Source organism: Myotis yumanensis, unplaced genomic scaffold, assembly GCF_028538775.1.
Source record: "Myotis yumanensis isolate MYYU_CA2020_CCGP unplaced genomic scaffold, mMyoYum1.0.hap1 SCAF_2, whole genome shotgun sequence".
Taxonomy (NCBI): Eukaryota; Metazoa; Chordata; class Mammalia; order Chiroptera; family Vespertilionidae; genus Myotis; species Myotis yumanensis.
In genome coordinates, this window is record NW_027223753.1 from 150,653,977 (window position 1) to 150,726,065 (window position 72,089).

Consider the following 72,089-nt stretch of genomic DNA (forward strand, 5'->3'; position numbering starts at 1 on the left):
TTTTGTTAACATTTCCTCAGCCTCTTCGCACAGCGTCCGCACTTGATTCTCCTTCAGCTGTACACTCTTCATTGCTCAACCAACTGGTCAGCTCCCTGGTAAACACCTGGTCGTCCATGGCAACCGATCCCCATCCCTGCCGCAGCTCTCCCGCCTTCCTTTTCCTCTCTCCCCTCCTCTTATACCTCCCCCCCTCTCCCCCACAAACACATGCCACCATTGCAGGAGCCCTGGAGCCCCCCAGCCAGTCCATGCTCTGCTCAAGCCCAGCGGACAACCTGGATGCAGGGCCTCCAATAAACCCCCAGCTGTACTCGCCCACAGGCCCAGGAATCGCTGAAGGGGTGGGAAATGTGGGGAGAGCAGCCCCTTCCTGCCCCATGATGGCCACCCACCACCCGCAGCCTCCCGCTGGGGGCCTCTCCGGGGTTCCTCCCCTTCTCTCTGGGTTTTTCTCTCCATACCAAAGGAAAGCCACTACAGTTGAGTTATCCTTCACCAATTGTCATTAGTCCATAGTTATGTCATAGTCAAGAGAAAAAAAAAGGGAAATTGTAAACGAGAAGTCCCAGAAGAAAAAACCAGATTCCACTTTTTGTTATAAATTGGGAGAAAGGGGTCTGATGGGAATGGGTTGCTGGTTTTGTGATGCTTGGTTACTAAAGAACTACATTAGAAATAATACGCAAAATGATGAGGACTTTATAAAGGTAGATGATGTGTACAATGGGAAGGTTTATATAATATGTAGTATTTTAAAAGCAAATTTTATTCTAACTACATAGAATTTAGAAATCTTAAACAACAAAGAATCTCAGAAACAAAAATGCAAAGATCAAGTAGAAATTATAAAACAAGAAACAAAATTGTTCCAAAATCTCAACGCTCATAATCTATGAGTGTAATGCTAAGCTAATAAAAACACTAATAGATTAATAAAAATGCTAATAAGTGGTAGCAGTGATGTTTTTAGTTTTTCATTTGTGTGTGCATTATTTTTAAAGCCAATCAAATTTACTCAAATACATATTAAGTTACTTTTAATAACTCATAGCTTAGATTAATGGTCTTTATTGTTTCCAAATACCTTCACCTGGCTATGTCAGACTTTAATTATGATTTAAGTAACAGTGGACTAATTAATTCAATCAGAATATAATACTTATAGTATCCAATTCTAGCAGATTCAGTGTAAAGGAATTCATAAGAATTATATTTAAACTAGACCAGTGCACAAAAATTTGTGCACTCAGGGGCAGGGGGATGTCCCTCAGCCTGGCCTGTGTCTTCTCACAGTCCAGGACTCCTTGGGGAATATCCACTTGCCGGCTTAGGCCCGCTCCCCAGGGGATCAGGTCTAAGCTGGCAGTCAGACTTCACTCTGGAAGCACGGAAGCCCTCGGGAATGTCTGACTAATGGATTAGGGGAGTGGGCCTAAGCCGCATTCGGACATCCTTAGTGCTGCCAAGGAGGTGGGAGAGGCTCCCGCCCCCACCACTGTGCTCACAGCCTGTCAGCCCAACTTGTGGCTGAGCGGAGCTTGCCCTGTGGGAGAGCACTGACCACCAGGGGGCAGCTCCTGCGTTGAGCGTCTGACCCCTGGTGGTCAGTGTGCATCAGTGACCGGTCATTCTGCAGTTAGGGTCAATTTGCCTATTACCCTTTTATTATACTAGAGGCCTGGTACACAAAAATTTGTGAACTCGGGGAGGTCCCTCAGCCCGGCCTGTGCCCTCTTGCAGTCTGGGACCCCTTGGAGGATGACCACCTGCTGGCTTAGGCCTTCTCCCTGGGGAATCGGGCCTAAGCCAGCCGTCAGACATCCCTCTGGCAGCCAGGGAGCCCTTGGGGGATGTCCACTTGCCAGCAGGGAGCAGGCCTAAGCTGCAGTTGGACATCCTTAGTGCTGCTGAGGAGGCAGGAGAGGCTCCCACCACCACTGCTGTGCTGGCAGCCTTCAGCCTGGCTTGTGGCTGAGCAGAGCTCCCCCTGTGGGAGTGCACTGACCACCAGGGGGCAGCTCCTGCATTGAGCATCTGCCCTCTGGTGGTCAGTGTGTGTCATAGTGATCAGTCATTCTCAGTCGTTCTGCTGTTAGGGTCAATTTGCATATTACCCTTTTATTATATAGGATAGGATCATCTGTATTCAAAAATACTACTTTAGGAAATATAATTCTATCAAAATTCATTAAGAGCAACTGTAGAATCAATTAAGTAAATGCAGTTAAACTCAAAAGAGATAAATCACATTTACTCTGAAAGATAACACAGGCAAATGTCCTGCTGTGATTTTGGGTGCTTAGGGTTTGGCTGCTTTGAAAGCTGAATGAGACCTGCTGTGACTCTGGATCCCTGAGACCTCACAGCTTAATCCTCCTATTCCTTTGAGACCCAAAGATCCAGAGGACCCTCTGATGCTCTAGGGCCTGTGGTCAGGGCTGGTGGGAAAGAGCAGAGCCAAAAAAGCCACTACAGAAAAGCTGGAATTTAAACTCTACTTCAGTCAGTTATGTTTATTGTGACCATTTTCTTTTCTTGGCCCATTGAGATTTTTCTCAGTCAATAGAGCTGCCAAAAAACAAAAACAAAAACAAAAACAAAACACACACACACACACACACACACACGTAACAACAAACCTCTCTAGAACCTTTTCTCTCATGGGAGTTCAGTTTTAATTAAAAAAAAAAATGTGGATCTTTCTAATTCTTTCCAAGGTCTTGTATTCCATACTACCTTTCCCAGAAACTTTTCAAAAAAAGCCTTGAAAATAGAGGTAATGTCTGCCTCAGAGCAAAGGGCAATTCTGTTTACTACACAGTAAAAAAGATCAATTTGCCTAATTTTTGAATTTCTCTCCTATAATGCAAGTTATCATTTGGGCAGGCATCCATCTGGGCTCATCCTCATCACTCCAGTGGCACTTGAAGGGCAGGGGAAAGTAACACACACATGCCCATGCTCATGCTGTTTGCTTTACCATCTATACTAATAAAAGGGTAATATGCTAATTAGACCAGACATCTTCTGGACGTCCATTCTGGATAAAGCCATTGGTGGCAGTGGCCAAAGCAGAGGCGGTTAGGGGTGATCTGGCCAGCAGGGGAGGGAAGTTAGGGGCAATCAGGCCCACAGGGGTGGGGGCAGTTAGGGGTGATCAGGCTGTCAGGGGTGGGCAGTTAGGGGGCGATCAGGCCGTCAGGCAGAGATGGTTAGGGGCATCAGGCCGGCAGGCAGAGGCGGTTAGGGGTGATCAGGTAGGCAGGCAGGTGAGTGGTTAGGAGCCAGCGGTTCCAGGCCAGGCTCAGGAACCCCCGCCCCTGTGCACAAATTTTGTGCACCAGGCCTCTATTACATAAATAAAATCCTTTGTCTCTGACCCAGGAATATCATGTCTTCTCCCAGCATCTATGGCAGCTAACTTGTCAGTTTGCAAGTAAGGTATAATATCAGACTTTTACAGTTCTCAACATTGAACTAAATTTGCTTATAGTTCTTGACATTAAATTAGGGAAGCTCCTGGTGTGGTGGTTATGTTTGTCTCTTGGTCTGAAAAAGTGCTGATTACATAAGGTATTTGATTCAGTTTCAACAATTTTTGCACTTATTTGTGTGTTCTTCCTCTATAACTGTTTTACTTCTACAAAATTTCTACTTAAAAATTTAAAAACCAGCAGAGGTCAGAGGTAGTGATTAGAATACTTCAGATTTCCAAATCAATAAAATACATTTGGAACTAATTATTCATAACTCAGATAAAAAGAAAAAATAATTGAACCTTATTAGCCAAAAGATAAGGGAAATGGAAGAGAGATCCAAGAGTTGCTTCACATATTTTGTCCAGTTATAATTTTTTAATATTTAAGGGCTAGTCTGGTACAACGTTTTTCACCATGACTTGAGGCAGAAGTTCTTTAGCAATGTTTTAAAGTTTTTTTCTACATATTTAAGAATATCCAGTATAATATGTACCTGGATATATTTAGTTATATATAGTTATATATTTATTACTAAAAAGTGTGCCTGCCTTAAATTTTATTTCCTAGAGCTCGGCCACCATGGCTCAGTGGTTGAGTGTCGACATAGGAACCAGGACATCATAGTTTGATTCCTGCATGGAGCATATGTTCCCATTTTCTGGCTCTGTCCCCAGTGTGAGGCATACAGGAGGCAGCTGATCAAAGATTCTCTCTCATCATTGATGTTTCTATCTCTCCCTCTTCCTTCCTCTCTGAAATCAATAAAAAATATGTTAATTTTTAAATTTTCTAACATTTTTATTTGTTTATAACGGATAGAAATTGGTGAACTGTAGCACAAATCTAGTCTGTTGTTATGCTCTAGTTGGTTTTCACAATTAAAAAAAAAATTTGCTTTTAAGATTTAAAAATTGGATGTTTCCACATAGAAACTGGGCTTATTTCTTCTCTTGAAAACTTTGGAAAATAGACAACTATCATATGGCGACGATAGAGCTATCAGGTATCTGATTTAGACAAAGCAGGTGTTAATTAGCTTGCTGCAGTTGTCTATCTGGTCTTCTCTACTAGTGTAATCAATTTGATCCCTTGGTATTTGAGAAGCTACCATTTAATATTTATGGTTCTGTAATGTATAAATGAAGTTATTTTTGTATATTTTATAACATTTCACCTTAATTTTATAAAGTAAATGTCCAGTTAATTCCTGGAGTTTATCAGGCTAACAATTATATAATCTGGCCCTAGCCGGTTTTTCTCAGTGGATAGAGCATCAGCCTGTGGTCTGAAGGGTCCTAGGTTTGATTCCTGTCAAGGGCTTGTGGCCCTGGGTTGTGGCTCCATCCTCAGCAGGGGCTGTGCAGGAGGCAGCTGATTAATGATTCTCTCTCATCATTGATGTTTCTATATCTCTCTCCCTCTCCCTCCTCTCTGAAATTAATAAAAATATATTTTAAAAATTGTATAATCTATGAATATTTATTATTTTGCTTCTTTTAATTTGTTTAGATTTAATAGCATTAAAATGGTTTTTAATAGAGAAAATCATGAGTTTATGCTTATACTTCTAATTTGAAACTTGGATTGCAGGATCTTAACATTTTTAATTTTATACTTGAGTTAAATTTTTTTATGTAAGAAAGTTTTATTTCTAAATATATTAATAGTTATATATTTTCTTTATCCTTTATTAAACTCATATATTATTTTTAAATAAACAATACCAATATGACTGAAAAATAGCAAGTTGAGATTAAAATATCATTATGGTTCTTTTTGTTTTTATATTTCTACATGGATATATAGTTAAAACTCAGATTAAAGTTACTTAATGCAATTATTATATATACATGGTTATTAACCTGATAGACAGTAAGCTTGTTTTTGATATGGGGGGATTACTTTTCTTTATAAATTATTACTATTGAATTATGCAAATAACTTTTATGGTTCCAATTAAAACTATACCAAGATACATTCATTAAAATCTCATTTCCATCCTGAGTTTCCACACTGTCTTTCCTCTCACCAAAAGGTAGCCATCTGGTTTAAGTTAATGAATAATAACATTAAATAAATTAATTTTAGCTTTTATTTTTGATTAAGATGATATATATAAATTTATATTTACATGTCTGTGTGTACATACGTGCGCAAATATATCTTCTAGTAATATAATACCACAAATTCTAATACAGTGAATATAACATGGTCCTTACAGGCAAAGAAAAATATAGTTTTGGTGTTTCCATAGCACTCTGTACCCACCTTCATGATAAAATTTAACTATCAGATTGTAATTTTTGTTTAGTTTCTACCTCTTCACCTATACTGCGAGCAATGATAGGCAGGAATGGAATCTTACTCAACCCTGTCACCTCAGAATTTAGCAAAGTGTTAGGTGCCTAGTATGTGGTCTTAGATTGCTTGCAGATAAAGTGATCCCTGACTAACTTCAGCATAGGCCCGATTTAAAGATCAATCCCTAGAACTTGCTTTTTGAACCTGCACCTTGATTTCTAGCACAGAATTTTCAGTTCCTATTATCTTAATTTTAGCACAAACTTTCTGTAAACTAGTAATGTTTTCTTTCTCACTTACCATTTTTACTCTCTGGGCTGGGTGGTGAAACCCTCCCTGTTGCTGCGTAAAATAGAACTTTCCAAACGAGTGACTAGCTTCTACCACAATTAACTACTGTGGGGCAATGTGGGTTCATAAAGGCTAAGTGGATCACAGCTTTCAAATCACTTAGGGGATCTTGTGAAAATGCAGATTCTTATGAAGTAAGTAAAGCTTGAGATTCTACATTTCTAAGAACTGCCAGGGGAGAACCATGCTACTGATTTGAAGGCCATCCTTTGAGTAGCAAGGTAGCAGATGACTCACTTCACACACACAATCATCCATTCCTTAAACATTATTTCATTCTACCATGTGCCAAGCACCAAACTAAGAAGCTAAAGAGCAATGTGACATAATTCTTGCCCATGGGAAGCCCCAGTCTAGTGTGGCAGCAAACACAATAACAAATAAGTGCTATAAATGATATGACCATTAGCAAAATAAGAAGACAAGCCATAGACTGGGCGAAAATATTTGCAAAAGACATATTTGATAAAAGATTGCTATCCAAATAAATTTTAAGACAAAGAAATCTTAAAATTCAACGACATGAAAACAACTGGATTAAAAAATAGGCCAAAGTACTTAACAGATACCTTGCTAAGAAGATACACGGATGACCAGTAAACATATGAAAAGATGTCAACATCATATATCATTAGGAAATTGCAATTAAGACAGCAGGAAACCAGTACACATATCAGAATGGACAGAATCCGAACACTGACACCATCAGTTGCTGGTGAGGCTGTGGAGCCGCAGGAACCCTCATTTACTGCTGATGGGAAATAACACGGTGCAGCGCTTTGGAAGGGAGTTTGACAGTTTCTTACAAATCTAAGCATATTGTCATCCTATGATCCAACAATCACCTTCCTTGGTACTTGCTTGAGTTGAAACTGATGTCTGTCCAGAAAAAACTGCGCACATATGATTATAGCAGCTTTTTCACAATTGTCGACATTAGGAAACAACCAAGGAAATGAAAACTTGGGCACATCCAGACAATGGAATACTATTCAGTGCTAAAAAGAATTTTAAAAGACTACATACAGTATGATCTTCCAACTATATGACATTCTGGAAAAGGCAAAACCATGGAGACAGGAAAGGGATCCGTATTTGCCAGGTGTTTGAGATGAGGGAAGGATGAATAATAGATGGAACAGAAGATTTTTAGGGGAGTGAAACTTTCTGTACATTATTACAATAAAGGATACATGTTGCCATACATTTGTCAAAACCTAGCAGGCTGGAAGAGGTTAATGGGGGGAAAAGGAGCACCTATGTAATCCTTTCAACAATAAAGAAAAAGATAAAAGAATACAGCAACAGTACATCTTAATGTAAACTGTGGACTCACTGATTGTAACAAATGTACCACTCTGGCACAGGATGTTGATGACAGGGGAAGCTGTGCGTGTGTGGGGGCAGGTAGCATATGGAAATTCTATGTACTTTCTCTTCAGCTTTGCTGAACCTAAAGCGGCTCTTTTAAAAAATGTGTGTGTGCTTTTATAGATTGATAGATATGATCAAGCTAGAGAATCAATTCTGGGACCTAGAAAGGCTTCATTGATGGGCAAAACAAATTATATATATATATATATATATATATATATATATATATATATACTTTTTTTAAAACAGTGTTTGAGTGTAAGCACAGGCATTTGTCTGGACAGCCAATCCAACTCTTGAAGAAAATGCACCAGCAAGTACCCCCCTCATCTAGCAATTAGGACCATCTCCACAATTAATCAATTAAGTGCTAATGGGAGACAATGAGCAACAGTGAGCAATAGGGGTCCCTTTCTGAGACTCTTCCTGCTCTTCCCTTCAAAGTCTTTTATTGGGACCTTTATTGTAGATAGGGTCCTGCATCACCAGCACCTTGCCCTTGTCCCATGTCCCTGTCAGATTAGCCTATGCACTGAGAAACCCACATCAAAATCATCTGGGGTGCGCTGGTGGGTGGCTCAGTTGGTTGAAGCATTGCCTCATATAACAAAGGGTTATGGGTTCTATTCAGGACACATACTGGGTTGCTAGTTTGATCCCTGGTTCTGGGGGGCAGGGGAGGGGGAGGCAAGTGATAGACGTTTCTCTCTCTCTCTCTCTTCCTCCCTCCCTCTCTCTCTCCTCTTGCATTGCCTCTCTCTCCCTTTCCCCCCACCCCTCTCCCTTCTACTCTCCCTAAAAATCAATGGAAAAAACATCCTCACTCCACAGGTGAGGATTAAAAAAATCAATAAAGCCCTAACCGGTTTGGCTCAGTGGAGAGCGTCGGCCTGCGGACTCAAGGGTCCCAAGTTCGATTCCAGTCAAGGGCATGTACCTTGGTTGCGAGCACATCCCCAGTAGGGAGTGTGCAGGAGGCAGCTGATCGATGTTTCTCTCTCATCGATGTTTTTAACTCTCTATCCTCTCCCTTCCTCTCTGTAAAAAATCAATAAAATATATATTTTTAAAAATCAATAAAAACATATCCTAAGGTGAGGATTAAAAAATTAATTTATCTGGGGTGATTTTTAATGTGAGGATTCTAGAGCCATATGCTGAATCTCTAAGCAGAATTTCTTAGTGCTGTGAGTTGGTCATCTGCAATTTAGCAAGTTCTTCAAGTTGTTTTTATGTGCCATAAGATTTGAGAATCACTCAAAGTTCATGTCCATGCACTTTTTGGTATAAAAGTCAACATTATTTATTCCAAATAAGTTTTAATAACTTGACCTTCTTATTGGGAATAGTCAACAATCTTAAAATCATGGAAAATCATTAAATTATCTATTCTTTTTCTCATATTTCATTAATGAAATAAGCCATGTAAGTAATACTGAAATAGATTTATTTACAAAATACATATATAACTCTGACACCTTTTATTAAGAAGGAATAAAAACATAAATGATTTATGATTTTGGCAGCATCATACAAATATAAGTATAAATCATTAACAGAGTTGAAATCATTATCAACATTACTGCAAGACATGTTAAGAATATTGTTAACACTATTCATAAATATATATATATACATATATATATATGTATATATATATATATTTAAACTCATTATGAAGGAACTGTTCAGCTTTGTGTGTTTATCTGATAAGGACAGCTAAGTGTATCCTCCCTGTTCTTCCTGTTTCTATTTTTAAGAATACCGCATGCTATTCTAATTTATCTTTTGTACATAAGTTTCCTGTAAATGCAGCTTGACTGAAAAGAAAACTACACAAAATTGGTTGCTCAAATTTCTAGGAGCAATGATATTATACTGGCTGGATAACAATGAGTCTAAAACAATACTCACCACCCCAATCTAAGGGTTAAAATTTTAACGCCAGTGTTACATAAGAAATGCTCCACCACAAAATCTGTTTAGTCTTCTTAGGACAAAAACTTTTATGGGATGTCATATGCCTATCCCCATAATTTCATACATTATTTTCATACATTTTCTTTAATAACTCATTTGCTCTAGTTTTCTGAGTTTCTTTAGCAAACTGAAATGGTATGTCACTTTTGTCAGCTTCTCTTTTATCATTTCTCTAAATCACCCACCTTTCTTTCTAGACACTAATACCCACACACATACACACACACACACACCCCTTCACATTCATTTGTGCAGCAGCTCGTGTATTTGTTCAAATGGGTTCTAACCTCTGTTGTCCGCACTGTATGAGGTCTGTTGCGTTATTTAGTAGCAGCACCCGAGAACTCCGATAGCCTGAAACTGTTGAATGAAGTTGCAGGCTATTTTTTGAAATAATTAGACTCAAGTATTCTGGAAATTCAGAAAACTGAAATCATAAATGCTTGCTATACTTGTAAGTGGCTGCAACCCCAATATTTAAAACAAATGGTTATCAAGCTCTACTATTATCAAGCTCATACTATGTATGATCTGCCCTGATTCCTTACTAAGAAGAACAGCAAGATACAGATGTGGTGACTGAAAATATCTTAACCCATACTGGCCAACTAAATATTCTTGACTTTTCTTTATTCAACTAATTGTGCTTTAAGTTTGACATCAGGTTGACCATAAAGCAGTTTAAGCCATCAGTATTCACCTGCCTGATGAAAACTATTCTCACTGATTTTTATGTTTATTCAGACACCTGCAAGTATATTAATTCAGCAGCAGCATAATATCAATTCATGTATACTAGACTTTGTAACCCAAACAGTGAGTCACCACATTGTTTATAAATGCACCATACATTAAATGCTCCATCACCACAGATATTTGCTTTGCAATCTAACAGGGTGGATAGAAGCATTTGTTTCTCCGGTGTTGGGAACATCTACCCACATCTAGTTGGTATATTCCACATCTTTATTGCACGATTTATTCTTTTCATTACTTTCTTATATCATCAAGTCTAAAATGATTCCTCGTTTACATATAAGAAACCTCAGCATTAGTTTGACAGAGGAAAATTTCTTATTATCAAAGATTGACTGGAAATAAACATACTATCATTTCCATATTTATGGTTAGTTGAATTGGACATTCTTTTTCAAGAGTGTGTAGTGAACTGATGCAGATAACACATATCTCTCTTCCCTACATGCATTTCTGATAGCTCCAAAGAAATATTGATTTTACATATTGGGTAAAATGTAACTAAGTTTAAATGTTCTACTACACTGCTATTCATGATATCACTCAGTTTTGGAGAGGAGATGTTGTTCATGGCAATAATATAAAATGCTCTAAAAAAATTTTGTAACAGAACTTAGTCATTTGTTCCAATGACCTTTAAGATCCAAGCTCCAACATGACCCCCCTGAAAGTGAATCTTCTCAGGTCAAAGAATATCATTTGACATTCTGTAGGTCTCAAGTAACGGTACGGACATGCTGATCATCCAGTGACCACTAGTGGGAGAGCGGGGCGAGAATTAACTCCTCACACATATGGCTGCATATTCTGTAGGTGCTTCTTTCACATTTCTTGCCTGTCTTGAGTTCATTTCAATGATAGAGTGGTTCAGCGAAGCATAAACAATGCCCTGTTTGTTTTCCTCCAGACGTGGGTTAGAATAAACCCCAGACTCTTCCTGGACACTGACCCAGAGGTCATTATCATAAACATCAGTTTCTGATGGCAGTGTTTGGGGATTTTGTCTGGTGCCCACTTCAATTTGCTCACTTCTAAAGGGCCAAGGAACATCAACCTACAAGAGAAAAAAAATTGCTTTAATTATAATTTTAAGATGTGGTGGTGCATATTTATTAGCAAACTATAAGTGCAGGCTAAATTGAGTCCTTATACGGTACATGGGGAGAAATAATAAACTTTTCCTCACATATGCTGTTGACATCTATTTTTTAAAACAGATTCTTCCTTATTATAGGATAAAAGCTTAAGGACCACTATGTTCATCCCAAATAGTTACTTTGTGCTATAATATTGGTCACTTTTGAGACCACGGAACACTTTTAAATCCCTCTTCAAGATGAAAAGCGGAGCCCAAATTTATGAACAAAGCACCAAATATTTCTCAGGGACTTCAGGCAACCTACAACATAATGGATAGTATTTATATGGTTTAGAATAAAATTATTAAAGATAAAGCAGAACAGATACCCTCTAAAGTGCAGAAAAATAAATATTATGATTTATCCAAGATATAGTATTATAATTTAATACCTGGAATTGAAACCTTGCTGGGGTTTTATTTTGGGGGGAGCAAAGCTTAGGAAAAGTTTAAAATATTTCTATTGTTATTTATATCACAAGAAAATTCTTACGCTTTCAAATAGAGTAAAATATCTTACAGAAAGCTTCTGTAAAAAAGGTGAACTTATGGAAACAGAGAGTAAATGGATCCCGATATTTTTCACTCTTTTCAATTACTTGTTTGCAATTCCTAGTTATACAGGGGGACTCAACTGGTAAAAATGAAGATGTCATCTTATGTCAAATTTTAAATCCCAAATTTGTCATTCATGTTCTTGAACTTTGGCCTAGCTGCTTTAAGGTATCAGGTCCACAGTTTTTGATAGTCTACATGCCTCATATGGCCCTATGTTGTTTTCACTGCTCTGTGTGCAGTGGTCCATCCACTCCTCAGCAGAGTTCTACCACACAAGCGTGTGTGGGCCTGAAAAACTAGGTGGTAACTGCTGAGTACACTGCCTCCCTCTGATGAGGTGACTGCCCAGGAAATAACACTAAGGCTGGGTGATGGAGAGCATTAGAGATTCTTTCAAGGTCCCTGTGTCCCTGTCTCTTAGCTCAGATGAAAAGTGCTCCAACCTTCACGCAAAGGAGCCTGGTTAAAGTCTACGGAGGAGCGGTGAAGAAGAAGACTGCCATGTGACCTAATAGACATAAATATTCAATATATCAAGTTCTCTGTTGAATTTTTCAATCTGTGTCTGTGGACTGTTACCTGGCTTCTTTCCAAAACATGTCTCATTTCCATGGGAAACAGTTAGAATGAGTGGGGTAAAGAAAACGTGGTGCTCTGTGGCTGAACTTACCCTGTGGGCACCTCATCAAAGGGTGGATGCACAAGGTGGGTGCGCCCTGCTGTGGTGGGCAGAGATGGCAAATGTTGAAGCAGCTTTCCTACTCTGTGTTTGTATGGCACTGTCCAGTTTACAACACACTTTTAAAAACGTGTGGAGACATAATTTGTATACAGTCGGGCCTTGACTTACGAGTTTAATTTGTTCCGAGACCGAGCTCGTAAAGGAGCTCGTTAACTCAAATTACTCTATCAACTCAATGCAAAAAATCGGCCGAGAGACAGCTGGTATCTCAAAAGACTCGTTAGTCGGGACACTCGTAAGTCAAGGCCCCACTGTACCTTAAAATTCACTTTTTAAGTGTACAAGTTAGTGGTTTTTAGTATACCAGCACTTTTATACCCTTAAAGGACCATTCTGGAATAAGATGAGAACTCTGGCTTTTATATGTGTCTGCCAAGTGTTTACCAGTTCCTTTCTCTATTTTGGATTTCTATTCCATGGTTCCCATACAGGTGCCTTTTTAAGAAATTTGTAGTCAGTCTCAGAGATCTAATATGGCACCCTTTCTTTTTTTTAATTAAATCTTTATTGTTCAGATTATTTTATTGGTTCCTCTTTTTTCCCACCATAACTCCCCTCCACTCAGTTCCCACCCCACCCTCCGCCCTCACTCCCCACCCACTGTCCTCATCCATAGGTGCATGATTTTTGTCCAGTCACTTCCCGCACCCCCCACACCCCTTTCCCCCCAACAATAGTCAGTCCATTCCCTTTCTATGTCCCTGATTCTATTATAATCACCAGCTCATACTGTTCATCAGATTATTTATTCACTTGATTTTTAGATTCACTTGTTGATAGATGTGTATTTGTTGTTCATAATTTGTATCTTTACTTTTTTCTTCTTCTTCCTCTTAAAGGATACCTTTCAGCATTTCATATAATACTGGTTTGGTGGTGATGAACTCCTTTAGCTTTTCCTTATCTGTGAAGCTCTTTATCTGACCTTCACTTCTGAATGATAGTTTTGCTGGATAAAGTAATCTTGGTTGTAGGTTCTTGCTATTCATCACTTTGAATATTTCTTGCCACTCCCTTCTGGCCTGCAAAGTTTCTGTTGAGAAATCAGCTGACAGTTGTATGGGTACTCCCTTGTAGGTAACTGACTGTCTTTCTCTTGCTGATTTTAGGCTTCTCTCTTTGTCTTTTGCTCTTGGCATTTTCGGGTTGGGTGTTCTTTGCTTCTTTGTATTTCAAATCTTTGACTTGATTCTTGCGATCCTCTGGTCTGCTGTTGGAGGTATGTATAATATTCTTTATTTCAGTCAGTGTATGCTTAATTTCTAGTTGGTCCTTTATCACAACATCGAGGGTCTCACTAGATTTCCTGAGGATCTCACTACATTTATCGGCGGTTTCTAGAAAATTCTTGAAAAACCTAAAAAGTGTGGTTTTGAACTCTATATCCAGTAGTTTGCTTTCCTTCATTTCTGTCATTTGTGTCCTGTTTCTTGGTCTTGGCATTTTTTATGCTTCGCTGTGTCGATAGAATGGCTTTCTGTGCTAAGTGTCCCAATTACCTGAGGTAGACACTCTTGGTGCACCCCCTTGTGGTCTTTGTGCACAGTCTAGTTGTAGTTAAGCCTTGATTGTTGTAGGTAACACTGAGAGTATTTGACCTCCAGGCCAATTGGCTGTGAGAATCAGCTGTGTCTACAGTGGGAGAACTTCTGTGCTGAAGACACCCTTATGGGGCAAGACTTGCTTCAGTGGGGCTTTGGTGCTCACTGAGTCTGCCCCCTGAGTATGTCCCTTATGGATCTGTGGAGTTGTAATTAGCACCCAGCCTATAACCTTTTGGTGTCCAGGACAATGCTGCAACCAACCGAACCATCCAGCCAGGGCAGTATTTCTTTTCAACAAAGAGTTTAATAAAAAAAATTTTTCAGAAATATATCACCCCATCTTACATTCTTTTTCGAGTTCCAATATTTATACAATATTGAACCCAAAAATGAAGACTCAAGTTTATATTTTAAGAACTTGTCGGAAAACTTGGCATTGCCTCCAAAACATCTTTGCTTTATCTGGGAGGTCTCCTCCTTGATGAGCCCACACACATATGAGAGACTTTTGCATAGTAGCTCCAACTTCCGCCAGGCTTCTTTATCTGCTGGTGTGATTTATGAAGCAATCATATTTCATTTTATGAGGTTATTTATGGTTTGTTCCTTTATTAAGTCTCAACTCTCTTTCAGAAGGACTTTAAGGTATTTGTGTGGCTAAATGAATAGCCTGAAGTCACATAACTGGCCAAGAGCAGAGCCACGATCTATGGTTCAGTCTCTGACTTTTCTGTTTTGAGCCTGTACTGCCAACCAGGCTCTTCAAAAAAAAAAAAAACAAACAAAAAAACCCAAAAAACAAAACAAACAAAAAAAACCAAAAACAACTTAGTCTGAGACTTGTTTAATCCTGAGGAATCTCTGCTGCAAATGGAGGTGGATTTAAAATAATCAAATTTTTAAGTAAATCAATATATATAGCACTTGGGATATGTCTGGCACATGGTAAGTGTTATAGAGACTCAAATAAAAAATATAAATGTTAACATGAAATAACATAGATTGCATTTGTTTTAACAGATACAGTGAACATACCAGGTTAATTCCCCTTTCTGGTGTATTAGAAGGCTCCTTTTGTTCCCCTGGAATTCAAAAAGAAAAATAAGAAGCTAAAAGGAGTAAAGAACAACACAAAATTTTTCCCCAAATCCCTGTAAGTGAGGGTTGTGGTAAGAATGTGGGTTCTGGAATCAGACTGCTTACTTGAAATTCAGTCCCTAGAGCAGAGGTGGAATGCCACTCTACACATTCCCACCCACTTGCATACCAGTGAGAGCATTATTGTTAGTTTGGCTTGGTTATTTGCTGTGTCTAGCACAGCGCACAAACTCATTTTTGTGAACTCATGCTGCCCCATTTTCTTCACTTCTCACTCCAGAGAGCCCTCTGACATATTTATTCAGAGGCAGAGATAGCATCTAGGACATTACTTTTGAAAGGTTGGAAATCCTAGTTTGCGGACAATCTATACTCAGTGCCAGACACAGGGCTGTCTGGTCACCTGCATAGAACTTCCTACCTGCAAGTTCACTTTGGATGTGGGAAATAAAAGGATTTACCCCTGACTCTTCCTGAGATCTGAGAGAGGTCCCAACAGCTTCAGAAAACGTGGTGAAGCTTGGAGAGGAACAATGGAAAGATCCTGGGAGTTGTGGATGTGGAATTGGGGTTACAGAAGACTCTCTCAGGATTCTGAGGAGGTTCTGGGCTCCAGAAGTCCTCAGTGGAAAATGCCAGAAACATTTCTGCCCAGACAAAGATTTCTCTTATGGCAGAAATAAGGGTTTCTTTGTATGACTTAGTTTCTATGGCTACACTGTGGCTGCTATTGTGGGAAAAGGGATGGGAGTAGATGGCAGAGAGGAACAAAGGAGAGAGAAAGAATAGAGTTGTTCAGACCAGAGCTAGATCAGAATTCTCCATACATCTGTCTCTTATGTGTTTAAGTGTTCCCTCGTGACATTGAGGGAATTATTACAAAAGCAGAAAGGCATGGTTCAAAATATATCACACTTCCTCCATCATGCAAACCCCACATTTTTATTACGATTGTTGCGTGCGGGCTCAGTTCAAGCATGTGTTTGCAATGGCAACAGAAAGCGCAAGCAAATGAATTTTCTCTGAGGACAGTGGGCCTTCAAATAGATAAGGGCATGTGTGACTGGCAGGGTGTGGTGTGGTGTGAAAAAGAGAATGAGACAAACTAATTCAAATCAGACATGCCAAGAGATTATTTTCAACCTCCCTTTCAACATGCTGAACATTTAAAAAAGCTTCCCGCACAGACCAAAGATTGACTCAAGTAGAATGAGTAAATTTCAGCAATGTTCCCTTCTTACCACAACGCTTGGCTGTGCTGTGGTGAGCATGTCTCACCATGACTAGAGGGAACCTAAATTAATCCATGAGGCTTTTTGGTGGGAGGATGAGTTGTTCTCCAGGAAAGCATTACCCATGGTTTGCTGCAAAATGTTGGTAAAGAAAACAACAGAAACCAACTACAAGTATATCAGTCCTAGTAGTTGAACCCTAAATGTGTGGCACAGAGCAGTAGAGGGAAGATGGAACCCACCTTGGTGCCTTTTCAGGCAGCAGAATAGGTAGAAACAGGTAATGAGTAGAAGCAATCCTCCCAAAGGAAGCAAACAATAAAGGACCAATGGTGTGTCCTCCATCTTGTTCTTGAAGGGTGGTCTTGCAGCACTGGTTGTATCTGAAATGTCAGTCAATGCTAAAGACAGTTAGGAAATCTGAAGCATATTAGGATCGGCAACACCCTCTGCATTGTTAGAACTTGAAGAAAGAAGATGCCTCCATTTCCCTTCCCCAAGAATCCCAAGCACTAGTCCTCTCTCACTTCTTGCTTTATTGCTGAGCATATGTTGGTGGTTCTAGGTTACAATTTATTTATTTTTTGCAACAATTATCCTTCATTCTGCTCAGGTTAATCTCCTGTAAAACAACATCCATAAAGCTCTCAGAAAACACTTCACTAAGCCTTTTCCTTTACATTATCTTATTTAACTCATACTTATAACTTAAGAAAAGTAATAAAGCCATTATTTTTATCTAGCCCATGCCTTGAGAAGAGTTTTATTGTTCAAAGAGTTGCCCCAGGTCAGACAGATACTAAGCACAATTGGGACTCAAGTCAACATCTTTCTGATACCTGATTCAAGTTCCTTTAACACAATGCCTTTTAATTGTCTCATAACTCTTTATTATCTCCAAATACCAAATACTTTTGGTATCTCCAGATATTTTTGACATCTTCAGATATGGTTTGCTGGACATATAGCTGGTGCTTATTACTTTTGATCAATGTTAACATGCATTAAGGCCATGTTTATCCATGATAGGGTGCAACTTATTTTTGGCTCATGAAATAATTTAATTGATCACAAATAAAATTTAAAATTAAACATTACAGAATAAAAATATCAGAATGCATCATACATCTTTAATTTCATACTTGTCTTAATTTTTTATGCAGAAAAGCTTTATTTCTAAATGTATTAATATAGTTACATTTTAGCTTCCCCATATGCTTGTTTGGGGGGGGGGGTATAGGAGCTACTGGAACTGGGTATAATGTGGTTTGAAAATTCAGAGTGGTAACAAATGTTGTATTATTCATGCTGCAGCTGCAGACACAGCTGTCTGGGAGAGGGGTGTGGATAGGAATAAGAACAAAGGTTCCCACAACATATAACCTAATACAAACAAATCCATTCAATTAAGAAAATCCAACTTTTATTGTTTCTCCAGCCATCAAACAATCTAGTTCCCTTAATTTTATTTAACTAGATTGATACTTACTTATTAGAGGATGTTCTGAGTTATTTCGAGTCCCTGCTGAAATAGAAAAACAAGGTAAGTTTTGAATTTGATTGTGAAAAGAATGCAGGTGTATATCAGGTATGTCTAAAGTCAGAGCTAGTATCTGAGATGACTCCTGCATTTGCATTTTAACAGAGAATCCAATAATCCAGTAAAAGGCAGTTTATGTAATTTGTGAGTAACTCTGAGATCATAGACACAAAGGAAATTACTGGGTTGATTTTGAGGCTCAAAGAAAGACTGAGTAAATATGTCACAACCTTCATCTGTCTGTTCTGATTCCCTCTTCCTCATTCCTTAAGGATAAGGACACAATACAACCTGTATGACATCTTCTGGTACCGAGAATAACAACACTGTGCCACTGTACACACACTCAGCAGGTGTTCCAAGTGAGTGTGGAAGGCCACAAGGAAAGAATGCTTTTGATGACAAGTTGAACACTCATTCTCAAACAAAGATAGTCCCTCTCACTTCCTGCCTATTCATACCACCTGCACTTTCCTAAGACAATGATCACTTGTCTTTGCAAACTTCCTAATCAGGAACTGAGCAAGGGCAGATTGGGAAGGATGAAGTTGCAGGCCATTGTATGTTCCAGTGACTGTTCCCCAGCTCTGTCAACTTTTCCTCTGAGACTTTGCTCTGCAACGTGCCTTGGTTCATTCTGGAAGAATAGTTCCCAACAGTGTCCAAGCCCATTCTTTTCTTCATCCCTGTTATTACATAGACCAATTCTTAACTTGAACATAAAAAGCAAGTGAGAATCAATAAATCAACAAACAATAATGTTGGCTAGGATGTGGAAAAAAGGGAACCCTTGTGCACTGTTGGTGGGAATGCAAATTGGTGCAGCCACTGTGGAAAGCAGTATGGAGTTACCTCAAAAAATTAAAAATGTAACTGCCACCCAGCGATTCCACTTCTGGGAATATATTCAAAGAAACCCAAAACATTAATTCAAAAGAATATATGCACCCTTATGTTTATTGCAGTGTTATTTACCTACATAATTTTATTAACCAATGTCATCTTGATAAATTCAACAACTTTTTAAAAAGCAAACAGGAATCAGATACAAAAATAGAAAATTTTCCAATATCCCCTAAGAAAGATATTTCAAAGGAAGAAAAGGAAATATTTTTTTCATAATACATCCAAATATATTTACAAAAAGCATGATTCTTAAATATAATTTCAAAGTATAGTTTTCTCCTCATCTTGTACTTAGTTCAATGAATACTTCCAGGTATAGAAGATAAGGAATTTTTCCTTGACCCTTTCCTTTTATTTGCTTTTATAACTTCATGAAAGGAAAATTCCACTCAGTTAAAAGCCAGTTATTAAATAATTTATTTGACTTTTCAAGGTAGCAGGATGACCCAAAGAATTATGATACAGTTCCTGCTTCCCAGGAAAGTATAATCCTTGATGGAATAAAAGATATATCCACACATTATTTTAGTACCAGGGGATGTGTGATAATTGAGAGGCACACACCTTCAATAGCATAAAAGCAGCTAGAAAAGAGAAACCACTTCCTCCCTGTCCGGTTTGGCTCAGTGGATAGAGTGTCAGCCTGCGAACTGAAGGGTCCCAGGTTCAACTCCGGTCAAGGGCATGTACCTTGGTTGCGGGCACATCTCCAGTGGGGGGTGTGCAGGAGACAGCTGATGAATGTTTCTAACTCTCTATCTCTCTCCCTTTCTCTCTGTAAAAAACCAATAAAATATATTTTTAAAAAAGAGAGAGAGAGAGAGAAAACCACTTCCTCAAGGGTGAACATGAAAGTTTTCATTAAGAACTTGGTAAATAAGCTGGTCTTGACAGAAGAGGTAGAATTTGATAGATGGAGGCAGATGCATGGGGGTCACATGAGTGGTGACAGCGGCATTGGAAGGACCGTGGTGAAGATATGGCAATGGCAAGTAGGGCTGTTAGGCTGGAGTTGAGCGTTTCTTTATGGAATCCAGACACAACCCAGAAAGATAGGTGGGGGTGCACTGTGGAAGGTTTTGAATGCTGGGTAACAACCTTGAGCCCAATGTTATAAGTGCTGGGGATGCTCTGCAGGGGACACAATAAATGATTGGGATTATGAACAAAGTTTATTAGAAAAAATAAGTTTATCAGGAAGATTTTAGGCTGAAATCAACAAAAATTGGAAAACACTAAAGAAGAGGAAGTCATACAATAAATTGAAATCATTTAGGAGGAAGATAATGAAAATCTGAGACGATCAGAGAAGCTGTAGGAGGCAACACATGGGAGAGTGGAAGGTTGTTGACAGACAAAAATAGAAGGCCAAAGAAAAGTCCTGGGGAATTCCCAATGGGGGTCAGGAGTATTAATTAACAGAGTGATAATAAAAGAAGTGAGACTGGCCCAGTGGTTTAGCATCGACCCAGGAACCAAGAGGTCACTGATTTGATTTGGATCAGGGCACATGTACGGGTTGTGGACTCCATTCCCAGTACAGGGTGTACAGGAGGCAGCCGATTGACGATGTTTCTCTCTCAGCATGCTTCCATCTCTCTATCCCTCTCCCTTCTTATCACTCTAAAAATCAATAAAAAACATATTTTTTTAAAAAAAATAAAGGAAATGAAAAGAAAGGAAGGAGAAAAGGAAATTGGGAGAGTAGAAGTCTTCAAAGAGAAATTTAAAGGGCCTTTAATGTCTCCTACTTAGCTCTTAGGCCACTTCATCCTTCATATTCTTTGTCCCAATAGAATCTTAATAATAAGCACATCTCCTCAGGGCACCGGGTATAAGAGAGGCTGCTGTCTCCCTTTTCCTCTGAAGTTAAGCTCCCTCCTCCGCAGGAGAGACAGATTATTATAGAGACAGATTACTAATCCTAATTTTAGCCTTGACTTGATTCCCTAGAACAGGCACTTTACCAACTGCACAACCATCTGGAGTGGTCAAGGAAAGACCCAAATATGGGAGAGACATTTGGCTAAAGTCCTCTCTCTTGTACAGAAGTGGATTGGTCTCGCAAGGAAAGACTAAATCGTACAAGAAGGCTCTCTTCCAAGGGAGGTGGACTTGATGTCACTATATTTAATTTTGTTTATATATTACATGAATATACATTATATAAATTATCTAGTGGTGCTTATTTTACATTTAACAGTATAATTAATATCATCCAGGAAGTAACATTTTTGTAAGTTTTTCTTTTTGTTGTTGTTGTTGTTGTTAATCCTTACCCAAGGCTGGGTAAGGATTTTTTTTTTTCCATTGACATTTTAGAGAGAGTGGAAAGGGAAAGAGAGAGAGAGAGAGAGAGAGAGAGAGATCAATTGGCTGCAACCCAGGTATGTGTCCTTGACCAGAATTGAACCTGTGACTCTGGGCTGATGCTGTAACCACTGACGTACACTGGCTAGGGCAAATTTTGCTTTTATTTTTAGAGATAGAGAGTGGAAGGGAAGGGAAGAGAAAGAAAGAGAAACATCAATGTGAGAGAGAATATCAATTGGTTGCCTCCTGCATGCGCCCTGACTGGAGCGGGGATCAAGGCTGCAACCAAGGTACATGGCCTTGACCAAAATCAAACCCAGGACCCTTCAGTCTGAGGGCCAATGCTCTATTCACTGAGCCAAACCAGCTAGGGCAAGTTTTGCTTATTTTTCGCATTTATTTTGCCAGTTAAAAATATATACTACTTCTTTAAAATTTTAGTATTTTATCTTATTATGTAAATTAATAGTACAATTCTCTCCAGAAAGCATTAATTCCATACATCCTCAATATAGGCTTCTCCAGGTTGTTAAAGGCGTTTTTTTTTCACTTACCATAGATTATGTTTTTTAATTCATTTACAAAGTAATCTTTATTGAACCATCCACTACGTGCCAGACACTATGCCATCTATTTGTAGAGAAGCAAAGATGTTTGAGACACAGCCTCCGTTCTAAAGAGGTTTATAAACCAGTGCACGGATGGTCACAGGCAACTAGCATTCAGTTTGACCCCAAATTTGCAAAAGCAGAGTCTCAGGGTTGCAGCTAGCGCCAAAATATTGTACTTTCTAGGTTAAATTTATTCCTACATGTTTTATTCTTTTTTATACTAATCTAAGTGGAATTCTTTCTTAATTTCTTTTTCAGATTGATAGCTCATTGCTAGAAGATAGAAATACTACTATTTTTCTGTTGTTAATAAAACTGTTGAATTCATTTATTAGCTCTAGTAGTTTTTGAGAATTTTAAAGGATTTTCTCTATATAATATCATGTCATCTGTGAAAATATATTTTTACTTCTTCCTTTGAATTTTGGATAGTGTTTTTTTTTTTCTTGCCTAGTTTCTATGGCTAGAAATTCCAGTTCAATGTTAAATAGAAGCATACACCCTTGTCTTCTTCTTCTTAGGGGAAAAGCTTTATCTTTCACCAATAAGTATGATATTAGTTTTGAGAGTCCTTTAAACCAAATACATTTTTTTACTGTCCCCCAATCCTCTTTTTTATTTTCCATGTTTCATTCAGTTTAGTTTTGCCCAATTTAATGTCAACCTGTCTTTCCGCTGTAGTTTGAGCCTATTGCGATCCTCTGGAGAGACTCTGTGGAGACAGCTAACTCTATAACTATTCTTAAAACTTATCAGGGAGTCAGGTTATTTGTGTGCTGTTTGCCCTCTGTGCAAACATGAACTATTAACATAACTTCAAGTATTTATTAATAAATGTATAATTTTCTGACCACTACAAACATAACTTCAAGGAATTATTATCAGTAAAAGCCAAGGACAGAAATATGGAAGAAAAAATAAAAGAAAAAGTAAACAAGGACAGAGAATAGAGAACTGTCTACTACTATTGGTATTCACTTTGTAATTTTCCCCACATTTTAGAGATCTACTTTGGGACTTACCAAATAAATTTTATTCTTCCTTAAGGCAAAACAATAAATTTTATTATATTTTTCTACTCTTCTCTAATTCACTCACCCCAAAACACACATATACCTACACACACATATATGCATACATGTTACAGTCTATGAGGTGTAGCACCATTTTAATGTTTTATATAAGTTCAGTGTCTAACACAATTACTTAAGAATCTGGGTTCTCCTTTTCCTTGAAACATGATGAGAAAAATATTAGATAGTCTCATTGGCTAGAACTCACCATTCACATTAATAGCTATAGAGTGACTTTCAATAAGTACAGATGAAACATTCGAAAAACAGCGGTATGATCCATTGTCACTAGCCGATGCTCGATCAACAAGTAGAATAAAAACAGCAATATTCTGTCTGTCTTCCCATTTCATGTGTAACCGATGGCTAGCCCCCAGAGGCAAACACTGCTTTTCTTTAAACTTGCACCAGGTCACGTTAGGTCTGTCAGCACAGTACACCACAGGACATTCCAGTTGAAATGGATCCCCTGCATAGACGTTCTGCATTGACTCCCTCTGAACACGAAGTTGTGCTTTACATGTTTTATTTCCTGAAAGATAAAAACAAAATTAAAATCAAATCTGTCCTGGAAGGACCAGACCTTTGCCACTTCAACAGTCTCTGCCAAAGATTTCTTAAGCACCATGCTATAATTTTTTGAGATAACATTTTCAGTAATTGACCCTCACTAGAAGAGTGTCTGGCATGTGGTAGCACATAATAAATATTTGCTGAAAAAAATAAGTAAATAATTTCCTCAATTATTCAATAATTTCCAAAACATTTTTATTATAAAAGTATATTTTCTTTTATTGTTACTTATTTTTATTATTGTATACCTTCTTTAATAGGAAGCAAATAATAACACAACATTTTTTAGTCAATTACTTATTATACTCCAGGGGCTGTTTAAAACACATAAGTATTTTAACGCATTTACTTCTTACAACAAAAACAATACATATCAGCAATTTTCAATTGGTGTGCCACGGTAGGTACACTGGTGTGCCACAAGAATTTTTAAAACATGCAATACCTGACTGTTTAGTGAGAAGCATTGACCTCTTTTCCCTTAGGTTGTCCAAAAAAATAATGACAGCCAACACAACAATAGCCATCTGGTGTGAATGAATCAAAATTATACCTATTTTTTGTCGAATCAACAAAAAATGTATTTTAGATGTGCCACAGAATTTTTAGTAGTTTATGTGTACCATGGGATGAAAAGGTTGAAAATCACTGATGTATATTATTATGGCCCCACATTCCCCATACTGCTCCTCCTAGCATAATTTTTCACTTTTTTTCTATACCCTTGGCAGCATGGTATAAAAATATGCTTGTTTTTAGCTATTTCCTAACATCTGATAAACCTGTCACCATAATTTCTGCTCACATATCATCAATCCTTGCTCAGAGTAAGTATTACCTGATTGAGTTTTCCGGAATCAGATTGAGACAAGAAACCTGTAAAGAACTTTTAGAAACTCTGAATATTTATAATTAGGGTGTCCCCAAAATATGTATACACACTTTAACAGCTGATAACTCACTTAATTTTGAAAATGAACTGTATGTTAATAAACACTGACTTTATAATCATTCAAAGTGTGTATATATTTTGGGGGGACACCCTGTATTTATAACTGCTCTGAGATCTCAAATAAGTGCACCATAAGGCTTCCCAATTCAGTTGCTTCCAAAAATTCAGAATAAAAATGAAAGCAAACTAAAAGTGAAGTTATGAGAATGAGGTTTTCAAAAAGTTGAAGAGAAAGGGTAAGATAATTTAGCAAAAGGAAGTACTGACCTAAGATGTGGTTAGACTTATGACAAAAAAGCAAGGAGGCAGAGGCGGAAAGACCAAGTGAAACCTTTGTTTCCAGAAGTCCGATGCTCTCCCTAAGTTAATAGGTTCTCTCAGCCTCCTAAGTTCCCTTTTCATTTACTGGGATAAGTCAATCATAGTTTATGGAGCCCATAACTCTGTGCCAGCATCGTGAAAAACGACACGATAGTTATAGACAAAGGCCTTCTTTTTCCAAAAATTTCTTGTTTTAATGCTCATGGGAGGATATTTTTTTTATTATTATTATTGTCTAGAAGCCCGGTGCACAATAATTGTGCACTGGCGGGAGGGGGGGTCCCTCAGCCCAACCTGTGCCCTCTCAAAGTTTGGGACCCCTTGGGAGATAACCACCTGCTGGCTTAGTCCAGCTCCCCTGGTGGCAAATGGCACACCCAATCCTGCGGTGTCTGCCCCGTCTCCCCTGGGCGCAGAGGGCAGACCTGGATCCTGTGCTGCAGCAGGCGGCAGGCGGCAGGTGGCGGCTCAGGATTCCACTGCCACCCACCCTGCCCCACACACAACAGGCCCGGATCCCATGCTGGGGTGGGCGGGGATTGCGCTGCCACCCGCCCAGCCCACCCTGCCCCATAAAGAACAGGCCCGGATCCCGCGCTTGGGCAGGCAGTGGCTTGGGATCTCACTGCTGCCCACCCTGCCGCCCTGCCCCACACACAGCAGGCCAGGATCTCCCGCTGGGGCGGCCAGTGGCTGGGGATCGTGCTGCCGCCAGCCCCAGGCGGGGTGGCGCAGCGAGATCTACCTGCAGTATGCAAATTAGCTGCCATCTTTGTTGGCGGTTAATTTGCATATCATGCTGATTAGCCAATCGGAGGCATAGCGAAGGTATGGTCAATTACCATGTTTGTCTATTCTTAGATAGGATTTTAGAGAGAGGGGTAAGGGGAGAAAGAGAGAGAGAGAAACATCCATTGGTTGCTTCCCGTATGTGCAGGAACCAGGGATTAAACCTGAAACCTAGGTATGTGCCCTGACCAGAAATAGAAACCAAAAGTTATTGGTGTAGGGGGTGACACCCCAACCAACTGAGCCACCCAGCCAGAGTGACAAAGACTTTCTTCCCTCAAGGAACTTACCATTCCATTTGTGAGACAAGATTAATTAACAACAGAGTATCTTCTCTGAAATAAGTTTACTATCTACCACTCTTTTTTCTTCAAGCTCACCTGGGCTGAAAGGAAGGCTCAGAGGGATCTCTTATAAATAAATAAGACATGGGCCCTAACTAGTTTGGCTCAGTGGATAGAGCATTGGCCTGTGGACTGAAAGGTCCCAGGTTCGATTCCAGTCAAGGGCATGTACCTTGGTTGTAGGCACATCCCCAGTAGGAGGTGTGCAGGAGGCAGCTGATGGATGTTTCTCTCTCATCGATGTTTCTAACTCTCTATTCCTCTCCCTTCCTCTCTGTAAAATATCAATAAAATATATTTTTAAAAAATAAAATAAATAAGACATGGTATCTGCCAGCATGGGGCATGCCTTCCAGTGGAAAATAAAAACACTTGACCAATGGGAGAACAAAATAACACTGGTAAAGAGGTGAAAACTTTGCGTGGGTGTGCAGAAGATTCACTTCTGCTGGGGCTATTGGAACAAGGCTTATGGAAAGGTTGTGTTTGAGCTGAACCTTATGAGGTGAACCAGGGGCTCTTTGATATTAGAGCAGTGAGTGGGCATGGGAGGTCATGGAAGGGCAAAGGCAGAGAGGGCAGGGATCTCATGGCAGATTCATGAATTGCTATGCACTTGGGTTGTGGTTTTCTGAAACAGTGACATGGAGACCTCTAGCTGCTTTAGAATAAATGGAATAGCATTAGGTGGGAGAAGTTTACATTTTGCTTATTAACCATGAGAAAATACAGAGCTTGACGCTTTTGAGATATTTATAAAGGTCATGGAGATAGCTAAAAATTAGAATATTCATTTGAACATGGTTGTTCAAATGCTAAAACATTGTGTGATATTGAGAGAGTCACCCAGTCTCCCTGGCATTCCATTTCTTTAAAATAAAAATAAGAGGATTGGATGGCAAAAAGAAGAAAATTATCACTTCCACCCTCTCCCACACAAAAATACATACACAACTTCACCTCCCTCAGTGTGTGACTGACACTATAAAGTTGCTTGTAAATCTTGCTTTCTGTCATATTACATTTAGCCATCGAGCTGTCACCCAGTGCTAGTAGTACAGTTGATCATCCCTTGTAGTTCCAGCATTCTTTGACTATATATTTGGGAGGAGTGTACAGAGTGGAGAAGAGAGCGAGCTGACCACATCGCTGACTTGCAGTGGGATTATGGGAACACTCCTGCAGTTCCTGCATATTCTTATCAGCAGGATGGCGATCATCGACTGCCACATTGTCTATCATGGGAATTTTTCTCAAATGGAGGAATGAATAGATAAATATAGGCTTGCCATACGCTCTAAAAGTCATCAAGAACACTCTCTCTTTGTACAAAGAAGGCATTATATTCCCCAGGTCTCTGAAACAAAAACTAATGTTTCAGGGCAGGAATGATGCACTGAGGTCAATGGCACCAGTTTAATTTTCCACCTGACAAGCATGTTGACTTTTCTTTGCTGCTTGTCCTGAATTGTGCATATCCCTCTTATGACACTCAGGACATCCAAACCTGTCCCCAATGGGTTTGTCCTGTCAAAACAAAACATTTTCTGAAGAGAGATGAAGATCACATTTGCTTGTGGCTGGGGTTTATAGGCCAATGTTAGTTATGGTTGTTTCTGCTATTATTGTTCCTGTTGTTTTTCTCAAACATTCAGATTTAATGGTAGGAAATTCTCAATGCTAAAAAAAATCTAAATACATGCAGTAAAAAGATGGAACCTCAACCATCCCCAAATTATCAAATGATACAGTATCCTTTTCCAAGTCTTTATAGGTTTAGGAAGCTTCTCATTTTAAAACTTCTTATGGAGGCTAGAAGAGGTTAATAGGGGGAAAGGGGGGCATATGTAATACTTTCAAAAATAAAGATTTAATTTTTAAGAATTCTCATGGAAATCACTGTTGTATTATCACAATGTGTATAGCCCATGACTAGGCTGTACCTGGCATATTTGATGCTCAGAGAACATTTTTAACAATCCCCTCTTCTATATGGGAACATAGTCTCGGAAATAATTGTGAAATGAAATAAATAATAAAATGAAATGAAAAGACACATAGCCGGTGAATAATTTTTTACTGAACTTGTATATATAACCATGCAAGTTAAGAGATATTTGAAAAATAATGTTAGAATTCAAGAAAGTAAAAATGTACTATTTACTTAATAATTTTTATATCTACCTGGTGTGAACTTTAATTCTTTAGTTATAGCCTGATATATTAGTTTATATAAATAATTTTCTAGTAACTAATAAGTGAATTATATTAAAAACTGAAATGCTATAAAAGATAAAATTTAGGTAATTACTAAATATAAAGTTTTTTTCTTCATTCATTTTTTAATTTAAAAATAATTAACACTTTAAAGAGAAGAATATATTTCAATCATAAAGATATTAATCAACCAAACATTTCATGTATGAATGCACTTTAGTTCATTCATGAAATTATACTTCAAAGTCTGTACAGTTTTACTGTTTCAAATTTTAAACAAATAAATATTCAAAATGGTTGCATAGAATGAAAGAAATAAAACCTCTCACATTCGGTGTCTTTGTCTCTATAATCACTGTGGTATTATTGTGTTTTTAAAATCTACTGTTTAAACGCAGGAATGTGGAGAACCACAGGGACTGGAGATACAATTGTGCCTGGAGCAAGCTTGAGTGATTCTGAGCATTATGAATTTACTCTTGAAATGTAGCTGAATTTGTATATGTCCAGGGCTAACTTTATAACTGGGAAGTTCTCTGAGTTAATTTTCCTTTTTAATTAAAAAAAAAGTCTTCATTGTTGAGAGTATTACAGATGTCCCCATTTTTCCCCCACTACCCCCCTCCACCTAGTTCCTCAGGCCTTCACCACATTATAATCTGCATAGAATGTAATGGTTATCAAAGAGGAAGTACTAAAAATATGTTAATTGGAAGCTTTCATACATATTATTAAAACTCAGCAGTAACCATAGTAATTATTTAGAACTTTAAACCAAAATTATTTTTAAGGGGAGGAATATTCTACCACTGATATTATTGAGAATTGCTGGCACATGGTGATAATTAAAAATAGACCAACTTTTATTTGTTTTTAAATTCTGTACAAACAATGTACCTCTTACTGCCCACACCAGGGGTGTGAATATTTCATTGTTTATATGACAGTTTATTTAGTAATGTGACTGTTTCTAGTGCAAAGGGGATGCAGAAAGAGGCTGCCATTGCTCCTTAATTTTCCCCTTAGATTTTTCTTTGATTATCTTGATTATACAGTCTCTCAGAGCCCTCAGATCTCAAAGAGGAAGAGAGCCCATGTGGCTGGAGCAATCAAGAAAGGCTTCAAGGAGGAGATTGAACTCCCTCCTGCCCCATACTCCATCCTGGGGCAAATCTGGTCTTCTTCCCATTATCATAGTATAATACCATCACCTACCTAGCAGCCTGAGAGTCATCTTGATATCTTTCCCCTTTACTGTTCCATTTTATCAGTCCCCAAGTAATGATTCAGCATGCAAAATTTTGTTTTCATGACACTACTTTAGTTTGTGTCTTATTCTGCTCCATGTGGGTTATTGTCACAGCTTACCAACTAATCTTCTACATTCCAAACTTGGCCTTGCTCCCCTCCCCCTACTTCAATCCATTCTCCACATTACTGTCAGTTTGTATTCATAAAATGAAAATCCAATCACAGGACTTTTTGCCTAAAACCCTCCAGAGACTCTTTAATGCTTACAGGGACATGTTTAGATGTCAACAAATAAAATTTACCCCCTGCCTCCTTATGCAAACTAAACCCACCCCCATATTCCAGCAACCCAAGTACACTTGATATTCTCCTTGGCAAATGTCCCATGTTATTTTGTGTGAGATACAGCATCCTATCTAATAAAAGAGTGATATGCAAATTAGCCATCACTCCATCACTCTGTCACAAAGATGGCAGCGCCCAGTCCCTTCAGTCCCGCCGCTGAAGTGTCCAGGCCTGTTGGCCAGGCAGGTGGCAGGGGAGACAGAGGGGGGGCTGAGGGGTGGAGCAGGCGATCTGAGGGGGCAGGGGCAGAGCCGGTGATCAGAGGGGGCAGGGGCAGAGCCAGCGATTGGAGGGGGCTGGGGTAGAGCCAGTGATTGGAGGGGGCAGGGGTAGAGCCAGCAATCAGAGGGGGCAGGACCAGAGCTGGCAATCAGAGCGGGCAGGGGCAGAGCTGGCAATTGCAGGGGCCTAGGCAGGAGCAGAACCGGGGCTGGCAGTGGCCTGGGCAGGGGCAGAGCTGGCAAAGCAGGGGTCTGGGGGTCCCCTGCCCAGGCCTGCAGCCTTGGCCAGAGGCTGCAGTGGGGCAGGGGCGGAGCCAGCAATGGCAGGAGCCTGGGCAGGGGTGGAGCCGAGATCGGAGGGGTCTGGGCAGGGGCGGAGCCAGTGATTGGTGTGAACTGCAGAGGAAACACTTTTTCTGACTGCTCATTGGCTAAGCTCCCTGTATGCCACTGGTAATATTCTTAGTAACTTGGGCAATAAAAATCCAAAAAGGTGATCTAGGGTTTTTTACCACACTCCTAGAGAAAAAAAAAACAAAGGTCTGCTGCTGGAGGGCTAATAAATGTCATATCCTGCCCTAGCTGGTTTGGCTCAGTGGATAATGCCTTGGCCTGCCAATGGCAGGGTCTGGGTTCAATTCTGACCAAGGGCATGTACCTAGGTTGCAGGCTCCTCCCTGGCTGGGGCCCAGGTCAAGGCTCATGCAGGAGGCAACCAATCAAAGTGTGCCTCTCACTTTGATGTTTCTCTCTGTCTTTCCCTTTCTCTTCCACATTCTCTAAAAATCAATGGAAACGTATCCTCAGGTGAGGATAAAATTAAAAAAGAAAGAAAGAAAGAAATGTCATATCCTACGAAAGACACATCTTGAAAATGCCTAAAGAAAGTTGTCATATTTTCATGGTGAAGGGACTGGAGCCTTGATGGCTGCAGTGACTAGCAGTGGCTGCAGCAGCGGGGTGATGGGGCTGGTGCCTTCCCCTGATCAGCCCGGTCACCTCCCACAAAGGGAGGCCAGATTGCTGCTTAGGCCTGCTCCCCAAGGGGAGGGGAGCAGGGGGCGGGCCTAAGCTGTCAGTAGGACATCCCCTGAGGGCTCCCAGTATGTGAGAGGGGGCAGGCTGGTCTGAGGGACCCCCCCAGTGCACGCATTTCATGCACCAGGCCCCTAGTTCTATTATAATTAAACTAGAGGCCCAATGCATGAAATTTGTGCAAGAGGCTCAGCCCTCACAGCAGCCCCTGCCCACTGGTCATTCTGGAAGGTTGTCCTGGAAGGTCTTTCTGGAAGGCCGTTCCACCATCTGGTCTAATTAGCATATTAGCTCTTTATTATATAGGATATGTGTTTATGCATCTGTCTTCCTATCTGCTCTACAACCTTTTTGGTGGGATGGTACCTGCCTCTATCGAGGAGATAGCCTTAGAAAAGGTTCAAAAGTAAGATGGCATGATGTACCCTGAGACTTAACAGAGACAGCTTCATGGAGAGAAAAATCTGTCCACAACTCTGACTAATGCTCTCTGTATACTAAGGACACAGAGCAGACACAGCTGAACTCCCTTAGAGAGGCCAGTCAAAGGCATTGAGGTGGAGGATGTATGCACCTCAACATGCCCTGCAGTGGTTAAGCTTTAACCACTAAAGAGAAACTAGACCTCACGAGTACGCAGAGTGGAAAGGCCTGATTTATGTCGACTCAGGTTTATATTAAAAATATTTAATAATTGACATGCTGTGGTCATCCAGATACCCACATCCACCAATCAGGAAGTCATGCCAGCCCCAAACAACTGCCTGGCCCAGTACCTCCCAGCCAAGTAAGTGTAGCTGCAGGTATAAGTGACATCAGGAGCCAAAAAGGATACATAATTTGTGAAACTTATTAGCTCTTTTAAAAAAAGTTTGTAATTCAAATCTTATATGAAATACAATTTTTTCTTATTTTTTAAAGACCATATGTCTTGATTATTATCGTGAGGAAAATCCCAACCAAGCTTTCCACTGGATAAAAATCTTTCCATTGAAAAATTCTTACATATTATGGGAAGTTCAAAATGATGATATTCACTGAACGAAATGAGCACCTGTAATAAATGCAGAATGTCTGACTGGTGCTAAGACAACATCAGAGTTGAGCATAAAAAAAATGTAAACAAATAATTTTTGAAAAACTGAAATGACTACAAAGGGTATAATATGCTAATAATTTTCTATGACATAAACTAGGAGTTTAGCTTCTTTCAGATATACTATGATAGATCACCAATCAACCAATTTCAGACTCATGGTAGGAGGGTTATGGAAAGAGATAATTCTTCAGCCTCAGGAGGAAAATAGGTCTTCAGAGGATGCAGGTGGTCTGATCTGCTTTCTAGAGGATTGAGTGGAGGATAGGAGAGGAGCTATGATGACCACCAGGGAAGAGAAACCAGTGCCTCTTCCCTTATAAATTGGTGTGGATTTAGTGATCCCTTGAGGCAGTGGCTTGAGCATAGCCAAGGCTGACCCAGGTACAGCAATAGCGGCCATGTAATCACCCATCAAAGATCCTGGGAGAGCATCCACCTGGGCACTCTCAGGGAATTACATGCACAGCATCAGAAAGCCCATTGGGCATTCTTTCCCTTGTAAGCTAGTTGCCATTGACTCACAAAATCAGAAATGTGGTGACATGAGATGAGGGTGTGGAGTTCCACCTCATACAGAACCACTAATATTACACTGTATTATGTAATGTTGATTAAACTTACTACTTCAATTCTGTGGTAAAAAAGAAAACAAACCACTCCATAAATCATATATTCCAAGAAATGCTGGAAATACTTAGGGAAATATGAATAAGAAAGATGCACACATACATATGTTAAAATCAGGGTTTCTATTGTAAAGAGTGATCATTGTTAGTTTAAGAAAATCCTATAAATTAATCTTAAGGGGTAGAATAAAAACTGACTGAATCTCAGCCCCTATTGTCAGATGGAAGATATTCACCCACATCTACCTGAGAAACATATAATGTAATATAAATAAAAGACATAGAACTAGTATGCAATAATAGTTTAAGTTTTTCTTTTCTGTGCATATTGTCTGATACTGGTCTTTTGAGAGAAGTAGGTGTCTCTTCCAAGTCTAAACACACACACACACAGAAAGAGAGAGAGAGAGAGAGAGAGAGATATTGAGAGAGAGAGAGACTTACATAATATGAAGGGGTTTTTTTGGCTAAAATGGAACTGGGAATAATTAACTTCGCACCAAGAACACACATGGTATAATTCCATATTTATTCCCTTTACTTAAAAGACTATGAAACAAGAAAATTAAGAGAACTGTTATAGTCGACTTTTATTATTATTTCCTCTTTAAAACCTTCCTTTAGGTTTGCTTTATAATTTAGCATATTTTGAAGGAAATTCTTCTAGTGCTAGAATTTCTCATCTTGTGATATATCTATTTGAGGGAAATTTGAAGACTATCTTTTCAATGTAGTTGTATTGAGCAATTTAAGACCAAGCCATGTATCTCTTGGCTTTATCTAGTTTGGGGTTATTCTGAAGCTGTTTTGTTTTGAAACAGTCATTCTAGTATAGCTTTGCCTAAAAGTATTAAAGCACCATAGCTGGTTTGGCTCAGTAGATAGAGTGTTGGCCTGCAGACTGAAGGGTCCCGGGTTTGATTGCAGTCAAGGGCACATGCTTGGGTTGTGAGCTTGATCCCCAATCTGGGGTGTGCAGGAGGCAGCCAATCAATGATTCTCTCTTATCATTGATGTTTCTATCTCTCTCTCTCCCTTTCTATCAATGATTCACTCTTATCATTGATGTTTCTATCTATCTCTCCCTCTCTCTATCAATGATTCACTCTTATCATTGATGTTTCTATCTATCTCTGAAATCAATTTAAAAAAAAAGTTAGCAAAGTTACAAAGTACCTGTGCCATGTGTCTTTTGAGATATTAAAGAATAGGACAAGTAGAGTGCTTTAGTGATCATTAGGTCAGATAGCACATGGATGGTTTGTCACTTTGGGAGCTCACCTCCAGAATCACCTCTTTGCATTCTACATTCATTGTCACTGGCCCACAAGCACATTGCATCTCACATTATCCGAATGCTGTAGAGCTATTCTAGATCCTCCAAGCAGGAGAAACAGAAATATGACTAATATTTTTTGAGTTCTTATTATGTCCTATGCACTTTTAGGTACTATATATATGTGTGTGTGTGTGTGTGTGTGTGTGTGTGTGTGTGTGTGTGTGTTGTTTCATTTGATCCTCACAACAATTTTATAAGGTAGTTACTATTTTTATCTTTATTTTAAGTTTTGAAAACCAAGTGTTAGAGAAACTAACAGGTCAAGAGAACTACTTGGTAGAAGGCAGAGCCAGGACCAGGACTTGAACCCAGGCCCGGCTAACTCTAAAGTACAAGCTCTTCTCTTGCAGGGGAATAGTTGTGAAAGCCAATGAGAACATATAGGAAGGGTCCGTAGGACTCTGCTTGCTCATAATAAACAATAAGTGTCAGGTATTATATATTTGGAATAAAATTAATGTGGCTAGGTTGAGTTATTGTTCAAGGTCACAGGGCATGTAGGTAGCAGAGACAAGATGGAAACCCAGAAGATCTGCTTCAAGTGACTTCGCTCTGAATAGTTGTTTCCAACTGCTTTCATAGGAATCAGCAGTGATGTATAAAAATGGGTATACTCATCAGGCAAACAAATATAATATGGAAAAAGCAGTATATCCCAGAGAAAAATGTTCTTCTATCTGAGAGATGAAATCCTACAGAAATACTAGTACATTAACCAGCAAGGCCAGCCTTGGTCAAGTAAAAAAAATATTTGTCTTTCGGTACTTTTCCAAGTACCTCCCTACCAGGTAACAAATGTCCCCTTGTGATTCTACCCTATTGGCACCGTGTTTGCCTCCCCATGACAGAGGATTCAGAGTCATGCCCACCCTATGTGACAAGAATGAGTGTCTGGTGGAAAGTTTGTTGGCCAATGTGTAATTATCTTTCAATACAATGAGACCTAAAAAACAATGGTTTATGTTGTCAATGTAGAGACTAGCTCTGGCCTGGGAAGACACTAATTACCTGACACAGGTGGGCCTGTCTTTCAGAGGTGATAGGCTCTTCACCTTGGTCACAGTGACTTCAGGAAGAAAAGTAGGGCAGAAAAATCTAAGAGAATATCTTAGAAGCTGGAGACAGCAGCATCAAAGAAAGCTTTCAGCATTTTATCAGAAATAATAACCTATATAAAAGATAACATTAAGTACTAAACTTATGGACCTTGGTCATAGAGAACGTTTTATGAATTTGACCCCAAAAGCAAGGGAAGTAAAGAAAAAAAATAAATGGATGGGACTATATCAAACTAAAAGGCTTCTGCACAACAAAAAAACAAAACAAAACAAAAAGGCATCCAATCAAATGAGAGATAATATTTACAAATGACATTTCCGACAAAGCGTTAATATCCAAAATATATGAAAAACACAAACAACTCAGCATCAAACAAACAATGCAATTTAAAAATGGGCAAAGCACCTGAACAGACACCTCCCCAAAGAAGACATACAAATGACCAACAGATAAATGAAAAGATGTTCAACCTCACGAATGATTAGGGAAATGCAAATCAAAACTACAATGAGATACCACCTCACACCTTTTAGAATGGTTATAATCAACAAGGCAGGTAATAACAAGTGTTGGAGAGGTTTTGGAGTAAAAGGAAACCTCATTTACTGGTGGTGGGAATGTAGATTGGTATAGCCACTATGGAAAACAGTATGGCAGTTCTTCAAAAAATTAAGAATAGAGTAACCATATGACCCAGCAATCCCTCTCCTATGTCTCTACCCAAAAACCTTTAAAACATTTATTTGCAAAGATATATGCACCCCTATGTTCATTCCAGCATTATTCACAGTGGCCAAGATATGGAGACAACCAAGGTGTGTTTCAATAGAGGATTGGATAAAGTAGTATGGAATATTACTCAGACATAAAAAAGCCGAACCTTGAGAATATTATACTAATCAAAATAAGTCAGTCAGAAAAATCTAAGAACCATATGATTTCACTCATATGTGGGATATAAAACTGAAACTATTTGACACAGGCAACAGTATGATGGTTACCAGAGGGAAGGGGGTTGGGGCTAGTAAAAGGTAAAGGGGGCCAAATATATGGTCACAGAAGGTGATTTGACTTTGGGTGGTGGGCACACAATGCAATATAGAGATCATGAATTATATAGATGTATACAGGAAACCTATATGATCTTAGTATCAATATCACCCAAAAAATTTATTAAAAAAGAAACCAACATGAGTATTTCTAAATATTGCCTACAGTGATAGAATGGTTAAGTGTGGTGCTCAGAATAAGTTTAGGTTTATGTGTTATTGGAAAGACACAGGGAAAGTTCATTTTCACTTCTTTCCCAGATACTTCCTGGGCATCCTAATACATTCTGCTACACTGAGATTCACTGGCATTTTCAAAGCCCTAGAAGATACTTAAAAATATCTATGCAGGCAGAAACTGCCAATTGCCCCCCTTGCCCCCCTCCAATATTAATTCTCCTCTTCTAATATCAGAGAAGTGAAATGGACCCATGACCATCTAGCTAGAACTTAAATGCCCCAACCTTCCTTATAGCCACTTCTGGACAATGGATTGTTTGTGATATATTCAAATTCCAGGTTGTACTCATAAAATAAATGTGGCTATTAGGAAGGAGGAGAGGAGGTACAGAGCTCTACCTGCTAAACCTGATGTTTCCCTACTACTGGCCTCTAACACTCTCTTGGCCTGTGTTCAAAGTGAACCTCAAAATGTACATATTTACATTCTGAGAAAACTACGGCGATACCCCTGCTTGTGTACACACAGAAACATGCATGTAAGTAATTTCTTCTATGGGATAAACACAGAAGTAAGAATCCATGAGAGGATACCATAAAGGTGGATAATACTGAACTTATTTTAAGGTAAGAGAATGGAGAATATTAGAAAAGTGAAACAAATTGCTTATGATACAATGTGATGACAATATAACTCAAATCTCACGACTCCCAAATTCTATTATCATTTCTTGGTGACTGGGGATGATAGCAGGTAATGATATCAACAGTTACTTATAGATGACTTTGTCAACCCAAATAGGTTAATGTCATTATTGTCCCCATTGTTTAGATAAGGGAAGAGAATCAGAGAGATTATAGTCACAGAACCAGTGAATGGCAGAGATGGAATAGTAATCCAGTCCTAGCTCTAGAGTCCCACCACTGCCTCTCCAAAGAACAAAGCAAAACGCTGATTTCATTTTTAGACCTGACTACAGATACTGAACATTTTCTCTCAACAACTCTAAACTCTCAGTAAAGGTGAAATTCACAAATAATAGAAATTAAGTAGGAGAGTCCCAGTGAAGCAAGATAAACAGCACTTGACTTCAACATTATAATAGAGGAAATTTTGATAGTGGGAGAGAGGAAGCAACAGTTAATTAAAGAGCTTTTTAGTGTTTGGGAAGTCTTTTCAAGGCTGTAATCAGCGTAGGGGTTAACCTATTCAAACCTTAATTCAGGAAATCCTGCCCTGTAGAAAGTATTCCTAGACATTTACGTCAAAGGTGGTCATATTTAGTGGCAGGCATTCATATAATAACAATACACAGGCATTTGGCAGAAGGCAGCGCTCTACTTCCTGTGCCCATTTCAACAGCAACAAATAGATACAGTCTTAGAAATAAGCCTGATAAAGATCCTGAAACTTCAAGGAATGAGACTCATGCAGAGGACTTTCTGCCCTAATGTTTCTGCTCTGACCTAACAATATGGCCAGTTCACCGTGAAGCAACACAATCTTTGTGGGTGGAATGTGGACTATGGATCCATGGTTCATACCAAAGTATTACAACACAGGCTAAAGAGGACACAGGCAAGACCCAAAGGAGACTTGGCCATAACCACTGTGTTCTCAAAAGAGCCAAACTATGAGTGTCCTCTGCTACCAGATCAGATTAGGATTTTTTTTCTCACAATAAGCCATGATCAATCAAAGATTTCCTATCGTCTTCATTCGGGATCATATATAGGGCCAAGTGGTGTAGTCAGACATTGGCTGAAGTGCTTCTGACTGCTTAAAGGTGGAATCCTAGGTTGACCCTCAACTGAACAAGTGGCCCAGGGCCTCACAGCTGGAGCTGCTCACCTGCAGTGAGGCAGGTGACTGACAGGGGCTTCTGCACTGCAGCCTAGTCACTGCCAGCATGTTCTGCACATGTACTTTTCATCGGAATAGAAATTCTACGTCAGATATAGATGGGCAGAGTGCCCCCCTGAAGTACTTTTGAGAAACACTTAAGCAAGCATGATTTCATTATAGAGAAGTAAGATTATAGTGAATGTTACATTTTTCACAACCTTATTCTCAGTGCAGCCTGATTTCTGGGAAGAGGCACACCCATCTCACATTGAATTGAAGTGGAGGATGAAAAATATCTTTTAAATTATTTTTAAACACTTTGAAACTGTGCCAGTGTAAAGAATTCAGTGATTAACTAAATCACAGGAATTCTCCAAGATATAAAGGTTGTGTGATTTTTAAGAAATAGTCATTAGCTCTGTCTGGGAGAAAAAATCTCACCAAACATTCCCTTATCTCAACCTGTGTCCTAATTTAATGAAAGAAATGCTATAATCCATCAACTGCTATGTAAGATACCTGGCCAGGACTTTATCCAAGGCTTTCCCTTTCATTTTCCAAAGAATTAGGTTCGCTATGTTTTGGGCCAAATATATTCATTTTTATTTTAGCTTTAAAAACTCAACTATTTTAAATAATAATGTTAAACCTTGCTGCCCATTTAATTGAATTTTGTGGGGGTTGCCTGTGAAAATAATATTAGCAAAAATGCCATTAACATTTAGCAAGCTTTTATTGTGTGCATTTGCTGTGCCAGTTATTTTATCCATATTACTGCATATGCAGTGTCCACAATAGGCCCATAATTTAGGTACAATTATTATCTCTATTTTACAAAGGAGGAAACTAAGGATAAGAGAAGATAAGAAACTTAACCAAAGGCAAACAGTAAGTGGCAAAGCCAGTAAACTAACCCCATTCTAACACTCAAGTTCTTTTTTGTAAGCATGTTGGGAGGGGGAATAGAAGTTGTACCCCAATCCCAGTCTGATACAGCACTAAAAATTATTTTATTTCATTTTACATGGAATCGTTTATATATTCTTCAAATTGGTATAAATTATTTTTAATAATATTTATAATATTTGACTCCAGTTGTAGCTATGTGATTGAAGGCATCTTATGGAAAGTGAAAAATCCAGTCATCTATCTAAACCCCCTTGTCAACGTAATACCAAATATACACACATAAAAATATACAATCATGAAAATACTTAGATAACTGAAGGGAGGTTTTATTTTGCTCCTGGTTATGTGCCATCCTGGCATCGTGGAGACAAATTCCAAATCACCCTGTTCCAGAGTTGTAGATACCATTTTATAGGTTTTCAGGGGCCATATTTTTGGATTTAAAACTGGAAAGAGTATGTGTGCTTGTGGTTATTATAAAGTAGGATATTTGAAACCAGACCTGAGAAAAATCTAAAACCGCTGTTAGCTATTTATAGCCCTTTAAAATGTGTTAAAGTTAGGGAGCTAATGAACTCATAAAATCTTTGCAAAAGTGGCCGAACATCATCTATGCAGAACCCAAGCTGTTTTCTATGTCAAATGACACCCGAATCAGAACCATTTTCTTAGACGCAATGACAGAATGCTCCAATTCTATCTTTCTCAGCATTTTCTCAATCAGTATTCTCCAGGCACACACTCCACGGAAGCAAGTAGTGTGATTTTATTTAGCAACATTATTCCAGAGCAGCCATGGAGTGAGGTATCTGATACCTTTCCTACCGAACCGAGTAATACAACACTCACTCTGCCAAGCTTCGGTTTAGAAAGAACAAGCCATTCACCAACAGTATGACATTCAGAGCCGTTTTGCTAGTAGTAGTGCTAAATTTGTCCCTAACTACTTATAACATCTACCCAATTCCTTTTTCTTACTAATAGAACATGTTTTTAAGAAAATCAGCCAAAACGACTTGAGTACAATACCATGTTCTAATATGGTTAATGTCCTAGAATGTCTTCAGTGAGCAAATCTAACTACTTCATTTTATTTACCATTGTCTTCCACATAAACACCACATCCCAGTAAGATCAGCAAGGAAAAACATTACCTCCAACATGCCCCTAAGGAAAATAAAATAAAATAAAAAATAATCTAAGTAGGTGTTTCACCTTCGATACTCCAGATGCCCAGAGGTGCGATTAAGAAGAGGATCCAAATTCCAAGCATGGCAGGCAATGTCTTCATTTCCTGTGCCCATCGGGAGCAAAATCTTCTCAAGTAGAAGGCTTCCCTTCCTCCCCTGAGCTCTTCAGGCTTGGATCAGGTTCACTACCCCAGCGACATCTGTGACATAAAGAGAGAGGATGTAGGTACAGACACTAGGAAGAGCGTGAGTAGCTTGAGAAGCAAAATGAACAGAAAGAGTACATGGTATCCTGTGGTTTTTGCTTCTTGTCACATTGGGTGTTCACTTTCAAATGCTCTGATCTGCAAAGCAGCTCAGTCCTTAACTTCTCCTTCCACTTATCACCCTTTGTGTCCCACATTAAAGTTTTTCTCAATCAAATTTCAACGACATGAACAAACTCTAAAGAAATCTATATGGTTGCAATGTTTCGGTTGAGACTTTAATGAAACCAAGGTCAAGAAATTTATGGTAAAAACTACCTATGGTAAGTATATGTTTTCCCCCTTTTCATAGCGTGTGATTATGAAACTTCTTTTATGTAAAAGATTTTAGATTTTTCTTCCCAAACATCATGTCATGGTACAATAAGAATGCTTATTGTCATTAAACCAATGGAGGTTTACTTGAGGTTATGGAGAAAATGAGTGGCAGGAAGCACTTCCTCAACAGGTGAGGGAAGGGCAACTGCCTTTAATCTGTAGATAAATATCAATGGAACAAGATCATCGTTAGCATTAGCTGCATGTTCTCTCCAAATAATAAAGTTTTGAGCTAAATGACATCTTGAATACCAATTAAAGGAAACTTTCATTTTCAACATTCTTCATGTGGTTATTGTCTGGATTAAATAGAATTGAAACAATAAGGGAATAAATGGAAAAGTTCGAGATCAGATAGCTCAGGGTCGATGTGGGACTGTTTGCTCCAAGGCCACTTCTAACAATTAGCTTCTAATTATAGCAGTTAATTAAATCCACCCACTTGAGATTCCAAATGAGAAATCTAGATTTGTGACATCTCTGGTCATTGACAGAAGTTGGTTTTGTGAGTCTTTCTCTCAGAGGCTGGTGATTTTCTTCCAAGGCCAAATTTCAATGGTTTTAAGTGCATGAGGTTAAAAAACAGTTTTCATGTACTTACTGATCCAAACAAAAAATTGTGCACAGGTTGGAGGCACAAAGATGAGTTAGTCCCAGTTCCTGATTTTAAAGAGCTCAGTAACCAGTGCTGTAATTTTCTCATATGAACCTTTAGTGTTGAAACTTAGGCATTCATGCATTTCAACCACCACAGTGTAACCCACAGCAATTATATATAACTTCTTAGAGCTTCCATTCCTTATCCAGTAAACACCCTGTGAAATATTCATGCAGCATTTACACAGCTCTCCATACTCAAGGTGGAGTGCAAACTGCCTATGGCAGCTGAGGCAAGACTCACTGTCCCTTTAAAATGGCCCCGGGAGTCAAAAGCCATGAACCATAAACCACGGATCTCAGGATATTGTCACACACTGGAGAGAAGTTATATAAACTTTGTTTATCTCAGAACAAAACCTTTATGATTCACTATTTAAAGTGTTTCTTCATATAAAAAAAGCCTATGCCAATTAGGTAGAATTTGTAAAAAAATACCTTTTGCAATATGTATTTTTAACATATATCTCTTTTGTTACTTTTAGCAGCATGATTGGTCCTTTATGCTTCCATAGCTGGAGTCCCAAGAGCCCCACTGGAGACAGAGTCCTCCCTCAGAATCAGACTTCTTGTTTCATTTTAGTAAAGAAGAGCTTAAAGAAGCCTGTCTCAGAAATGTGTTAGCTCAGCAACAAGCCAATTTGGCTTTACATTTATATCTCCTCAAGTAATCAAACTTCAGTCTTGACCCTTATCTCATATACTCATGTATTGTTTGATCAGAAAATTATACATTTATTTAAATGTGCACATTTAAAGAATTTACTACAATCTTAAAAGTCATTGCATTGTATTTAAAAAACAGTTTAAAACGATCTCCAATTTTATGGTGAAAGACAAAAAGCAAAATAGAATTTGGCATCTTCAAATTCATTTTGCAGACATTGTAGGCACCGCTTAGAAGGCAAATTCTTTAGTTCACTTACAGACTCACTTGCTTTCATGAATTGTGAAACAACTATACTTCCTCCAGTACTTTTACCCCAGGGTGATCAGAGACCAGCAATCACAAAGTGAGATGCAGAGTCCTGGCTTATTAATACAGGAGTTCTTGGTATCCATCTTGTCCAAATGAAAGCCCATCTTTGGTTCAAGATTTTAAGCCAATCTTTAAAATTTTGCCACTGACATTAGACATCAGCCCATAGGGATGAATCCTGGATCTGAATTTTTAACACCCTCAAAACATTGTATAGCTTTTACCATAAATGTAGTCCAGTATTTAAAATGTTTCCCATTCTTTGGTGTCAGTGGTTTCTGTATATAACTGTACTTTAGAATGAGCCTGGACACTTTTATAAACTGGGTGTGGTTCCAGGATCTATCCACATCCATTGAATGTAAATCTTACAGGATTGAGGCCAAATATTCCTATTTTAAAGAAATCTCCTAAGGTGATTCTGATTCAGTTGGTTTCAGTAGACATTTGGAAACCAATTATGAACTGGTGAGGTGCATAGACTTTTGAGTCACAAAAGACTTGATATCAAATCTTTGTCACTTACTAGCTCTAAAATGTTTCATAGATTTCCCAGATTCTTAGAATCTCAGTAGACACAGAAATGTACCACTCAGATCCCCCGTCAAGGACTGATTTTCTCTTAGCTTTGGAGAATGGAGCCAGCAGACAGCTTCCAGGTGTAAACTTCTTCAGGGTGTACTCAATTAAGACTCACCTTGTCCAAGGTCATGCTTTCCAATGACAGCCTTCATCCAGCAATGGAGCTAAGAAAGTGTATAAAGGGCTGACCATCTCAGCCTCACATGGGATGTGGGTGGATAATACTTGACCCAGAGCCCCTGGTTGAATCAGCCAAGGTTACATTAGGCCTATATTACAGTTTGATTTCTTCCTCTTCCCAATGTTGCTTCTTCCCCCTTCCTTTCAGAGGTATTGATCCCTAATCTATTTCAATGTCTGATTTAAGGGCACCAAATGTGCTCCACATCTCAATGTTCTAATCTCCACATCTCAATTTTCCTCAATACAGATGGTGATAATATCTATTATGTTGGTTAACTGGGGTAATGTATGAAAAGTGCTTAGTAAATTGTATCTATAATTATTCCTGGGTTTTCATTTGGACAAGATGGATACCAGGAAACCCTGTATTAATAAGCCAAAAATAATGATGGGAGAACAAGTTAAAATGTTTATTTGCTAATGGGAGTCATTCTTGCCTAGAGATAGACTCTGAAGTAAGTGGCACAACAAAGCTTTGATTAGTAGAGAAATGCAGTATCTAAATTCCAAAGATTCACAAGGATGAATCTGCCATCAAGAAAGCCTCAGAACTATAGGGTATAAATGATAAGAGGCCTGAAGACAAGAAGTCTAAAAAAGGACCCAGCCATTGCGACTGTCCCTCAGGCAAAGAGCTCTAACTCTCCGAAAGATGAGGAGTTCAAACAGTTGTGCAGTCACACCAAGACTGGAGGGATGAACAGGTAATCAAGGCGGGGACCACTTCTGAATCTGGAATACAGAAAAGGATCATAGTCATTGGCACCACACCTGAGTTGGGTAAGGATGCTGATTTGATATTAAGATCCTCCCCTTGACTCCTAAGATATCCCTTTGGTGAGAGGATTGATACCATACTGTAAACTGGATAGGGCTGATCCAAAAAGATGGTATAAAATACCCTCAGTTGCAAAAGTCAGGAGATTGAAGATGCTTTGGGGGAAAAACTCTCTTGCAATAAAAAATGTATATCAGAGAACACCCAAGAACGCCCTTCTCTTACTTACCTATTGGGAAACTTGAAGAGCTGTAGTTCTATCATTTAGTACGTGTGAGAACTTAGACAAGTTCCTTAACTTTCCCCCAAGTGATAAAGCAGATTTATTTTTACTTATAGATCACAGTAAAAAAATTAAACATTAATTTATCAGAGTTTTTTAAAAATCCAAAAGAATGAATAAAAGACTATCTAATGGCTGTGGAAGCCCACCAGAGACCACTGTGAATACACTCAAGTTCCAAATATTTTATTTACCTATTCATAACTTTTAATTTATGACCTCTTTGAATACCATTACTTCATCTGTATTAGAAATAATAGCACCTACTGGAAGGTTGTTATGAGTATTCAAAAAGGGACATAAATAGTACACTATATTTTAAGTTAACATACGTGAAACCACCTGCCGCAGTGCCTGGCACAAAACTAGAATCCTAATAAAGCATTTTTCTTTCTTTCCTCCCACTCAGAAAAGTACAGGCTTCCTAGGTCATGTTTTTGTATATTTGAAGGATGGGCAGAAGGAGAGTTGGCTTCTCATATATCCCATGCACCTGTGTGTACTTGTGCTGTTGTATATGTTTATCTCAATGCTTTTCTCATGAAACCAACTTATGGGTGCATGATTGTTTTGCAAATTGTTTTATCTTTCACTTTTGTGGGTGCATACGTGCTTTGAAGTGCTTGCAGCTTCACATCTCAGCAAAATGTTAGAGTCTGAAAGCATCAACTTGTTCTTCCAGGAAGAACTACAGGGGTTACATGAAAAAAAGGGGGGTGGAATTCCTTGTAGATTTCCTACTATAAGGGGTGTCATTGACCAAGATCCCCAAGCCCTGCTTCTGAAATTCATCACCCATTGGGCCATGAGGCCTTGCTTCCTAGTCAGTGACTGAGCACAACAGAAACATCAGGCAGGTCAACTTCTGGGAGACATGGACTCCTCCACTGACCCACTTTGGCTTCAGGACTCCCCCCGCCCCCCAGCCTTGTGAAGCCTTTCTTGGAATACAACAGCAATCTAGGGTGCTTCTACCCAACCTACTTCCTGCTCTCATCACTCAGCACCAAGCTTGTTTTGTGCATACATTCCAGCTCTCCTATATATTTTAAGTTAACATACATGAAATGTGCCCTTTTTTCCCACAGGCATTTCCTTGCACATTTTATTCTGTTTTGGAGTCTGCTTTTGGGAAAGCCCAATCTAACACATTAATTTTGCATAGTTATGACAAATTGAATATACAAAATTTTTATATTGTTTTTCCTTTATCCTGGTTCAATGGGCAATGTTGTCTCATGGAGGAATCTATTTTTAGAAGGTAGGAAGGCATGAAAGCTAGTTGGTAGAAAGAGCAGGGTTAAATTAGTCAATTTGGGAGGAACTATGAAGATCAACCAAATTAATGGAAAAAATGGTGAAAAAAACAGCATTATAAAACAGGCAAAACAGGCAAAATTCATATTTTTAACTATAAAACTGAAAGTAACTGAGTAGAGGGAATCAGATCAAATAAAGTAAAAGGCTTTTTCAGAGCTGCATGTCACAAGCTCTACTTACATTTGTCTCGAGTAGAATCCTCTCCTTATTTAGATGGATCTATGAGAGAAAACAAAAATGAAATAAATAATAATTCAAGCAAAAATAAATGGAGTTAGCTTTATTTTGGAGTAAGGTCAAAGAAAGAATTTGGGAGAAGTGTGTCCTGAAATGGGAAATGGACAGGTAAATACATATACCAGTATAGTACCTGTCAGATCACATGTTTGCCACACAGCTGGAGCAGCTTCCTGGAGGCCTCAACTTTGCCAGTCATTTTATTTCATTATTTTTTTAAATCTTTATTGTTGAAATTATTACATAGGTCCTCCTTCACCCCCACCCCATCCCCATGAACCTCTTCCAGCCCTCTCCCTTCCTCCTCTGCCCCTCCCCCACAGGCCCTCACAACACCATTGTCTGTGTCCACTGGTTATGCATATATGCATACAAGTTCATTGGTTGATCTCTTCCCACTCACCCTCCCCGGCCTTCCCTCTGAGGTTCAACAGTCTGTTCATGCTTCTATGACTCTGGGTCTATTTCTGATTATCAGTTTATTTGGTTCATTATATCCCACATAGGAGTAAGATCATGTGATAGTTACCTTTCTCTGACTGGCTTATTTCTCTCAGCATAATACTCTCTAGGTCCATCCATGCTGTTGCAAATGGTAAGAGTTCTTTCTTTTTTATTGCTTATGGTATTCCACTGTGTAAATGTACCACAGCTTTTTTATCCACTTATCTGTTGATGGGCACTTAAGGCTGTTTCCAAGTTGTAGCTATTGTAAATTGTGCTGCTGTGAACATAGGTGTGCATATATTCTTTCTGATGAGTATTTCAAGTTTCTTAGGATATATTCGTAGAAGTGGGATAACTGGATCAAATGGGGGTTCTCTTTTTAATTTTTTGAGGAAACTTCATACTGTTTTCCACAGTGGCTGCACCAGTCTGCATTCCCACCAGCAGTGCATGAGGGTTCCCTTTTCTCCACAACCTCCCCAACACTTGTCCTTGGTTGATTTGTTGATGATAGCCATTCTGAAGGTGTGAAGTGATAACTCATTGTCATTTTGATTTACATCTCTCAGATGATTAGTGACTTTGAGCATGTTTTTATATGTCTCTCGGCCTTCTGTATGTCCACTTTAGAGAAGTGTCTATTTAGATCCTTTGCTCATTTTTAAATTGGATTGTTTGCCTTTCTTTTGTTAAGTTATATGAGTTCCCCATATATTTTGGAAATTAACTGTTTATCCGATGTATCATTGGAAAATATGTTTTCCCATGTAGTGGGTTCTCTTGTTATTTTGATGATGCTTTCTTTTGCAGTGCAGAAACTTTTTATTTCATGCAGTTTCATTTGTTTATTTTCTCCTTAGTTTCCATTATCTTAGGAGATGTATTGGTAAACATATTGCTACAAGAGATGTCTGAGATTTTGGTGCCTGTGGTTTCTTCTAGAACTTTTATGATTTCACATCTTATACTTAAGTCTTTTATTTATTTTGAATTTATTCTTGTGTATGGTGTAAGTTGATGGTCTAGTTTCATTTTTTGAATGTACCTGTCCAATTTTCCCAATACCATTTATTGAAGAGACTTGTCTCTGCTTCAATGTGTGCTCTTGCCTCTTTTATCAAATACTCAAGGCCCGGTACACAGAATTTGTGCACTTGGGGGGTGTCACTCAGCCTGGCCTGCACCCTCTCACAGTCCAGGAGCCCTCAAGGGATGTCTGACTAACAGGGAGAGGGCCTAAGCTATCAGTCGGACATCCTTAGCACTGCCATGGAAGCAGGAGAGGCTCCCGCCACCACCACTGCACTCACCAGCCGTGAGTCCGGATTCTGGCTGAGCAGTGCTCCCCCTGTAGCAGCACACTGACCACCAGGGGGCACCTCCTGCATTGAGTGTCGGCCCCCTGGTGGTCAATGTGATCGTAGCGACTGGTTGTTCTGCTATTCGGTTGATTTGCATATTAGCTTTTTATTATATAGGATTAATTGAGCATAGTGGTTTGGGTCGATTTCTGGGTTCTCTGTTCTGTTCCATTGATCTATATGCCTTTTCTTGTGCCAGTACCAGGCTGTTTTGAGTACAGTGGCTTTGTAGTATAACTTGATATCTGGTATTGTGATTCCTCCAATTTTGTTCTTTCTCAAGATATCTGGAGCTATTTGGAGTCTTTTTTTGGTTTCACATAAATTTTTGGAGTGTGTGTTCTAGGTCTGTGAAATATGCTGTTGGTATTTTAATGGGGATTGCATTGAATCTATAGTTGCCTTGGGCACTATAGACGTTTTAATGATGTTGATTCTACCAATCAATGAACATGGTATATTCTTTCACTTGTTTATATTTTCCTCTATTTCTTTTTTTCAATGTCCTGTAGTTTTCAGAGCACAGGTTAAGTTTATCTTAATTTTTTTGTTGCAGAGACGCAAGACGATGCAGGGTGAGGGCCCCCAGCTGCTTCTCTCAGAGGCCATGAGCCTGGCAGCTAAGGCAGCCGGAGCTTGGCCCCTGACGAGCCCTGAGAGCCTGAGCCGGGACCTGGAGGCACCAGAGGTTCAGGAGAGCTACAGGCAGCAGCTCCGGGCTGATATACAGAAGCGACTGCAGGAAGACCCCAACTATAGCCCCCAGCGCTTCCCTAGTGCCCACCGCCGGGCCTTTGCTGAGGATCCCTAGCTCTTTGCCCCTCCCTCACCAGGGGACCATTTCCGCCCCCTCTTCCTTCACAGTATTTAAGAAATAAAAGTCAGATTTTCCTGGCCAAAAAAAAAATTTTGTTGCAATGGTAAATGGGTTTTTTTTTTAGTTTCTCTCTCTGGGAGTTCACTATTGGTGTATAAAGATGCTATGGATTTTGGGGTGTTAATTTTGTATCCTGCTATGTTTCCAAATTCATTTATTAAATCTAGTAGTTTTTTTATAGCGTCTTTAGGGTTTTCTATGTACAATGATGAAATTGAAGCAGTTATAATAATTAAAAAAAAAACTCTCAGCAAACTAAAGTCCAGACGGATTCACAGGGGAGTTTTACCAAATATTCAAAGAAAAACTAACGTCTCTAACTCCTCAAACTATTCCAAAAAATTCAAGAGGAAGGAATACTTCCAAACTCTTTTTATGAGGCCAGCATCACCCTAATTCCAAAATCAGATAAAGGCACAACAAAGAAAGAGAACTACAGGCCAATATCTCTGATGAACATAGACGCTAAAATCCTCAACAAAATTTTAGCAAACCAGATCCAGCAATACATTAAGAAGATCATACGTCATGACCAAGTGGGATTTATTCTGGAGATGCAAGGCTGGTACAATATTTGCAAGTCAATAAATGTGATACATCACATAAACAGGTTGCAAGACAAAAATCACATGATCATATCAATAGATGCAGAAAAAGCATTCAACAAAATCCGAATTTTATAAAAACAAAGTGGGAATACAGGGAGCATATCTTAACATAATAAAGATCATATATGACAAACCTACAGCCAACATCATACTCAGTGGGCAAAAACTAAAACCATTTCCCCTAAGGACAGGAACAAAACAAGGATGCTCTCTTTCACCACTCTTATTCAACATGGTTCTGGAAGTCCTGGCCATATTGATCATACAAGAAGAAGAAATAAAAGGCATCCAAATTGGGAAGGAGGAAGTAAAACTCTCATTCTTCACAGATGACATGATATTGTACATAGTGCCTGTCATTTTAGTTGCTCAATAATGAAGGGTCCTGCCCGGCTGGAAGTAAAGGGGCCCTGGTGTGGTTCAGTGGTTGAACATTGACCTATGGAACTGGGAGGTCATAGTTCAGCTCCTGGTTGTGGACTCCATCCCAGAAGGGGGCATTCAGGAGGCAGCCAATCAATGATTCTCTCTCATCATTGATATTTCTCTCTCTATCCTTCTCTCTTGCTCTCTCTGAAATCAATAAAATCATATTTTTTTAAAAAAAAAAAATGAGACTAGGGAAGCAGGGAGTACCTGAGGGCTCAGGACAGCTACCAGTTACCATTCACCAACCGGTTCAGAATTTCATATTTCATATTTTAACATCTGGTAGAGTCATGCCAATGGCAACTGACCGAATTTTGGTTTTATTTATCCCTTAATGCTGGTTGGAATCAGTATTTATAACCCACATAATTATATATTTAAATTGCCAAATATAATGCTTTGAAAGGGAACTCGGAAAGCCCAGGCCTGGGGAAGGCCTCTTCTCCTAACCTTTGAGCAGATTTTTAGCTGTCTGCTCAATGGCCTCGTGGGATTGCTCTCCCTGCCCTTACAGGCATTTCTACAAGTTATTTAGAAAGAATATTCTCCAGTGACATATACTTATATAGAGGAATAATATATCCCAGCTTATAATTATAGCACTATTTATTTAGGCATTTTCCTGTTATAGGACATTTAGGTTCTTCCACTTTTTCACATAAAGTTGAACATTTTTGCTTTGCTGCATTTTGGATGATTTCCCAAAAGTGGAATTACTGGGTTGAAGATATGAACATTTTTAGCTTTCTTTATACCTAGAGCTACATAATTTCCAAGAAAGATCAATGTGTATTCCTAGAGGCAAGTTTCAAAAATATCCAGATATGGTTAACTACATTATTAGTAATACCTTGATATGATCATCATAATTTAAAAAGTAAAACATTCAATTTATTCTAGATTTTAGGGTGTTTATCATTTGTGAATTGTTATTCATGCACAATTAATTGCTTATCAAGATATTAGAGTCTTAGTGGTTTTCTTTCTATTTTTAAAAATTTAATATTTTATATTTGAATATATTAAACTCTTGTCACCATGCCTGTTATATTTCAGGAAATAGTGGAAGAGTTTTCCCTTTTAACATTTTAATAGTAGTTTTTGATTTATAGAAGTTGCCTTGTATAAAGCAATCATATCTAACAATTTCTGTTACTTTTAAATTAGCATAAAACTTCCCTGGATAATTTTAACCAAGATATTTAGATGAGTATAGTAGGCTGAATAAAAGCCTCCCAGATATGTTTACTTTCTAAATCCTGAAAGCCCTGCTACCTTATAAGGCAAAAGCTACTTTGCAGATTTGGTTAAATTAAGGATTTTGAGATGGAGACATTATCCTTGATTATCGAGGAGGGACAGCTGAACTAATGCAATGATCCTTATAAGAGGGACACAGAGGGGGTCAGAGAAAGCAATGTAACAACAGAAGCAGTGAATGAAGTGATGTGACCATAAGTCAAGGATGCCATCAACCTGTAGAAGCTAGAAGAAACAAGGAATGGATGCTCCCCTTGGAGCCACCAGAAAGAACCAGCTCTGCTGACATCTTGATTTTAGCCTTGTAAGATTCATTTTGGATTTCTGATATCCAGAACTATAAGAGAATTGATTGGCATTGTTTAAAGCCACTGAGATTGTGGAAATTTGTTACAGTGGCAATAGAAAGGTAATGAATGGTGTTATTTTGCTCTCCAACACACAAATTCCCAGGAAATGTCAAAATGTTTAATGCCCAATAAATATTCTATAATATGAAAGAGGAAACCTGTATCACTCTTGAAATTTCATGGGATTGCTTTTAAAATAGTGTGGGTAGGGCTGGACCATAGGTAGCTATGAAGTTCCAGGGCCTAGTTAACCTCCTGTGAGGCTTAGTGTACCTAATAACTATAAAGAACACCAGTCAGCATATCCCTCTCCTCCCCTTGGAGGAGTGATGACAGGTCAAGGGGATATTTTAGGATTATATCATTTGAATTCTTTATCAGTTTGGATTAAGTTCAATTGTATAGAGTGGAAAAATCCAAAATAGTGATGGCATAAATAAAATTTAACATTGTTTCCTTCACATGCAAAAGAGGTTTAGAGGTACACAGGACAGGGCTAATATTGTGACTCCTTATTTATCAACAGCCCTGTCTCCTTCTGTCTTTTTCTTCACTATCTTACCTCTGACATCCCTCTCTGGATCCATGGTCCAAGATGGATGACGTCAGCTCCAGTCACCATATCTGAGTTGCAGGCTCTAAAAGAGGCAGAAGGTGAAAGGAATAGATCTTGGGCATGAGTGAGACCTCTTAAAAATATTTTGGAAATCCAGTACCAAACTTCCACTTACAGCATATTGACTATGACTTAATTATATGACCATACCTTCCTGCAAGGAAGACTGGGAAATAAAATCTTCTATACAGGCAGAAAAAAATACCCATTCAAATTTTGAGGTTCTATTATTGAAAGAAGCGCCAAAACTGTCTTTACCACATCCACCACTCTCTTTATCCACCTAAATATCTATGGGGAACATGCTCCTCTCTCCTAAAGGGATAATAACATATCTCACCTTGATAACTTATCCAAAGTCCTCCCCTGCCTGCCTGATTGCCCACAACTGCCCTCCCCTGCTGGCCCGATCGCCCACAACTGGCCATCTTTGTGGTGGCCATGTTGTGGCGACCATTTTGTGATGACTTCATGCGTGAGGACCACCTCGGCTTTTATTAGTGTAGATGTTGACCGGTCATTGTCTCTCTCCAGGGAAGGTGGTATGTCCTTTGGTAAGTACTTCTCTTCAGCAAATTCACAGGCAAGCCTGACAGCCAGGAACACTCCCAGGAGCTGGAGAAATCTGGATAGTGCATCATAGCCTCCACTACACTGGTCATTTTTTCTTTATGACCAGAGCTGAGGTGGGAATTGGAGAGGATGACTTCGGGGGGGGGGTGCACAGCTTTATCCCTCTACTCTCTGTTTGTGCAAGTTGGGGTCCAGCTACAGTGTTTGGTGGTTAACAGTTACAGGCTATAATAAGGTAGTCTTGAGGTTCCCTCAAAAACTTAGTAGGTTGTATTTTTATTATTTTTAGTAAATTTCATGCACAAATAACCACAGTTAAGGAACTTGTATTGTCATGGCTTTTTAACCCAGAGAACCTACTAACTGGCCACTATGCTCTGCCCATTCTCCAACTCCCATTTAATGATAGCTATCTTGAGACTATTTGAAAGAAGAGTGGATGGGAAGGTCATTCTTAATCTGATATTTATCAATGTGCTAAGTCCAATTATCAGGCAAATAACTCTTAAGGAACTTGTTTGAAAAAACTTGAGGTCAGAAACTTATCTCCTTCTGGTAATCACCATATTGTTGTCTGTGTCTGTGAGGATTTTTTTGTGGGGGAGGGGGTGTTTTTTTTTTGTTTTTGCTTAATCCCTTCACCTTTTTCACCTAGCCTCCAACCCGTCTCCTCACTGCTGTTAGTTTGTTCTCTGTCTATGAGTCTGTTTCTGTTTTGTTTGTTGGTTTATATTGTTCATTGGATTTCACATATAAATGAAATCATATGGTATTTGTCTTTCTCCGACTGGCTTATTTCATTTAGCATAACACTTCCCAGGTCCATCCATTCTGTTGCAAAAGGTAAGGATTCCCTCTTTTTTTATAGCTGAGTAGTAAATGTACCATAGTTTTTTAATCCACTCATCTACTGATGGGCACTTGGGCTGCTACCAAAAGGAGGGTGGAGGGAAGTAGAAGAGGGTAAAAGGGGGGATAAATGGAGACTGAAGGAGACTTGACTTTGGGTTGTGAACACACAATGCAATATACAGATGATGTGTTATAGAATTGTACACTAGAAACCTATATCATTTTATTAACCAATGTTACTCCAATAAATTCAATAAAATTATTTTTTAAAAAATTTATTTCCTTTTAAGGCTACAGTTTTAGAGTTACCACTGTTGGTAACTTTCAAAAAATACAGAGTTCCTATATATTCCCTTTGCCCACACAAGCACAGCCCCTCTTACAGGCAACAGTCTGCATCATAGTAGTACCATTGTTACAATAGACAAACCAGCACTGACGTGTCATTAGCACACAAAGTCCATAGCTTACATTAGTGTTCATTCTTGGTGTTGTACCTTCTATGTTGTTGTTGTTTTAATCCTCATCTGAGGATTTTTTTTCCATTGACTTTTAGAGAGAGTGAAAGGGAGCAAGGGAGGAAGAGAATGAGAGGAAAAGAAAGGAGAGAGAGAGAGAGAGAAACATCTATGTGAGAGAAATACATCCATTGGTTGCCTTCCGTATGCACCCCAACCAGGGCTGGGGATCAAACCTGTAATTCAGGTACATGCCCTTGATGGGGAATCAAACCTGCGACCCTTTGGTGTGCAGGCTGATGATCTAACTATTAACCACACCTGCCAGGACCTTTCTATGGGTTTTGACAAATGTATAATGACATTTATTCACCATTACAGTATTATACAGAGGAGTGGCTCTCACCAAAGGGTGTGTTGTCCCTTGGGGATATTTAACAATGTTTGGAGATATTTGTGGTTGTCAAAACTTGGGTGGGGGTGATAATAGTATCTAGTGGATAGAGTGAATTCTGGGATGCTGCTGAATATCCTGCCCAGAACAGACCTCACAACAAAAAAATTATCCAGCCCAAAATATCTATGGTGTCAAGGTCAAGAAACCCTGGTGTAGAGTCAGCCAATCTGTATTATCTGCTGAAATTTCCTCCTAAAATTCATTGCCCCTTGTGGCAGTGGGGGGCCTATGAATGGAATTCCACAGTCTTATTCTGACTACTGAAGAATCACTCAATGGACATAACCCTTAACACTTGCCAAAGGCTCTGTAACAGCAGCTCTCAACCTGTGGGTCGCAATCCCTTTGGCAGTCGAACGACCCTTTCACAGGGGTCACCTAAGACCATCCTGCATATCAGATATTTACATTACGATTCATAACAGTAGCAACATTACAGTTATGAAGTAGCAACGAATATAATTTTATGGTTGGGTCACAACATGAGGAACTATATTTAAAGGGCCAGAAAGTTGAGAACCACTGCTCTATAACAAAGATAAGGAGTATGTTTTGTTTCCACCTGAGTTCCAAACTTCCAGCTTGCTTCTCAAGGCCTCTGCACTACTGCATCTTGGAAGTGATAAAAATTTGTAACAATTACAAAAGTCTCTTCTCATTCAATCCAAACTTGAAGAATTTGAACAAGTACTTACATCAGTCTCTCACCAAAGCCATCTCAAGTTCTGTTTCAAATTGGGTTCCCCCACCTTAATCAAGTCCCAATTCAAGGACTCAAGTGCAAGCAAATTTATTCACAGGTGTTCCCAACATAGTAGGGGAGTAAAAAACAGGAAAGGGAAGGAAGCTAATAAATGGTTTGTTTCCTAGCAAGTTACCACTGTGGATAAACCACTTAATCCCCCCACCTCTGGGAACTTTGGGAGCCAACATTAAACAGAATTGAGGAAGAATTGAGGAAACTTGGGACATTTAGCCATTTCATTAGTTTCCTATTGCTCCTATAACAAATTGCCAAAGCTACTGCGAATTAAAAGAACGCAACTTTATTATCTTACAGTTTTGGAGGTCAGAAGTACAAACTGTCCTACTTGGCTAAAATCAAGGTGTTAAAATCAAGGGCACATCTGGGGGATTTGTTTCCTTCCTTTTTGAGCTGTTAGTGGCCATCTGTGGTGCTTGGCTGGTGTCTCCTTCCTCCATCTCCAAAGCCAGCAGCACAGCATATTCAAATTTCTCTCGGCTTATGACTTTCCTCTTCCATTTATAATGGCTCATATAAGATTGGGTTTGCCTGAGTAATCCAGGATTATCTTTCATTTCAAGGTCATTAACTTAGTTACATCTGCAGAAATACTTCTGCCACAAAAGGTAATATTTTCATATATTTGGGGGATTAGGATCTGGATATCTTTGAGTGTGCTGGTTTTCTGTCTACCATATACATCAGCATTCATTAGTTAAGGACTGCTCCCATGAGGGGCAGCAGCCCCTCTAGCCTGCTGCTCAGGTAGACCATGCAGGCTCTGGTGGCCATGGAAAGCTCATACGCAAATAAGTGCTGGTGTCGGCAACTAGAATTAGGGCAAAGTGCACCAAAGTGATGCAGGTGACGGATATAGGTGGGGCTTGAACACCATCTGCTGCAATTCCTCTTGGATATAATTCAATAATTAAAAACACAGACAACCCTTCCATTCATCTTTGTTTTGGTTTAAGAGAGGAAGGAAGAAAGGGAGGGAGTGAGAAAGGATAAAAATGACAGGATATCTATGTAAAGATATTGTTTGCATGTAAGAAAAGGGTCATATGAAGGTGGATGTAGGACACAGCATTACAAAAATAAGCCATCATATTTCCAATGCCATTTTTAAAAAGAACAAGACAACTCTGAAAAATCCCTTTGAAAGAGATTTATTAAGAGAAACAATAAATTTTAGAAAATTTTATGTTCTTAACATTATTAGAGTTCATTGTTTGTTTTGGGAAAACTGGGGTAGTGGCGGCATGATCTTTGAATCTTTCCAAATGCTCACATCAAAACAAACAGAGCAACTATATAGCAAAGCCAAAAACTCATTAATACCATTTACCAACACACACACACACACACACACACACACACACACACACACACACCATAAAAGAAAAAAGCCCAAACAGACAAAAAAAAAACAAAAACAAAAAAAACCCAGGTCACAAACTATCCCTCACAAACTATCCCACAGTCCACAGCACAGATGAAGCCAAACTACAACAGCCATAACCTGCAAGATTATCAACTCCATTCAGGAGGAAGTGGGGAGCTGCAACAGTCATGTAACAGAACTGAGAATTGGAAAGCCCCCCAAAAGCCAAGGAAACTTGCTGGAGCACACAGAGAGCCTAGTAGAAAACAGAAGCTGAAACTGGGAGGCGTATGGCCACATGTTAGCAGGTCACACAGGAGGCTGCTGCAGGCGGGCTGGAGAAGCCTGGTCCCCACAAACGTTCAAAACAGAGCCACGGTGGCTCCCTCCTACACTGAGTAGTAACTAGTAAGAGTGGCATTAGAGCAGAATAGGACAAGGATGATATAAATGAGGAGAAAAGTTTAATATAAAGGTAAAGGAGAGAAACAGAGTTCAAAAAGCAAGCCACAATGGTTTTTGAACTTTATAAAAAGAAAAAAAAAAGCATGGAAAATAATAGCTCTCTGAAGTTAGGAAAGCTATCCTGAATCATTTTTCCTTCTAAAAATTTGGAAACACTAATTAAGAAACAGGAAAATATTAAGGTCAAATCCAATACAAAGTTATTATAAGAGAATAATGAACAGAATCACTTCCCTACAAACAATGAACGCATGCCAGAAATACATGTTTGTAGAACAGATATAAAAAAAGCTAAAAGATTAAATTACACAGGACATGAAAGAATAGCATAATTTAGATCAGAAAAACTCAAAATGAGGCGACAATTCAGAAAAGAATTAGAAATAAAATAAACTTATTTGAGAAGCAAAGACTAAAGAAGGAACACAAGAGTAAATTACTAGTAGTACAACAGATAATGCTTTAATAAAATGAAAGGTGAAAATGAGACAAGTTTTAAATTCAAAAGAAATGAGTAGATAAGAGGATATGAGAAAAAAATAACAATATTAAAAATAGTCAAAGAAGATCCAAAATACAATTACTATAAATTCCTGGTGAAGAAAATCAAAGAAAGAGAAAAACTACTAAAACATATAATTACAAATTTTTCCTGAAACAAAAAATAATTGTTATTCTAAGACTATTATGTGTGTAATGTGGGATAACATAAATAAGTAATTATAGGAAAATCTAATCCTAAGTCTCTGAAAACCATGAGTCTCTCTGGAAAAAAAAGAGATACATGTGTAATGTAGACTAATATAGACTCTCTAGCATTCCCACATTTTAAATGGAGGCATTATTTTATCCTCAAATATGTGTATATAGCAGGTCTTTGAATAACATCATTTTTCAAATGTCATTTTGTTATAATGTTGATGAGATGCCATAAGGAACTAACACTTGTTATATCAATTAGCCTATGGTAAGATGGGTTTCATTACACATTGTTTGGCTTAAAGTCACAGAACCTATAAATGATGTTAAATGAAGACTTACAGTACACAAACACAGAGCTAGGAGAAAATCAGTAGGAAATAAAAAGAAGAGAGAGAAAGAAGAAGGAAGAGAGAAGGGAAGGGAAGGGAAGGGAAGGGAAGGGAAGGGAAGGGAAGGGAAGGGAAGGGAAGGGAAGGGAAGGGAAGGGAGAGATCTTTCCAAGATCTATTCACTGAAGAGGCCTAGAAACAATGATCACCAAGTAGTAGTGAGCATCTCTAGCACCAAAATTTTGGTCCTGACATATCATTTCCCACTTAAAAGCAAAACAACCCTAAACCAAGGTCTCTTAAAGAAACAGTTTAGCCCTGACGGGTTTGGCTCAGTGGATAGAGTGTCGGCCTGAGGACTCGGGGGTCCCAGGTTTGATTCCAGTCAAGGGCATGTACCTTGGTTGTGGGCACATCCCTGGTGGGGGGTGTGCAGGAGGCAGCTGATCAATCTTTCTCTCTCATCAATGTTTCTAACTCTTTGTCCCTCTCCCTTCCTCTCTGTAGAGAATCAATAAAATATATTTTAAAAAAGAAACAGTTTATTCAGGGCAGGAAATGTGCAAAATAAACCTGGAACATCTTGTCAGAAAGAGTGCAAGGACGCTATGAAGGATTACTAGGGTTATATCAAAGGTATTCAAGGTTGACATGAAGAAGCTCCTATTGACCAAAGAAGGGACAAGTGAGCATTTAAATGGATAACCACAATTATTAAAAACCCATCAAATATGAGGAAAGAAGTGATCAGGGAGAGAATAGAAAGCAGGTGCCTGGCAGTTCCAAAATGGTGGTGGATTAAGTAGAAGCTACACTGACACTTTCCTAGGACCAAACTGGAATTTCAACTAAAACACAGAAAAACCATCCTGAATAATCAACTGAAGACTAACTGGAAACCCTGATAACAAAGGATGGAAAGTGGATATTCATAGAGACTGGTAGAAAGTGCAGAGGCCCAAGAGGTCTGGCCAGGCTCCCACAGACAGCAGATAAAGTTCTGGAGGGATATCTCAGCTGTTGGGGGTTCCCACTGAGACCTTTGGGGCCTAAACCCCAGGCTGGGCTCCTTAGCCCAGAGCACCAGAACTGAGAAAGGTACCCACATAACATCTGGTTGTGAAAAGCAGCAGGCTTGCTGTATGCCAGGAAGAGATGGCCAGAAATGCAGGAATCCTTTTAAAGGAGTAATGCAAAAAAATTTGTGTGCAGCCACTCACCTTGAAAGGCAAAATGGACTGGAGCTGTGTGAGCAGAAGCCAGGGTTAGGAGCTATAGGGTTTCCCCAGTTTCCTATGCTGAGTCAATCCCTCACACTGCAGAGGACCTTTATCATCCGGGCAGCTTTTGCCTGGGGGGGAGCAATTGCCCCACCCTGTTGGAAAACCTCTTGTCCTATTCTGTGGAATCTATGCCTTGCTGTGGTCTATGGCCTGAGGTTCAGTAAGACTCTGAGAATAACAATCAGTCCACAGGCAGAGGTGGATCTCTGGAGGCTTTGAGTATCTGCCTAATCTTCTCCTGGACCTGGGTCTAGGAAAAGCAGACCTTGGTGCACATCTTGGTCCTTTCCAAAGGCACACAGCCCCAGCAGAGGGAGCCATAAGCTGTGGATTGCTGATATCTCCAAAAAGTACTCAAACAGTTTCTGAAACTGTCCTGCACCAGAGACTGGGAGTCATAGCAGATCTACCTAATACTTAGACACAAACCCAACCAGGTAGCCAAAATGGGGAGACAAAAAGATATAGAAACTATAAAAAATGATCAGTTGGAAATGAAAGATGACATAGCACTAATAAGGAACACATTGGAAGGAATACACAGTATATCGGTGAAGCCGAGGATGGGATAAGTGAATTAGAAGACAGAATAGAAAAAAAATCACACAATCAGAGAACTGAACATAAAAAAAAAAAAAATTAAAAAACAGGAGGACAGCTTAAGGGAGCTGTGAGACAACAGAAAATTTAACAATATTTGCATCAGAGGAGTACCAGAAGGTGAATAAAGCGAGCAAAAGATAGAGAACCTGCCGAAACCGGTTTGGCTCGGTGGATAGAGCATCGGCCTGCGGACTGAAAGGTCCCAGGTTCAATTCCGGTCAAGGGCATGTACCTGGGTTGCGGGCACATCCCCAGTAAGAGATGTGCAGGAGGCAATAAATCGATGTTTCTCTCTCATCGATGTTTCTAACTCTCTATCTCTCTCCCTTCCTCTCTGTAAGAAATGAATAAAATATATTAAAAAAAAAAAAAGATAGAGAACCTGTTTGAAGAAATAATGGCAGAAAACTTGCCTAACCTGGTGAAAGAAAAAGTCACACAAGTTTAGGAGGCACAAAGAGTCCCAAGCAAGAAGAACCCAAACAGGCTGACACTCAGACACATCATAATTAAAATGCCAAAAATTAAAAACAGAGAGAGTCTTAAAGGCAGCAAGTGAAAAACAATTTGTTACCTACATAAAAGCTCCCATAATGCTGTCAGCTGATTTTTTGTCAGAACCTCTACAGGCCAAAAGGGAATGGCATGAAGTATACAAGGAAATGAAAAGCAATGATCTGAAACCAAGACTACTCTACACAGCAAGGCTGTCATTCAAAATAAATGGGAAAATAATGAGCTTCCTTGGGAGGGAGGGGGTAGACACTAAAGCAGTTTTTCACCACCAAACCAGCATTTCAAAAAATGTTAAAGGGACTGCTGTAATAATAAGAAGAATTAGAAAGAGAAACATAGGAATAAAGAATAAAAATGGCAATAAATAAGTACCTATCCTATATAATAAAAGGCTAATATGCAAATAGACCAAACAGTGGAACAACTGGTTGCTATGATACACATTGACCACCAGGGGGCAGACGCTCAATGCAGGAGCTTCCCCCTGGTGGTCAGTGCACTCCCACAGGGGGCACGCCACTCAGCCAGAAGCCCAGCTCATGGCTGGCAAGTGCAGCGGCGGTGGCAGGAGCCTCTTCCACCTCTGCAGCAGTGCTAAGGACCCCTCAGGAGATGTCCTACTGCCAGCTTAGGCCCACTCCATGAGAGGGCACAGGCCAGGCTGAAAGACCCAACCCCCCAGTGCATGAATGTCATGCACCGGGCCTGGAGTCAATAATAACCTTATGTAAATGGAATAAAAGTTCCAATCAAAAGACATAGAGTAGCAGAATAGATACAAAAACATGACCTGAAAATATGCTGTCTATAAGAGACCCACCTCAGAACAAAAGACTCACACAGGATGAGAGTGAAGGTATGGAAAAAAAATTTCCATACAAATGGAAATGAAAGAAAAGGTGGAACAGCAAACTAATTTCTGACAAAATAGACTTCAAAATGAAGGCCATCCCAAGAGACAGTAAAGGTCACTACATAATGCTAAAGGGATTGATCCAGTAAGAGGATATAACCCTGGTAAACATATCCAAAATAGGAGCACCTAAATGTATAAATAGCTTCTGAGGACCTTAAGGGAGAGATTGCTAACAACACAGTCATAATAGAGGAAGTCATGAAACCATAAAAATCCTAGAAAAAAACCATAGGCAGAAAAATCTCAGACATGTCTCATAGCAATATATTTGCCTATATATCTCCTAGAGCAAGGGAAACAAAGAGAAAAAAACAAATGGGGCTACGTCAAGATAAAAAGCTTCTGCACAGCAAAAGAAACCATCAACAAAACAACAAGAAAGCCCACTACATGGGAGAACATATTTGCCAACGTTATCTCTGATAAGGGTTTAATCTCCAACATTTACAGGGAACTCATACAACTTAACAAAAAGAAGATATATAATCCAATTTAAAAAATAGGCAAAGAGCCTAAATACACACTTTTCAAAAAAGGACATATAGAAGGCCAACACACATATGAAAACATGCTTAAAGTCACTAATCATCCGAGAGATGCAAATCAAAATGACCATGAGGTACCATCTCAAATCTGTCAGAATGGTTACCATCAACAAATCAACAAATGATAAGTGCTGGCAAGGATATGAAGAAAAGGGAACCCTAGTACACTGCTGGGGGGAATGCAGACTGGTGTAGCCATTATGGAAAGCAGTATGGAGTTTCCTCAAAAAATTAAATATGGAACTGCTATCTGACCCAGTGATCCCACTTCTAAGAATATATCCTAAGAAACCCAAAACACCAATCAGAAAGAATACTAATATATGCATCCCTATGTTCATAGCAGCACAATCTATAATAGCTAAGATCAGGAAACAGCCCATCTCTATTATAAAAACCCCGTGGTCGTGATGCCATGATGGCGTCACAACCAAACACCAAAAGGCACCTGCTGAACGTCATATGATTTCTTCATGGGAACAAGTTCGTGTTGCTCTGTTCAATTCTCATCTTCCAATGAAGGTCAAATTAAGTGCTCCTGAGGAGGAAAGGTTAGGGCAGGAAACTATTCTTATCTCCATCCACTTCTGTCTTCAAGGTGGGTGGGGCTACTTCCTGGCAAAGCTACCCAAATGACATTTGTGTGGGCAGCAGGAAAAGATGGAGAGGAGGGCAGAGACCTAGCACTGTTCTGCCCGTGCCTGTCTCCCAGAGCCTAGGCTGCCCCAGCATGTAGATTAAATCAATAGAACGGGTTCCGCCAGGTACCGTCTGCAGGAGAGCACACTGTGCAGCAACCTCATTACGGTGAAACACCCGTTTTTTCTTTCCAATCTGTTGTGATCAATACTTTTGTAAAACCCATAAAAGTGAATTACCGGAAAAAAATGAACAAGTGCTTGGATGTGGCAGCAGACGTCAAATTACCGTAAAATTTTCTGCAAGCTTACTTTAATTTCTGTACCTACATTGTGGCAAATATAAAACAAACACCAACACACTTGAGTAGCACTAAGGGGAACTGATACCAAACGGGATACTATTCCTGGCTCTGTTGTCAATATTCTGTGTGATCCTTTGCAAGCCTTTTAACTTCTCTGGGCTCACATCCTCTTGTTTGTTTTAATTTTACCCTAAAAGTTTAGATTACGTGGTGCTTAAATATTCGTTGACACTGAAAGAGGCCTGGCTAAATTATGTCTGCCCATACTCACTGTGTTGCCTAAGTGAGAACTGTTTTCTTCTCCTATAGTTTTTTGTTTTGTTTTGTTTTTTTGCCACTTCTAATACTTTGAGGTGTGTTGCTGTTTTGAGGCTAGTGAGGAGAAAAGCAGGCCTGTAGGGAGTCAGATTGTCTGCAAAACTATTTTGAGTGAATCTCTAATTATCTCTAATCACAGCATGCAACACCACAGGAAATCTAAAACCAAAACATTAAACCACAGACCCACGTTGTATAACAGGATCCATGACTCACTGGCTCAGGATTCCAGGCTACCCACACTTGCACAGATTTGAGCGTGTGCCCATTTCCCAAACCCCAGCCGGCTTTAGGTGACAAATGGCTTGGATCTTATCCTGTTCATCTTTTGTGTTTCTAATGCCAAACATAATGCTAGCCATATGGTAAAGGCCCAGTAACCCTTTCTCAAATAGATGAATAAATGAAAGAGACTGACACTTCTAAGTTTATTTTTAAGTCAGTGTCCTCCTAGCACTTATTCTGTGAAGAATTACCTGTTTCTCATCATTTGCTATAAGAATTGTGATTTACATCTCTAGAAAGTACCTGTTTGCACTGAATTTGGTCCCTTCCCCCAATTCATATGTTAAAGCCCTACCCACAATGTGATTGTATTGGGAGATAGGACCTATAAAAAGGTAATAAAGAGCCTGGCTGGTATTGCTCAGTGGTTGAGTGAAGACTCATGAACCAAGAAGTTGCAGATTCGATTTCCAGTCGATGATTCTCTCTCATCCTTGATGATTCTCTCTCTCCTTCTTCCTTCCTCTCTGTCTTTAATATATATATTAGAAGCCCAGTGCATGAATTTGTGCACCTTGAAAGGAACTGTGGGCCACGAGGCTACAGTAAGCACAGGGGCGGGTCTCAGCCCATGTTCTGTGCCCCCACCTGGCCTCTCCTGCTGCAGCCCCAAGTCCCCTATCTGCTGGTAGCCCTGCTCCCACTACTCCCATGCGCTGACAGTGCCAGCCCCGCTCACACCCACTGATGGTGGGGAGCGATGGGGGCTGGTGCCAGCAGTGGGTGCAAGCAGCAGCTGCTGCCCCGATTGCCCCTCAGGAGCAGAGGGAGGTGGAAAAACCCTCATGGGGCAATCAAGCTGGCAGCTGCCACTTGCATTCGCTGATGGCACCAAGTGATTGGGACCAGCACTGGGGACCAGCAGTGGGTGCAAGCAAGGCTGGTGCTGAGAGCAGGTGCAAGTGCCAAGCGGGACCGCAGCACACGGGAGCAAAAATTTTCTGTAACCACCAGAGGCTTGCCTCAATGACAGCGACCGGTGCCATGCCTTGGTCTGGCACCTCCTGCTTACCTGCTCCACCATCCCGTTGCAGCCAACGCCTGCCATGTTCCACACATGCTCCCTGGTGGTCAGTGCATGTCATAGCGACCGGTTGTTCAGTTGTCCGGTTGTTCTGCCATTTGGTCTATTTGCATATTAGCTTTTTATTATATAGGATATATACTAGAGGCCCACTGCATGAAATCCATGCACGGGTAAGGGTCCCTAGCAGCTGCTGGCTGCCATTCAAGGCCTCCCTTCCCCTGGCCACCTTCCGCTGCCTCCACCGGCCAGGGCCAGCTGCAGGAAGGACTGCAGCAATTGGTTGGCCAGCCCCACCTCCTGGTTGAACTCCCGGTCTAGGGAAATTTGCATATTAAGCTTTTATTATATAGGATATATACACTAGTATACGTATCTATAAAATAAAGATTAAGGGAAGTCATAAGAATGAGGCTTTAATCCGAAAGGGCTGGTGTCCTTACAGGATAAGAGATTTCTCTCTCTTCTGCTCTCCTTGCACACTACAGAGGAAAGCTTCTGTGAGGACAAAGTGAGAGGGCAGCCATCTTCAAGCCAAGAAGAGAGTCATCATCGGAAACAGAACTTGCCAGTATCTTGATTTTGGACTATGAGAAACTAAATTTAAGCCCCTCAGTCTGTGGTATTTTATTATGGCAGAACATAAATGCCCAGAAGACGAATATAATGCCCTTCCCTGATTTCTCTCATGCACATGTCAGAAAAAAGTGACTGAGGGTCTCCCAAGTAGAAAGTCCCTAACTTCTCTGAAGGGATCAGGGGATTACACTTTGGATCCTTATATTTCATACCTCAAGACCCATCACAATCATCTTAAACACAGGCAAAGTCCACCTTTTAGGGGCAAAGCTATTTTTACATATGGTGAAGTAACCATCCATGGGACTTCAATGGTTTTTAACACTTTTGTAGTCACAGACTCTTTGAAAACTGATAAAACTCCACAGCAGCACTATTCAACCCAACTTTCTGAGATGATGGAAACACCCACAATATGCATTGTCCAATATGGTAGCTACCAGCCAAAAACAGACTATTTAATCCTTTAAATGTACTGAGGCACTGAAGTTTTAATTTGCTTAATTTTAATTCATTTAAATTTAAATAGTCACATGTGGCTAGTGGCTACCATATTGTACACCGCAGCTCTACAGTATCTAGGCTCCTAAAAATGCACAATACCTTTACACTCAAAATTTTGCAAACCAGCATTAGGGTGCAGGAGGCAGGGGGCAGCCAGGTAACAGCAATGAACAGAAATATCTACTCTGGTCAGGTAGCCTATATGAAAAACAAATACTTTCAGTGTACACTTGATGTGTGATTGGTAATTAGAAGTACACAGAGCGGATAAAGAGCCCAATTTTTGTAATCTCAAAAACAGTCAGCTAACACTCACTGGGATATCTACACTAATAAAAGAGAAACATGGTAATTGGCGTACGACCGCTACCCTTCCCATTGGCTAATCAGCGTATCCTTATGCAAATTAACTGTCAGCCAAGATGGCGGCCGGCAGCCATGCACTGAAGCGAGCAGGGAGGCTTGCTTCCTCCAGGAACTGCAGACTCCAACATTCCCCCGCCTCACTTGCCGGCCTCTCAACTGCAACTCTAAGCAACTAATACTATGTTGCAAATAAGAAGCTAAACAAAACAGGCTTTCAGTCAGTCCTGGACCGCAACATTGTATCCATGTTTTCAGCAGCAAGGCCTCAGAGCTAAAGCTGGCCCAGAATTAAAAAAAAAAAAAGAAAACAAGGAGCAGTTGGGAGCTTTTAGTCAACTGCCAGCGGGAAAACAGCCCTCAGCCCCTCAACCAGCCTGGCCAGGCACCCCAGTGGGGACTCCCACCCTGATCCAGGACACCCTTCAGGGCAAACCAGCCAGCCCCTACCCATGCACCAGGCCTCTATCCTATATAGTAAAAGGGTAATATGCCTCCCAGCACCAGGATCAGCAGAGCAGCGAGGCTCCCGGCACTGGGATCAGCGTGACGGGGCAGCGCCCAAACCTCCTGATCAGCCCTGCTCTGTGCCTGATAGGGGGGAGCTCCCCAATCCCCCGATTGCCCTGCGGCTCTGTGTGTGACAGGGTGCAGCGCACCAACCCCCTGATCGGCCCTGCTCTGTGTGTGACAGGGTAGAGCCATAACCTCTCCATCGGCCCTGCCCTGAGTGTGACAGTGGCGGTGCCCCAACCCCCTGATCGGCCCTGTTCTGTGGGTGATAGAGGGTGGCGCCCCAATCCCCCTCCACGGGCCTTGCTCTGTGTGTGACAGGGTAGAGCCATAACCTCCCCATTGGCCCTGCCCTGAGTGTGACAGGGTGCAGCGCCCCAACCCCTTGATCCGCCCTGCTCTGTGTGTGACAGGGGGCGGTGTCCCAGCTCCCCTATCGGCCCTGCTCTGTGAGTGACAGCGGGGAGCTCCTCAACCCCCTGATGGGCCCTGCTCTGTGAGTGACAGGGGGCAGCGCCCCAACCCCCTGATCGACCCTGCTCTGTGAGTGACGGGGCAGCGCCTCAACCCCCTGATCGGCCCTGCTCTGTGCGTGACAGGGGGTGGCGCTGCAACCTCCCCATTGACCCTGCCTTGAGTGTAACAGGGGGCGGTGCCCCAACCCCCCAATCAGTCTATCCTGAGCATGACTGAGGGTGACATTGCAACCTCCCGATCAGCCCTGCTCTGTGCATGATGGGGCGGCGCCCCAACTCCCCAATCGGCCCTGCTCTGAGCCTGACCAGGGGCTGCACCTAGGGATTGGGCCTGCCCTCTGCCACCCGGGAGCAGGCCTAAGCCAGCAGGTCATTATCTCCCAAGGGGTCCCAGACTGTGAGAGGGCACAGGCCGGGCTGGGTGACCCCCCCCCCCCCCCCGGAGTGCACAAATTTTTGTGCACCGGGCCTCTAGTGTATATATATATATCTCCAACCCAATCATTCTGGCCAATGACAGATAGCTCTACACTCCTTCCATATCCGCCCTGACTCCTTGATTCCTGTGCTTTGGGGGAACAGAAGTGGGTATACAAAATCCATGGCTTTCACTGTTTAACAGATCTGGGTTCAAATTTCAGCTCCTCCTATTTTAATCAGAATTGATTAGGCTTTGATAAAATAACAAACAACTCCTAAATCCCAGTTATTTAACAAACGTTGATTCCTTCCTTTTCAAGTATCTGCTTAAAGTCCAAGAAACTATAGGGCAACACTCCTTCAGCAGCGACTCAACAATTCAGGCGTTTCCTATTTGTTGTTGCATGGAAATGAGGGAGGAGGGAATGAAGACCTGGGCAAGGTCTTTTCACTGCTTCATCTTATACCTCATTGATAAGAGCTGTCACATGGCTTCACTTAATTGCAAGGGAGTTGGGAAGTAAATGTTTCATGTCCAGGAAGAAAAATATCCAACAAAATGTTGATGAACACAAAGCAACATCTCTGCTGTGCTCTCTAAACCCATGAACCTGACAACCTTTCTTAGTTTCCTCATTTGAAAAATATGAGGTAGTTGAGGGAGTGGATACTAAGGTGAAGAGATAAAGAAGTACAAATTGGCAGTTACAAAATAGTCACAGGGATGTCAAGTACAGCATAGGGAATATAGTCGATAATATTGTAATAACTATGTATGGTCAGGGGGTACTAGATTTATCAGGGGATCATTTCATAGTTATATAAATGTCTAACTACTATGCTATATACCTAAAACTAATATAACATTGAATTTCAACTGTAATTTTAAAATTAAAGAAATATTAATTTTAAAAGAAAAATGGAGATAATTATATCCACCTAAAAGGTTTTCTAAAGAATAAAAATGAACCTATATGTGTAAAGTTCACTATACAATGTTTACACATAATGGGGGATCAGTGATAGTAGATTTTTTTTTCTCTAGAAAAGGGATGCTCAGCAAGCTATTCATAACACACCAGGCTCACTGAACAGTAGATCAAACCATGTCTCAAACTTCCATAAATCTGAGAGAATTCCTTCTGCTTTTAAGTATTTTTCCTCCCACTAAGTCACCAGCAACCTCTTACTTTTATGTACAATACCCTTACACTAAAATTTTTGTTATTTCTATTAGCAGGCATGGGTAATTAACCATCATTATGCCAACCATTAGCTCTAATAATTAGTAATTATATAGAGAAAGGTTTAATGTAAAATTATAATAAAGACAGAGTTCTAAAATATCAGACTCATAGACAAAAGGTGCCTTTCCCCCTCCTTTTCATACATACTACATAGTCTGAAGTAAATGACGTTGATATGTACTTGCAGTTGCTAATAAAGACAGAGCTGAATAACACTATCAACCACTTTAACCTATTTTTATGGAACAGTATATCTTGCAACTGCAGAAGACATCTTCCTTGCACGTGCACATGGTGTGTTCCCTTAGACGAAATGCTGGAATATAACAAGTCCCAATAGATTTAAGATGACTGAAATCATACAGAGTATTTTGACTACAATTGAATTCAACTAGAAGTCAATAAAATATTTAGAATCCTCCCTAATTTATAAATTAAAAACAAACTTCTCAATAGCTTATGGATCAAAGAAGAAAAAATAAGAGAAATTAAAAATTATTTTGAATAGAATAATAATAAAATATAACATCAAAATGTGTGGGTATGGCTAAAGCAATGCTTAGAGGGAAATTTATAGTTTTATTTACTTTTTTATTTTTTAAATATATTTTTGATTTTTTACAGAGAGGAAGGGAGAGGGCTAGAAAGTTAGAAACATCAATGGAAGAGAAACACCAGTCAGCTGCCTCTTGCACACCCCCTAGTGGGGATCAGGCCCAAAACCAAGGTACATGCCCTTGACAAGAATGGAACTCAGGACCCTTCAGCCCGTGGGCCGATGCTCTATCCACTGAGCCAAATTGGTTAGGGTGAAATTTATAGTTTTAAATGCTTATTTTAGAAAAGAAGGAAGGTAAAAATTAATGGGCTAAGTTTAGAGCCCAAAAAACTAACAAAAGAAGAGCAAAATAAACCCTAAGTAACAGAAGAAAGAAAGAGCTGAAATACATGAAATAAAACAAGCAAACAACAGGAAAAGTTACGAAAGCCAAAAATTAAATCTTTAAAAAGATCAAAACTGATAAAGCTCTAGCAAGAAAGAACATAAATTTCCTATACTAGTATAAGAAATGAACAAGAAGTGATCCCGACAGATCCCACATACCTGAAAAAGACAATAAAGAAAACATAATGAATAACTTCATGCAAACTAATTTGACATCTTAGATGAATGGACAAATTCTTCAAAAAATACAATTAACAGATACAAAATGAAACAAAAAATTAAATAGACCTATATGTTAAAGAAATTATATTTGCTATCAAAATCTTTCCAGAAAGCCCTAGTTGGTATGGCTAAGTGGATAGAGCATTGGCCTGCAGACTGAAGGGTCCCAGGTTCAATTCCGGTCAAGGGCACATGACTGGGTTGCCAGCTCGATCCCCAGTGTGGGGCATGCAGGAGGCAGCTGATCAATGATTCTCTCTCATTATTGATGTTTCTATCTCTTTTCCTTTCCCTTCCTCTTTGAAATCAATAAAATATACTTTTTAAAAAATCTTCCCAGAAAGACTATAGACCCAAATGGTTGCACTAGTGGATTCTATCATATATTTAAGAAAAAATAATAAGACCAAGCTTAACATAAATCCTATTAGAATATAGCAGAGAAAGAAAGTTTTCCAACTAGTTTCATGAGGTCTGTGTGCTGAGAATATCAAAACCTGACAAAAATATTACAAAACATAAAGGAGAGAGAGAGAGAGAGAGAGAGAGAGAGAGAGAGAGAAGTCACACCCATCCCTCTTGGCAGTCAGCTGTGCCAGACGGGATGAGGTGACACAAGTATGCTTCCTACACGGCTCTGTCCGGCTGTCCTTGGTGTTTGCTCCACAAGGCTTCTGCAGCTATTTTATTGTACTCTGGAGCTCACGAGGGCTATTTTCATCAGCATGTAGCTCTTTTGGTTTGTTTGTTTTTGTTGTTGTTTTTGTGGGGAAGACAAATATTGGTTCCTCCTGCTCTGCCATCCTGCTGACATATTGTCTTTATATATTTGGGGAATATACTTAGGAGGTAGAACTTTCCATACAACAACAGAATATACATTCTTCTCGAGTGCACATGAGACACCTTCCCCAGGTAAGATCACTTGTTAGGTCACAAAACAAGTCAATGCATTTAAGTAGATTGAAACCATTCCAAGTATCTTTTACAACCGCATGATCATTAACAGCTAGAAAAACAGAAAATTCACAAATCCATGGAAATTAAACAACGCACTCTTGAACAATGTTTGGGCTGAAAAGGAAATCAGAATAAAAATGTTAAAATTACCTTCAGACAAACAGAAAACACAACATACCAAAACCTACGGGATGCAGAAAAAGCAATAATAAAAGTTTAGGTTAGAGAATAGATCTTAAACATTCTCACCAAAAAAAGGAGGGCGGCTATAAAAATGTGAGGTGAAGAATGTGTTGATTGTAAGAATCCTTTCACAATATATTCGTCTATCAAATCATCATGTTTTGCACTTTAAATACATTGACTCTATAATAATAAAAGTGTAATAAGCAAATTGACCAAACAGCCAAACAGCAGAAGGACCATCCAGATGACCATCTGGACGACCACACTATGACACCCACTGGCACCAGGCCAGCCAAGGTGGGTGTGATGTAATTAGTTGGGGCCCAGCCATTGCTCCATTATCATCCTGCAGAGGGACCCCCAAGTCACCGGCCGGTGGGGCGATCGATCAATCGGGGGGCTCCATGATCACCCCAAAGAGGGGGGCCCAGGCCACCAACCGGCAGGCTGCGGCAGGTTGGCAGGGCCTCCCTCTGTGGGGGAGATCCATTGTGGAGCCCCGGCCAGGTGGGCAGGACCTACCTCTTTGGGGCAATCAATCACAGGGCTCCAGGACTGTGAGAGGGCACAGGCCAGGCTGAGGGACACGCCCCCCCCAAGTGCATGAATTTCGTGCACTGGGTCTCTAGTTTGATTAATAAAACAAAAACAAAAAATAGTCCATTCCCTCAATTTAGGTAAGTAGGTTAGATATGAAGGACAGGAAAGATGTCGGAAGATTGAAACTGCAAATAATGACAAGCAAACACTGACTGAGTAAACTGGATGCATCACTGTTCTTCAATAAATGGAGGGATAAGAATCTCAAATATAAAAGAAGTTTACTGATCTCATCTGTCTTCTCACTGCATTGTAAAAAATAGCAGAACAGACAGCTCCAGGTTGCTGACTTAATTCTTGTGTTATTCCACTGCCCTCTGCTGGATGCATGTAACAATTGTGACCGCAAAGCTAATTCAAAGTGGAAGCATAGTAATCATTGTCCTCACCATTCTAGCAGCAGCTTAAACGTCAAGCACTGTGCTAAGTGCTCTATGTGCAATCCTCCTAACAACTGTATGGCTAGAGAATACAGTTCTATCCTCACTTTGTAGGTGAGGAAGCTGGAGGTTCTGAGGCAAATAAGCCAATAAAAGTCACACAAGTAAGGGACCTAGGAATTAAATGTTGGCTCTAGAGCCAGCTCTTAGCTATTTCCTGTTCACTAAATATAAACTTCCATGCTGTCAACTGTATTGGAGATGAATCTGGAAAGGCATTACCATTTGAGACCTGTTGATTCACTATTAACAATGGCATCACAAAAATGATTTTTATTCTTAGAAGCCCTCCCAAAAAACACCTTTCTCTAATTTTTCCCCTCTTGAAAAGTCCCAAGAT

The 72,089-nt window shown here is 39.7% G+C and overlaps 1 protein-coding gene and 1 pseudogene across 2 annotated transcripts; both read right to left on the minus strand.

Moving 5' to 3' along the window:
- Positions 1-118, minus strand: part of LOC139002154 (serine/threonine-protein phosphatase 2A catalytic subunit beta isoform-like) — a 1,124-nt pseudogene extending 1,006 nt beyond the window's left edge.
- Positions 119-8,996: 8,878 nt separating this feature from the next.
- BTLA (B and T lymphocyte associated) lies at positions 8,997-40,541 on the minus strand. 2 transcript variants are annotated; one of them, XM_070406180.1, is made up of 6 exons: positions 40,370-40,541; positions 23,208-23,531; positions 18,046-18,078; positions 16,799-16,939; positions 15,262-15,308; positions 8,997-11,298 (listed from the first exon to the last, which is right to left on the minus strand). In XM_070406180.1, the coding sequence occupies exons 1-6, from the start codon at positions 40,443-40,445 to the stop codon at positions 11,023-11,025; spliced, it is 897 nt and encodes a 298-aa protein (XP_070262281.1). In that variant the 5' UTR covers positions 40,446-40,541; the 3' UTR covers positions 8,997-11,022. The 2 variants fall into 2 exon arrangements, with proteins under 2 accessions (XP_070262281.1, XP_070262280.1); XM_070406179.1 differs by having other exon boundaries at positions 18,046-18,081.
- Between the last annotated feature and the right edge of the window lie 31,548 nt (positions 40,542-72,089).

Coding starts and splice junctions, on each gene's coding strand:
- BTLA (XM_070406179.1), bottom strand. CDS start 40,445: ATGAAGACATTGCCTGCCATGCTTGGAATTTGGATCCTCTTCTTAATC. Junction 18,082..23,207: donor TATAGCTATTAATGTGAATG/GTGAGTTCTAGC, acceptor TTTCTATTTCAG/CAGGGACTCGAAATAACTCA. Junction 16,940..18,045: donor CTCAGAACATCCTCTAATAA/GTAAGTATCAAT, acceptor CTGACATTTCAG/ATACAACCAGTGCTGCAAGA.